Genomic DNA, 63,207 nt, shown 5'->3' on the forward strand with positions numbered 1-63,207 from the left:
TACAGTGACATTTAGTATTATTTTTTATTAGTTTCATGTGTACAGCATAATGTTTAGACAATTATGTACTTTACAAAATGATCCCTCAAACCAGTAAGTTGTTGGGCCAGGATAACAGGCCTGTTGTTGATCCTTAACATGCTGACGGGGGCTTTTCCCCTGTGCCACACTGCCTCCTGCTGGTGCCCAAGGAGAAGGCATGAAACACTCAAGTTCCTCAAAACAGATTCCTTAGGTAAGAGTTGGGTATTTGTCCTAAGTAAGGAAGAAAGTGATGCTGGGACAACCACATGATGATGGTACTTTGAAAAAATGGGGAGAAAACTTTAAAGCTTTATATTTAATATATGTGTGCTTTATGTAAGTTATACCTTAAGTTTAAAAAAATGAAAATTAGGAGAATTTTAATAGAGAAGAAAAGACTTTTCAGGAAGACTCTGATGAATTAATAAAAATAGTAATGGGTGGTGTGTCTCAGTGGATTGAACGCCAGCATGCGAAACCAAGGATCACTGGTTCAATTCCCAGTCAGGGCACAAGCCTGGGTGGCGGGCCAGGTCCCCAGTGGAGGGCATGTGAGAGGTGACCACACATTGATATTTCTTTCCCTCTCTTCCTTCCTCCCTTCCCCCTTTCTAAAAATAAATAAATAAAATCTTAAAAAAAAAACCCAGCTTACACTTACTGAGTCCATACAGCGAGCGAGCCAAGGCCTGTACTAAGGGCACTGGGAATAAGTAGTTCATTCAATTTTCATACATTCCCCATGAGGTACCTCTACAATTTGTGCTTGACAGCTAAGGAAACAGAGACACAGAGATAGTTAAGTAACTTGCTCAAGATTATACAGCTGGCAGGTGGAGAGTCAGGATTTGAAGTAGGTAACTTCGCCCCTTGTTTCGGCAGGCAGACCTGGATCACAAAGCAGCCACCATCACCAAAGGTCTGGCTGAGAGGCCTCTTCCCCTATTCTGGGGTGTCCACCACATGAAGATTTTGTGAGACCAGGATACTATACAGATTAAGGTCCATGTCGAATTAATTCAAGGGTCCAGCATGTGATTTCACATCTTCAATGATGCTGCCACTTGCCCTCCTGAGTTGTCCCTTAGTGGCCCCAATGTGGATCTTTGCTGGTTCTAGTCCAGTGGTGTTACAGAACACAAGGGGCCAAGGGGGACTGAAAGGAACCCCCCCAGGTTCGTTATGTCCGCCGCCTTATAGGAAAGACATCTCTGAATGCCAGAGATTCACGAAAAGGAAATGTTTATTTAATGCTATACAGACTTAAAGTAGTGACCTAATGTCTTCATCAAAATCCCAAAGTCCCTTAAAACACCCACAAATGCACACAGTCCTTCCTTCCCCCTTTTGCCCAATCTGGGGTACTGTATCTCAGGAAAAGAAATAGAAGTCCGTGGCTCAAGCAGCCCCCGGTTCTTCCCAGTAATCCGTGCTCAGCTGGTAGTCCTCCCTGGGTTCCTGGCACCATCAGCTGTGTTGCCAGGATCTCTGCTAAAGCCGGGTGGTGGTTCCCCCTACTAAAGTTGCAGGGGTACCCACTCTGGCAAAGCCGCGTGGTTCTCCCTCCAATGGCTGTCGGGTCTCGGTTTAAATCCCCCAGCCAATCTTCCTCTGCAGCCCCATTTCCAACTCCTCCCACAATTGCCTACACTTGCCAGCACTCTCATATCCTTCCAGCTTTACTGGGCTGCCATCGTGAGTCTGGGCAGGTGTGGCCCCATGTCATGGAGCCAATCTTCTCCAAGCTCCCACATAGGCGCTGTAATTTGGGGGACCTGCCTCCCAGTTACATCTTGGGAGGGAAGTTACTTCCATCCCCCTGGCTCAGAGAATGGCCACAGCTGTTTAACATATCTGTGCAACCAGTTAAAGGTTACAGATATGTTAAATGACCACACCAGAGGTTAGCTGCAAAGTTGTTGCTATGCAAAACAGCTCTCAATGGCCCTGTTCTGTTTGTCCCTTCCCCCAACCCGCACCTAGGGGGTGGTGAGGACATCCTAATATCTCCCGGACACCCTGGGTTCTGGGCCCCATTCCAAATCCCTATTTGGGGCCCCCCTCTTGGCTGTACCCTGTAACAGTGGGGCTGGTAGAACAACAGCTTTTGAAACTAAACCAGTTACTGGGCATCTGAGGGAGGGGTCACTCCCACCCACCAGAACTTGGATTTCTCTATTTGGTCTGGGTACTGTGTGGTGAGTTCCAAGAGCATCAGAGACACCTGTAAGTGATTCACACCCTATGCCCCCACTTCCTAACCACACCCACTCCAGGCCCACCCAGTCCTCTGGAAATGCCCTAACTCACTCCCCTGCCTGTGAAAGATATAGACAATGATGCACCCAAAGAAGGAATGGGGAATGGACTCTCCAAGATCAGTGTGGCCAATGCATCACAGAAATGCAAAGAAGAAAGTAAAGTTCAGGAATGTATCCAGTAAGATGGGGATGAAAGTGCACTTAGCACTAGGGTTGGACAAGAAAAGTACCAAAGGAGAGAGGGACCATGATTTTTTCAAAAGTCATCTCCAAGAGCCTATCTTACAAGAATGGAAATGGAGAAAAGAACTCAAGGAAGTTATACTGTGTAGTCATAAGATTATGTAGCAGCTGTTCTGTATCTAGCAAATCATGACACAAACACATAAGAAATGGGAGGCTGCCCTAAGAATGTCCCCATGTCAGGTTGCTGGTAGGCATGGAATTAAATTTCAGTAAATATATTTCTTTGGTGGTACAGTTTTTCAACTTGTATCAAAAGCCTTACTCATGTGCGTAGTCAATTCAATCCAGCCTCAAGAAATGGGTCAGGTCTTGGGCTAGGTTCTGGGAGGTAGGGTTAACGAGCAAAGAGAGTGCCCGCCCCCAAGGACCTAATTTCAGGAAGGATTAAATATGAGGTGCTAAGGAGGAGGCAGCAAGGGGGAATTAACCTAGCCCAGAAAGTCAAGAAAGAATGAAGTGTCTTTTAAATGAGGCTTGAAGAACAAGAAGTGTTTAATTAGCCTACAATGGACAAGGCTAAGGCTCTAGGCAGATTGAGTATCAGGTGAGGAGGAAATGATAGAAGTTGTGCAGGTATGAGCCCAAAGTGAGGTTGGAGAACAGGCGATCTCTGCAGGCTTCAAGAGTCATGACAAGATATCTGTACCTAGTTGAAAAGCAAAAGGTTGATGAGTAATAAGGTGAATGTTCTGATCTGTGTTCTACTGTGTATTCTCCAACACAGTCATTCCATTTTGAGGAAACTATCCTAAGAAAATAATTATAAATTTGTGCAACAGTACTGTTTAAAGGATTTCTAATATGGACATTGTCTAGAATTACAAAATTTTGAAAAACCTAAGCATCTTATAGCAGAGATTTAGATAAAGAAAACTCTAATCACCCATATATTAGAATGCCATGTACAATAGCTGCTAAAGATACTGCAGAAAAAAATACTTAATGACATGGAAAGATATTCATTACATGTTAGATGAAAATGGAAGGTTATGTAAAATATAAATAGTATCCCATTTTTGCAAACACACACACACACAATAGGTTATACAAGATATTGGAAATCTATAAACCTATGAATCAACATATTTTTTTCCTGTGGGATTATGGATGATTTCAATGTTAACCTTTTTTTATTCTACCACAATATGTGTTATTTTTGTAATTAAAAAATATTATGATTTATATGTTTAGAGATTTCGGGGGATATCGGCCATATTCTATTTCTTGATCTCGACTAGGTTAACATTGGTCTTTGCTTTAAATTGTTAGTGTAAATTTGTTTAATAAAGTTTCCTCCATGTAGGCTACATTTCACAATGTTAAAAGTGCTTAATAATCTGCACGTACTTATTTTTCAATATTTTATACACACACCCGCATTCCTACCATAGTGTCCCATAATTTCGAAGCAAAGTTGACACTTGGCTGCAAACGCCGGTAGGTTTACGGGTCTGGGCATCGTGGACTTCAAGTCCCGATAGGCATTGCACCCGCATACCGGAACTACGGAGTCCGACAGGGGGCTGGGGCCCGACGGTCCATTCCCACCCAGAAGCCCGCGGGCTGCTCGGAACGTTGTGTGTATCATGGCCGCGGGAGCCGGGACGGGTGGTCTCGCTTCCGGCCCGGACGTCGTACGTGATCCGGCGGCGTCACAGTCGAGGAAGCGGCCCGGTCGGGAGAGTGGGGAGAGTGCGCGGCGAACGAACGCGATGGCGGGAGGAGGCGGGAGCAGCGACGGCAGCAGGAGGGCGGCAAGCCGGCGGGCGTCCCGCAGCGGTGGGCGGGCTCGGCGAGGGCGGCACGATCCCGGCTTGGGGGGTGCCGGGGAGCGGGCCGCGGGGGAGGCACGGCTGGAGGAGGCGGTGAACCGCTGGGTGCTCAAGTTCTACTTCTACGAGGCGCTGCGGGCCTTTCGAAGCAGTCGTTACGGGGACTTCAGGCAGATCCGGGACATCATGCAGGGTGAGGGCCGAGCCTGGGAAGGAGGCTGGGGCGTCTGGGAAGGGGATCTTTGGGGTCCCGGTGTTGGGGATGGCGTGGGAGGCGAGGGGATGGCCAAACCAATGATGTCTTCTTTCCCAGCTTTGCTTGTCAGGCCCTTGGGGAAGGAGCATACCGTGTCCCGGCTGCTGCGGGTTATGCAGTGCCTATCGCGCATTGAAGAAGGGGAAAATTTAGGTATGGCTATTTTTGTGTTTTCCGGGCATAGAGTTACTCTTATCAAATTTACATTCAGAAATAAAGGTTCGGGATTAAGGTGCGTTATTGTATTTTGATCACGGTGTGGTCTTTTGCCTTCTACAATGGGTATGCTGTGGCTCTAGTTTTCTCCAGTTGAGATTCTCTTGCCTGCTTTTCTGTTTTGTTTTGTTTTTCAAATTTCCTCCCACCTGTTTCTTGCTTGCCCCAACTTTACTGCTATCTGAAGTGAGTTATGTTAAGATGGCCACATCTTTTCCCCTATAGTAGAGTGTTTTTCAGATAGGAGCACATTTTTTTTCTGAATTGAACTTGACATCTGTTTAGCAAAGGGTCTACAGTTTCTGGCCGCTTGTATCTGAGTTGGACGGTTATATCCTGAAATTTGAGATGCAAATGCATCTATTAAAAATAATTTTTTTATCTGTCTTGAAAATTACTAAGTCATTTCAAATTCATTGATTTGACTTTGGATCCTTAACATATTTGTAAACCTACTATAGTGAGTAAGCAGTTAAATGCAAATCTTCACTATATTTGCATGTGGGTTTTTTCCCCTAAATGTATGTCTTTTTGGACATAACCTTTCTGGTCTGTAGAAAACAGCTTAACATGAAAGCTGTGCTCTTTATTCTAGACTGTTCCTTTGATATGGAGGCTGAGCTCACACCCCTGGAATCAGCAATCAATGTGCTGGAGATGATTAAAACGGAATTTACACTGACAGAGGCAGTGGTGGAATCCAGTAGAAAACTGGTCAAAGAGGCTGTAAGGCTCTTTTTTCTTTTTTCTTTTAACGAAAATCAGAGGTTTTTGAGGATATAATGCTTACCTTTCTGTGTGGGGTAGATGAAAAAGGGTGGAGAGAAAGCAAGTCAGCACAATAAAACACATGAACATACACAGAGATATTATCTCTTCGGGCAACCCCTTTTTAGCCAAGATTTGGAAAGAACATTAATGGTAGATGCTCAGCTTTTGTGATTTTAGGAGTCTTACTTGTGGCCCAGGCAAGAGAGGCCACAGTACACAGGTAATGGGTTTGCATTGAAGACTGCAGGTTATTATACACCATTTAGGAGAATTGTGGAAGGGCTAGAAGAAACTGGTTTGGTCATCCTTATTTATAATAAACTAAGAAGAAGAGCTGGAGCCCTGGGAAATGTGGGACTTTGAGCTATTTCATGCAGTTGTCTGCAGAATGGGAGGTTTAAGTCTATTCTAATTCTTGAATAGACAGAATTTCACAGGGGCTGTGATAATTAACCAGTTAGAAAAACAGTAATGGTAGAAGGCTGGCACAGGTAGTGCCCTTGACAAGAAAAAAGCTAGTGGTGTGTCTAGGAATTTGGGAGTTGACTGTGTCACGGCTCAGGTATCTTCAAGTAGTAGAACTTATTTTTACTTAAAACATAGAAGTGGCCATGAGAACCAGTCAGAAAAAGCTCTTTGTTCTGCAGTATGAAAGCTAGAGTGTGGAAGCAGATTCAGAGGTGGGGACTGAGGAACAACAGCTCAGCATTGCTTTGATGGTGAAAAGTAAGGAGCAAAGATCACTGCCTAAAAGGATAGAATGGGTGTGGGGGCCAGAGGATCAAGCCTTGCTTAGCAAGGAAGACTGCCCCTTGGCTGTGTGTTGAGTACTCAGGTAGCTGTCAACTAACAAGTAGTGTATGTGAGGTGCAGATACTTATTCAGTTAAGGACCTTGGCAGGAACTACTTTTGGTCTTGCAAAGAATACTTAGATAATTCCAGTTCCAAGAACAGAGTTTTAGCACAGGCAAGTCAGGTTTGTATTGGAGGGAAAGTGCCAGAAAGGACATATTAGCAAGGGGGGAGAAATCCATGCCTGTTTTCAGAATAGCTTTTGAATGGGAAGAAACAGCATCAGTACAGAGGAATTCGTGTTACTCCAATTAAGTAACTAGCTGGTGCAGGAATACAGCTCCTTCAAACAGAAGAGCTAGAGATTTGTCTTCATCTTTCAGCTGAATATTATTTCATTATTATTTCAGGTTCATAGATCTTTTGTTTAGGAACTTCATTAGGAAAAATCTATTTGTAAAATTGAAATTCCCTTAAAATAGTTAAACATTTTCTTATGTTGACTCCCTTTTCCTTTTCCATTTTCCACCAGGTGTAACCTCTCTTGTTATACTTACTGTATTACTATTATTGTTGTGTAACAAGTTACCCCCAAACTTTAGCAACTTAAAACATTAATATTTTCCCTCAGTTTCTCTCCAAGAGTCAGGAATGTTAGTGTGTTAGGTGAGTATTTCTGGCTCGAAGTCTCCCATTAGTTACAGTTAGGATGGCTGCTAGGGTTGAAGTCATCTCAAGATTCAGCTAGGCTGCAAGATCCCCTTCCATGCTCACCCACACAGTTGTCAGCAGGACTCACTCCCTCGATGGCTGTGAGCTGTGGACTTCAGCTCTTTACCTCCCATAGGGCTGCTTACAACATGGTAGGTTGCTTCCCCTAGAGCAAGTGACCCAAGAGAACAAGAGCCCAAGACAAACTGCAGCCTTTTATAACTTAATCTCAGAAGTAACGTTTTATCAACTTTAGCCAAATGCTACTGATCTCGCAGACCAGACCAGCTCTGGATTAGTGTATGGCATGGGACAATGCAGGAAGTAGGGATCACTGGCTGCCATCTTAAGAGGCTGGCTACCAAAATTACCTTGATCTCCTAGTTATTAAATGATACTATATCACTTGTCTGTTCAGTCTTTTTCTTTTTTCCATTTCTCATTTAGAACCATAATATCTCTTAGTGGTCATTGGGAAAATACCTTGGGATGCCTAGGTTCAATGAGGCTTTTTTGTACATTTTAAGCTTTTTAAAGTATCACAAAATTTAATTTAAAAGTATATTGGATTTTTTTATGAAGTTTATTACGTGAGTTATTTTTCTAAGTTAGATCTCAACGTATGGTCTGGGGATCCCTTGCAGGTCTTTGGGATCTTTTATCAGGTCAAAACCAATTTTCATAACAATGCCAAACATTAATTGACTTTTTCAGCGTACTGACATCTGCACTGGTGGTGCAAAAGCAATGATGGGTAAAACTGGTGCCTTAGCATAATCAAGATAGTGGTAATAAATTGTATAGTAGTCATTGTATTCTTCATTGCCACATGCTTGCAGGATTTTTTTTTTTAAAGCCAATTTCAAGTAAGAGTGTTTTTGAGGAAGCAGTAAAAATGATTGATTTTTAAATCCAGATCCTTGAGGAAACATCTTTTCACTATTTTGTGTGACAAAATAGGAAGTTTGCCCAAAGCATTTCTGCTGCAAGCATGAAGGTTGTCTTCAGGAAAGCATTTGTTTGATTGGGATGCATGCTGACTAGCTGCTTTAATGGAACACTGTTTTTACTTGAAAGAACTGACAAACCTGCGTTATTCAGTGATGGGTATATGGCAGCCATTCTCTTGAGAAAGAACAAAATGAACTTGTCACTTCAAGGAAAACAATTGACATTATTTGTTGCCCATGATAAAATTCAAGCTTTCAAGTGAAAATTAGTTTTGGAAAACTTGTATTCATGTGCTTGATAACTTCCCAGTTCTTCAATTTAGCTGTTAAGATTGATGGTGGTATTAACAACTGTGATTTTTAAAAATAATGTATCAATATATGGAAGATCTATATAATTTGGTGAACCGGTATTTTCCAAATGATCACTGTATTATATTACAAAAATCATTGGTGGGTAAAAGATCCATTTAAAGTATAAGATAGAGCCTTGGCTGGTGTGACTCAGTGGACTGAATGCCAGCATGTGAACCAAAAGATCACAGACTCAATTCCCAGTCAGGGCACATGCCTGGGTTGTGAGCCAGGTCCCCAGTTTGGGGAGCATGTGAGAAGCAACTGATTAATGCATCTCTCACACATTGATGTTTCTCTCCCTATTTCTCCCTCCCTTCTCATCTCTCTAAAATAAATAAAATGTTAAAAAAAAAAATAAAGTACAAGATAGAGCAACCCATTGTAATGTAGCAGATGATGAAAAGTTTACTTGCCAAAGTTTGGTGTAGAGTCAAAGTATAGCCATAATTTTCTGAAAGCGTTATTAAAATATTCCTCCGTTCTCCAAATTCATATCTTTGAGGCCAGATTTTATATATGTGGGTAGTACATATATCTATATATTTATATTTTAAATGAAACAACAGAATGAATGCAGAAGCAGATATAGAATCCATCTTCTATTAAGTCAGATATTAAGGGGATTAGCAAAAATGTAAAACAATGCCACCCTTCTCATTAAACTTTTGTCTTAGAAAATATAATTTCCATAAAGATATATTTATGTTAACTTGTAATGATCTTGTTATTTTTAATGACTTAATAAATATCTTTAAATTTCCTCAGTTTTATATTTCTAACACTGTGATTATTGACAGATGTAACCCACATAAACAAAAGCTCTTTGGGATCCTCATTAATATTTAAGAGTGTAAAGTAACCTCAAGACCAGAAAGTTTGAGAACTGCTTCTGTTAGCTGTTAATGATATTGAGACTGCATTGGTTGTCTTTTTGTAAAGGAGACATTCCTCGGTTAAGAGTTCTGTCAGAAACAGGAGAAAATAACATGCATGGTGTGTTCTCAGAGAAGCATTGATTTGTTGCTTTTTGCTGTGCAGCACTCTCTCCTGAACCTTGGTAACAGCACATTGATTTTCTGTTGGCGCTTTACCCCACTTGGGGGGGCTAGTGTATCTTCCACAATCTACTAGAACTTTAATTCTTGAAGCAAAAGGCTCTGTCAAAGCTTTGAGCTTTCCTGCTTGCCATAACAGCCTGGTTTCTTTCTGAGTTTACTTCTTTAGCTTTTCTTCACTTCTGTGAGTTTGTTTTTTCTTTCTCTGCTTTTTCTGTCTTGTACTCCCAGACATAGTAAATTGTCTCACCTCTATTGAAAATCTATGCTTGGTATTTCCATTTGTTTAAGTTAGCAAGAGACCATTGCTACTGCCTGCACCCCAAGAATCTTAGCAGACACACAAAGAGAAGAAATTACACTTATTTCTGAACACTCTGAAGTGAAAAAGCAATGGTTCATTTCTTTAAGAGACGTCTTCACAGGAAATTAATACTTAGTTTTAAAAAAAATAAGTCCACAGCAGACTTTGGAGGCAGACTTTAGATTTTGAAAGCATTCACATATCCTTTCTAAATACAGTAGGACCTGTGTTTCAGTTATGGGATAGATAAAGTATACTCTCCTGTGCTTCCTTAATGCTGCAAGTATAAGTCCTACATAGAATGTATAGCACAGCTCTCTGAGGACTCAGAAATATAAATGGTAGTAAGCAGATGGGGAAGAACACCAGAATTTGAAAGTCTACCAAACTGGTGATAAGTAGTTTACCATTTTTTCCCTGTCTGGTATCTTCCAGCCTGGACTTGAAGGCTTCTGAAACCTGGAAGTACATTCCAGGTGCGAACAGAAAGAACTCCAGAGAAGTTCTCTCTGGTCTGAAGAGCAAGAAAGATCTCCTAAGGGTCAGAAAGGGTGGGAGAAATTCCAGTTTTGTTTTGCTTTTTTTTTTCTTCTCTTCTGTGCCAGCACCTAGGCAGTACTACAGTAGTGGCAGCAAAGCAGGAACCTAAAACTGAAGGAAAAGAACCCCTTTTCTCTTTGGCAGTGGAGCTTTGATCCCTAGAACTTGGAGCAGATTCCACTGCTCTTGCCTACTGTGCATCCTGCTGCTTAGCCCTGGACACAGATGCAGTTAGTGTTTAGCACAGTAGGGAAAATAAGCCCAGAAATGCAAAGCTGGTTCAAAATTTGAAAATCAGTCAATGTAATCTTACCCTATTCATCTAAAGAAGAAAAAACCATTTGATCATACCGGTTGATGCCAAAAAAGCATTTGACTAAAGTCAATATTAGCTTATGATTAAAAAAACACTCAGAAACTAGGAATAAAAGGTAACTTCCTCAACCTGACAAAAGGCATCTACAGAAAACCTACAGCTAACATCATACTTAATGGTGGAGAGTGAATGCTTTGTCCTTGAGATGCAAAACAAGGCAAGGAATCCCTTCTCACTACTTCTGTTCTATATCATACTAGAAGACCTAGCTAGTACAATAAGAAAAGGAAATAAAAGGCAACAGACTAGAAAGGAAGGAATAAAATTGTCCCTACTTGCAGATGACATCATAGTGTATACAGGGTAGGGCAAAAGTAGGTTTACAGTTCATATAGAAAATGATACAATTATTAAGAAAGAATACAAGAATAAACTGTTTCACATATACACAACTGTAAACCTACTTTTCCCCTACCCTGTATTTAAAAAATCCCGTGGAATATACAAAAAAAAAAAGCATACTGAGTTTAACAAGATAGTAGGATATAAGATCAACACAAAAATCAATCATTTCCATGTAGTAACAGTAAAGGATTTGAAATGAAATTACCAAAACAGTGCCATTTACAATATAGCTGTCCTCCCCCCTTAACTGTGGGGCATACACTCCAAGATCCCCAGTGGATGCCTGAAACCATGGATGATACCAAACCCTATACATAGTATGTTTTTTCCTATACATACACCAATGGCATTTTTTTTGGCATATCCGGATTTCCACCATCACTACTTTTTGCTTTGGGGTCATTATTAAGTAAAAATAAGGGTTACATGAATGCAAGCACTGTGATACTGCAACCATCAATCTGATAACCAAGATGGCTACTCAGTGACTGACAGGCAGGTGGTATGTGCAGCACGGACACACTGGACAAGAATGATTCACATTCCAGGTGGGATGAAGCAGGACAGCCTAAGATTTCATGATGCTACCCAGAGCAATGCACAATTTAAAACCTATGAATTGTTTACTAATGGAATTTTACATTTAATATTTTTGGACTGCAGTTGACCACAGGGAGGCTACTGTAGCTCCAGAGAAGAAAAATACTCAGGTATAAGTCTAACAAAACGTGTGTAAGATCTGTATGTGGAAACTTACAAAATGCTGATGAAAGAAATCAAGACCTAATAAATGGAAAGACACCATGTCTATGGAGTGGACAACTTTATGGGATATAGTTGTCATTTTTCTCCAGCTGACCTATAGGTTTAACATAATTCCAATTACAATTTCAGTAGGATTTTCTGTAGATACAAGCTGATTCTAAAATGTTAGGGGAGAGGTATGAAAATAAAAGTTTTGTAGAACAAAGTTGGAGGACTTAATACCCAAATTTTTTTTATATTCTTTTTTTTTAAAGATTTTTTATTTATTTTTAGGGAAGGGAGAGAGAAAGAGAGAGAGAGAAACATCAGTGTGTGTATGTGGTATGTGGCCTGACTAGGAATCAAACCTGCGACACTTTGGGTCGCAGCCCGCGCTCAATCCACTGAGCTACACCAGCCAGGCCTTAATACCCAATTTTAAGAATTACTATAAAGCTATAGTACTCATGACCAGAGATGTGTAGATTAGTGTTGAATAGAAGCATCTAGAAACAGACCCACACAAATATGACTAATTGATTTTTGATAAAAAATATGAAAGCAATTCAATGGAAACAGGATAGTCTTCAACAAACAGTATTGAAACAATTGAATGTCCACATGCAAGAAATGAACCTTGATTTAAAACTCATACAAAAATTCATTCAAAATGGAACTATAAAATAGAGCTATAAAACTTTTAAAAGAAAACATGACAGAAAATCTTCATGTCCTAGATTTAGGCAAAAACTTCTTAGATATGACACCATAAGTATGATCCATAATGGGAAGAATTGATAACTGAACTTCAATAAAATTTAAAACTTTTGCTCTGAGAAATCTGCTAAGAAAAAGAAAAGACATACCATAGACTAGGAGAAAATATTTGCAAATTTTATATCTGACAAAGGACTCATCCAAAATATACAAAGAACTCACAAAAGAAAACAACCCTATTTTAATGGTGGGCAAAAGACTCGCAAAGGGAATATACAGATGACAAACAAGCACACGAAAAGATGCTCAACATAAGTCAGTGGGGGAATACAAAGTATTTTCCCCACTGTGAACCTATCACAGGGACAAAACTAAAAAAATAACCAACACTAACCAGCCCTGGCTGGTGGGCTCAGTGGATTGAGTGCCAACCTGCAGACCAAAAGGTTGCTGGTTTGATTCCCCGTCAGGGCACATGCCTGGGTTGCAAGCCAGGTCCCTAGTTGGGGTGCAAGAGGCAACCAGTTGATGTTTCTCTCCCCCTTTTTTTCCCTTCTTTCCCTGTTCTCTAGAAATAAATATTTTGAAAATATATAAAATACTAACACTAAAGTGCTAGTAAGGATATGGAGCAACTGGAACTCTCATACATTGCTGATGGGAATGCAAAATGGTGTATAACCACTCAGGAAAAGTTTGGCCATTTCTTAAAAAGTTAAGCCTATATTTTCCATATGACCCATCAATCTCACTCCGGATATTTACCTTAAAGAAATGAAGTTATATTCATAACAAAACCTGTACATAAATGTTTTAGCATCTCTATTCATAATCACCCAAAATTGCGGACAACCCATATGCCCTTCAATAGGTGAATGGATAAACAAACAGTAGATTTCCATATGATGGGATATACTGCTCAGCAATAAAAAAGAAGGAATTATTAATAATGCAACAACATAGACAGATTTCAAAGATATACTGAGGGAAAGAAGCCAGTCTCAAGGCTCTGTCCTTTAAAAAATAAGTGCTTTGTACTGTATGAATCCCTTTATATAACATTCTTGAAGAGATAAAACAGGGAAAATTAGGGATGGAGGGTGGTGTGACTACAGAGGGGCAGCACAAGGGAGGTTTCTCTGGTTTTTTATTTTTGTGGTGGTTACAAGAGACAATACATGTGTTAAAATTCAACAGTAAACTAAAAAAAGTTAATTTTACTGTATGCAAGGTAAATAAAATTTAAGAATATGACATGTAACTGATTTATAAAAAGTAAAACCTTTGTGTTCAAGAAAGTAAATATAGCTTTAGTGTAGTTTCTCTGCTGAAAATGATGTAAAAGTCTCTATGGTCATCTGATTCAAATGAAGAGACTGGCTTCATACCTCCTCTGGGCAGCAAGGATTTAGGCATGTGCATTCAGGAGCATTCGACACCAGTTTCCTTCGCCCTATAGGGCCATGCTCAGCATGTTAACAGGATCACCAGAGATTAGTACTCACTGATTTCCCTTGCTTTTCCTCCTGCTCTTGGTCTGTTTCTCCCTAAATTCTTCCCTGGGAAGACTGGAAATATCTATGAACCAGTTTTCTTTCCTTTCGTATGTGAGGTATGTCTGACACCTCTTGAGATGTAAGGTAGTTACTTTACCTGTTAAATAATTCCAAGTACTCCCAGTTTTCCCCTAGCCTTTTCTGCTTTTTTAAAAAATGTGTACATATTTTTTAAATATACTTTTTAATTTTCAATTACTGTTAATTTCCCTCTACATAGAGTCTCTTGGATTTCTTTTTACCAAAGGACTTTCCTTTTTCTCTGTGGCTGATAAGACGTCCTGACTGGAACTTTGTCCTCTTTCGTTGCTGCCTATGGATGAGCTGGGTTTGTCTGTCTCAGTAGTTCCCTGCACACTCACTGGAGTTGCCAGCTGGGGTTTACAGTAGTGAGAGGCTGTGTGTGTTCTTCTATAGAACTGACCTCAGGCCTCTCCTAAATGAAACTAGCAGCACTCTGTAGTCAGCAAATCACTTTAATTTTTTTTACAATATATACTCCCCTCTTTCCCCCAATTACGTCAAAGCTTTTGCATTTAAAAAGAACAGAGCCAATTTTTCTGAGGACCTGGGATGACTTGTGTCCATTTTGCCTTTCCTTAGGAGGCCCTATTCAAATTGAGTAAATGGTCTGTAATCTAGGGGATCAGATTTTGCTGTATCAGCCTTCTTTTAAAAAACAAAAAAAATCCAATGTCATGCTGAAAATCTACACTATACATTGACAGAGGGCTTACAGTTTGTGACATTTTAACAATAATTATTAGTTTTTGAGTACAGGAATTTGATAGAATGTGAAAAAGTTTTGGTGTATATACTATTCAGTTTTACTTTTCAGTAAGCTTATTTTGATATTTGATATTCTCATTACACCTGTCATTACAACAGTTAAAAAAAGTTTTTTCCTCCTTTTTGTAGGCTGTCATTATTTGTATCAAAAATAAAGAATTTGAAAAAGCTTCAAAGATTTTGAAAAAACATATGTCAAAGGACCCTACAACTCAGGTAAATTTGTTATTTTGCTCCTAAAACTTAAATCCATTTCATTGTTTTTTGTGGGAAAACAGGGAAAGGGTTCTTTGTTAGGAATGTTCTTTAAATATTCAGTGTCTTTAGTGTGTTGTCTTTATATCCAGGATATCTTTCTGTTAGATTAGCTTTGAAAAATTTATTTTTTTATTAGACAAATTTATGTAAGTCATTTACTTGCCCATTTCTGTCTGGTTTGTGATGGAACTTTATTTCAGTGACCAACACCAAGGCAAATATCAAGCCATCAAGTTTTGTAATAGTTCCAACACTCCTTACATAAACGCTGATCCTGCAGACTTGAGAATCTGCCTTCGTAAGGACTTAACTCCTCTAGTGTCGGAACCTCTGTTGGTACCCTCTTGTTTTTGTTTTTGTTATTTTCTTCTAGTTTTTGAAAAGCTAATATATGTGTATAATAAAAAATTTAAGTACAACAAAAGAGCTTAGTGAAAAATTTGTAATCTCTGACTCAGCCATCTTGTTCCTCTCTTCAGAGACTTTTTTACTTTGATCTTTTCAGAGACATTCTATGTATATACAAGCAAAAAAGTTTGCAAGTGTGTGCATAATTTGAGCATTTTTGTAAATTGCTCCTGTCACCTACTGTATTTTGGAGATCATTCTGTATCGGCACATACAGAGCTTCTTTATCCTTTTTGTGTTTTGGTCGGGGCAGGGGTTGGAAAGTTTTAAAATCCTTATGAGCCTGGGAACCAAAAGATCGCTGGTTCGATTCCCAGTCTAGGCCGCAGGCCTAGGTTGTGGGCCAGGTCCCCAGTAGGGTGTGTTAGAGGCAACTACACATTGATGTTTCTCTCCCTTTCTTTCTCCCTCCCTTCCCCTCTCTAAAAATAAATAAAATAAATCTTTAAAAAATATTTAAAATCTTTATGAGCTTTGTGCATTGGCACTATCATAGCCAATGAGGTTTATCCGAAGCACAATTATTGGTAATAGAAATAAATAAATCTTCATAAATGTATAAAGGCACTTTAGATCCTCTTCTTCATTATTATTTTATAACTGCATAGTAATCCATAGTAGCTGATCCTTAATTTATTGACCCCCTTCTTCATGGTGGGCTCCCCTTCATGTGTGTGCCAGTGATTTTCATTGAGAATGTTGTGAAATCTCTCACAACTATGTGAAATAGCATAGTCTCAATTTATCATTATTGATTTTTTACTGCAGTTCTCCTTTCTCATGTTGTCAATCTCGGTCCTTTGTGTAGAAGCTGAGAAATGATCTCCTGAACATCATCCGTGAAAAGAACTTGGCCCACCCTGTTATCCAGAACTTTTCCTACGAGACCTTCCAGCAAAAGATGCTGCGCTTCCTGGAGAGTCACCTGGATAATGCAGAGCCCTACCTCCTCACGGTGGGCTGTGGCCTTCTCTTCTCATAACCATGACGTGGCCTTGAGGATGTGCAGGCAGTGAGAAAAGGACATCTTTTTAGAAGTAGAAGAGTAACTGTCTGGGAAAGACTCTGAATTATATGCACTATCTTCCTTTATTAAATGTCTTCAGTATACAGAAACAGAGGTCCTGGCAGAAACAAATGGAACAAAAGCTGGTCTCCCTCACCTCCACTTTTTACCTCCTTTATGTATGATTATCTCTTGTGGTTAAAGCAGAACATTTATCTTACAATTGATGGTGGTTCCCAGAGGAGATGAAATGCGAGTTAAATTTTGGAGGAGGAGTGGTTTATTAGATGTGGTGTGATGGAGTTGTTAACAGGAAGAAAGCATAATTGGAGAAAAGGTCACTAGAAGTATGATAAGGTAGAAGATGCCAAATTAAGACATTCTTTAACTGGATCAAAGAGATAAGGATAAGGGAAACAATGAGGCTCAAGACAGTTTGTAGAACAATTAGAACCCAGTCTGTCCTAGGTGGACTGTGATAAGGAAAACTGAGTAAGAAGGGTCTTTTTTCTTTAAAACCAGGATTTGAGAGTATTAAAGATACGGCTCCTAACAGTAGATGTGCAAGGCCTATGTCAGGATAGTGTCATGGAGCTTAGCCATCCTTTGGTAAATCCCAAATGATGTGCAAAGCAGATAGTTCGGAATAATCAGGGAGCAAGTGTCAGGATACTTGAGCTTGGCCTAGGAAACTTTTCCTTTGTGCTCTAGGTAACTGGAAAATAACCTGCCAATGTTTCTGGGTGAGGGTAGAACTCTCAGCTCTTAAGACATCACTCATTACAGTTATATGTATCTGAAATGGAATATGCTGGACTGATCGGAAATGTGTCAAACTTCAGTCAGGGAGACAGATGAGCAGTTTGACTTAGAGCAAGATGGCTTTATGTGGTATAAGTAAAGATTTTCAAAGAGTTGTCAAAAGGCAAAAACATATTTGTGGATATACAGTCATAAAAATTCTATACACAAACTAAAAGACATTAATATAAACATTAGTTATCGTAAGTTTGAAAAAAAAAAGTTTGATTTTTATACATGACCCCTAAGGTGTATTTGGGATTCAGAAACTAGATTAGGGATGATATTGGAGGGAGGGAAGAGGAAATGCAAGGTGAAATCACATAAAGAATTTTTGCAATGTCAAGATGGTTAGCATACTCAAATTGAGTTCTTAGCATTAAACTGTGAGCCATTTTTTTAAAGGAAGAAATAGAGCTCATTCTTGTAAGTTCTCTTACTTTTTATGGCTAGATTGGATTTGTAGGTGAATGTGTTTGCATATTGAGTATGTTCATGGTTACAGAAGCAGAAAATTAATGAAATTCTGTGGCTTCCTCTTCCTGATGATACCCTTCCTTTCCCAGATGGCCAAAAAGGCTTTGAAATCTGAATCTGCCACATCAACTACAGTGAAGGAAGATAAACAGCCAGCACCAGAGCCTGTGGAAAAGGCACCCAGAGAACCTGTGAGGTGAGAGAGGTACCCTTTTGTGATCTTGAGTGAAACACTGGGGTGGTCTTTTCAAAACATAGTCTCCTCCTTAGAGCAAGGTCAGTTAGTTCCTCCTGGTGATTTGATCCCCTAACATGTTACTGTGTTACTCATACAAGGCACAGTGGGAGTTAGAGAGCATACCCTTCGAAAATGGGAGTATTAAAGATTGTATGTCAGATCCCGGACAGAAGTTCCTAACTTACTGTCCCTCAAAGTTTCTTTCCTCCTCTGTTTCTCTTTGACTCACCCTTACCTACTCATTATTTTCTTGTTGATATCTGATCTCCTAATACAGTGTTCAGACTTCTGAATCAGATTCCCAAGACCAGCTGTGAAAGCAAGGATCAAAAATTTAGATGCCTTCGGGGCATGGTAGGAAATGTCAAAAATTTAGATGCCTTCGGGGCATGGTAGGAAATGTAAAGGAACAGAATGTGCCTAAGACAGTTGAGAGCACGGGACTATGAACCAGAGAGGGCATGCTTTCCAGGCTCGTGTGATTGTTGCTGTGTGAGACTGTCCAAGGATGCCAAAGCTGCAGTTCAGATTTTTGTGTGAGATGTCTAATTTTTTATGTTTAGCTTTCCCAATTTTTTAATGTTGGCAGTTATCCAGTTTTTAAAAAACACTTGTGTCTTGCTGGGTGGCTTATTTCAGTTGATTGGAGCATTGGCCTGTATACCCAAAACAAAGGTTGTGGGTTTGATCCCTGGTCAGAGCACATACTAGGTTGTGAGTTTGATCCCCGGTCACAGTGCATACAGGAGGCAACCAATCAATGTTTCTCTCATATCCATCTTTCTCTTTCCCTTCCTCTATAAAATCAATAAACATCCATGGATTAGGATTTAAAACAAAACAAAACAAAACTCTTGCATAGGTTAGGCAAGAAGACATCTTCCAGCTGGGTTTGGCCTACAGGTTGCCAGTTTACCCTCTCCTGACAGTGTTTACTTACAGCATGCCAGCTACTCCAAATAGTAGATGACTTCATTTACAAAAGGCAGGTTCTTATTGTTCCAAGACTGTGTGGTACACTTCTTACTCTGCAAATTCTCAAGATTCCACTGATAAATGTATCATAAGAGAAAATGGGCAGCATGGAGACTGGCCTTTCATTTCTGTCACATGAGAGTTGGACGGGGATAGCTGGAAGAAGAGTTTAGACTTTAGGGTGAAATTGCTGGAGTATCAGTAGGTGTTCGGAAGTACTTGTTTAGTCACTGTGCAGAACCCTTACATGATGGCAAATACTGCGTTAGTCCACACACACTACTGGGTTCGACCGCACGCAGACAAAAGAGGTCTCTGGAGGCTGTATCCTTGGCCCTAGTTCTGCTGAGGTGCTCTGGTTTGGAATTAATTAAAACTCCATAGTTCAACTTAAATGGAAGATTTTATAAATAAAGGTTGTATCAAGCAACCTCTCTTTCTCTTTTAATGAAAACTTCTCACCTTGAGGAATCCTCTGCTAATACGAAGCTTCACACTTTGAAAACATTGTGGCTGTTTAGATGAGCATCAGCAGTGGTGAAACTGATCTTTGTATGTTTGCCTTCTTTGTAGGCAGCTACGGAATACTCCAACCACCTTTGGAATTATGACTCTGAAAGCAGCTTTCAAGACTCTGTCCGGTTCACAAGATTCTGAGGCAGTTTTCTCAAAACTGGACCAGAAAGACCTGGTACTTCCTAATAAAGCATCCCCATCATCGCCAGCCCTCAAAAACAAGAGACCAAGAAAAGATGAAAACGAAAGTTCAGCCCCTGCTGAGGGAGAGGGTGGCTCCGAACTGCAGCCCAAGACCAAGCGTATGACAATAAGCAGATTGGTTTTGGAGGAGGATAGTCAGAGTACTGAGCTGAACTCAGGCCTCGACGCCTCTCAGGAAGTCATTCCACCATCACCATCCAAGCCTGCTGTTCTCAACCAACCGCTCCCCAGGGAGAAGAATCCCAAGTATGAAGACCTTCTTTGTAGGAGTTTGGGGGCTGGTTGGTGGTCCTGGTTGGGCCTGGTATTGCTTCTGTAAATGAAGTAACTTTCAACTAAGTTATTCACCACCAAGGCTTGCTCAGACTGCTAGAATGTGACTCAGGAGTGGGGAGTGACGACATAGCCATCCCTGCCAGTTCCAAAGCCCCACACGTGGGCTTCCAGGCATTGCACTAGGGCATGAGTGAGGATGGAAGGGTTTCGGAGCCTCCTATTTATGGCTGCTTTCATTTTTAGCAGACTTCTGAGTACCTTTACTACTAACTAGAGATCTGTGAATATTTATAGTTTTATACTTTCTATGAGCTTTGGAGACTTGCTAAATTCAGTAAATATTTACTAATCTGTCACATTATGCTAGATTCTGTGGAGTAGTGGTTAGAATGCTTTCATTTTGCTCCCTATCCTGACCCTTGACCTGGCTCTTGAGTTTTGCTTTGTGCCGTCTTGTGGATCCTTCCTCTGGGCAAACCGGTCTGCTTGCTCCCTCTGGAACACGCTATGTTTGTTTCTACTACTGTATCCTTGCTCTCTGTCACTCCCCACAGTTGGATTATCATCTTTCCATCATTGCTTGTCAGAATCCCATCCGTCCTTCAAAGGGAAGAGAAGCACTTTTTGTGGGCCATGTACATTCATGAATCTCTACAATCCTCAGTGATATATTATTAGCCCCATTTTATAGATGAGAAAGGATCAGAAAAGTCATTAACTTGCCATAAGTCACAGAGCTGAAAAGTGGCAAAGCTGGGCTTTGGGGTTTTTAATCCAGGTCAATCTAGACACAAAGGCCCATGGCCTGCCCTGTACACTACTTAGCACAGGCTACCTCTTAAAAATTCCACCTCCTCCCTGAATCTCCCTTGGTCATCCTGCTCTAAGAGATCACCTGTTGGTCTCCCAAAGCCACCATCATCTCTACCACTGCTCTTGTGGTACAGGAACCTGTGTTCTGGCAGGTGCCCTGTGAGGCTGTGGCATCTGACAAGTGACTCGTACTCAGGCACTAACCTGCACTACATGCACCACTACCTGCACCTAGAGGTGAGTGAGTTACAGCTGGGCAAGCAGATGCAGCTCAACACTTACTCTCATTTTATACATGATCTCCTCAACTCCTTATAGCAGTCCTGTGAGGCGTAGGTATTGCCCATAAACAGATGAGAAAACTGGATAGAGTGCATGATTACAGTGGTTTTATTAATGGATTTGTGAAGGTTTCAGACATAACCACCTGTCATGTGTCAAGGGTATGAAGTATGATGAATACTCTAAAGCAGAGGTTGGCACACTACAGCCCAGGTCCAACTGGTCTGCTGCCTGTTTTGTAAATAAAGTTTTATTAGAACACAGCCACATCTATCATTTATGTATTGTTTGGCTGTATTGTCTATAGCTACATTTGATGCTACATTGAGTTGAGTAGTTGCAACAGAGACAGTAAGGCCTGCAAAGCCGAAGATCCCATCTGGCCCTTTGTAGAAAAGGGATCCCATGACGCAGGCTGTAAAGGAAGTGTGTGTGTGTGAGGGGCACTGGAACTCCAGGGAAGAATCGCTGAGCCTGCTCAGGAGAGTTGGAGCAAACCTTGCAGAAGAGCAAATACTGAGTTGGCTTTGAAGGATGAGTAAGAGGTCATCAAGCATATTGGGGGCTGGGGGTTATAAGCACAGGAACCCCTTGCATAAAGGCATGAAAAAACCTGGTGTGCTCTGAAAAAATGTCAATACAATGCAGAGAGGATGAAGGGAGAAAAGTCTGAGTGGGTAAATGGGCCAAAACTTGAGTTCCTATTGTATTCTGTCAGGCAGAGGTTCTCAAACTGGGCTTCATATCACAATTACCTGTAGAATGTTTAAATACACATTCCCAGGCTCCTGACTACTGAATTAGAAGGGTCAGGAATGCTCTGTAATCTGCTTAAAACCCCAAATAATTCTAACCCAACTAAGCTGAAGGTTTGATGAAATATCACTGAGGGCTTCTGAATAGGCACTGAGGCAAAGGAGAGAAGGAGGGTAGCTAGACACTGCTGCCAGGTGACAGCACTTGCAGGAAGCTGGGCCACTGGAAGAGGAGGAGAAGGCAGGGTTAGGGTATATCCCCTGGAGGGCAGGCCTACAACTTACTAGATTTTTATATCCCCCATGGCACTTGGCATGAACCAGTGCTTACTAGATATTAACCAAATAATTACTGATTTTTGCAATTTAAGAGATCACATGCAAAATTTCTATAAAAGGCCAGCAAAAGTTTAATATTTTAGACTTTGTGAACCACTTCTGTATCTGTTGTATCTGAATCATTTCTTGTTTTGTTTCCTCACAACCCTTTGAAAATGTGAAACCCATTCTTGGTTCAAGGACTGTTCAAAAACTAGGAGCCACAGGCTTTAGTCTGCCGACCCCTCTAGACCACTGCTCAAGTTCTAAGTTCACCAGTAAGGAGCACAAGCACCAGAAAGTGACCTGGCTTGCCTGGTTACATAGCCATTAACAGGATGAGGACCCAGATCCCAGCCCCTTCTACAACACGAGAAATTGGGAAGTACCAAAACATTTGTGCACATAATAAATGCCAAGTTCAGAGGGGGAGTAGGAGGTTACCACTCATCTGCAAAGGTTGTCAGCAGGAAGACTGAACAGTTCCTTGGGTGAAAAGGATAGACCTAGTGGTTAAAATCAATTTTATCCCAGTACTAGGATAAGTAGATAGAAAACTTAAGCTGTCTGACCTTAATATCTTGAAAATGAAAAAAAAATCCTTTGTCTCAAGTTATTCTTAGAAATAACATGGTGGGGGGATATGATCCAATTCAAAACAATAAAAAGTAAACAGTATAGCCACTTAGGTAATTGCATAGAAAACTCATAGAACTCGAATTTTTTCAAGCCTATCACTTACTAAGCAAATTGCTTTCATCACTCATTTACAGAAAAAGCCAGACAGCCTTAAAAATGAATATTTGGAGGGGGATGGTGATGTATGCAGTGCTGAGTTTGAGGGGTGGTTCTCCAGCCTGGGGGCTGATGACATGGAGATACCTGACGAGGACTTGGGGAGTTGGGTGTAGGTGAACCTCGAATGGGTCACAGCAACACAAGGAGAAACAAGGACTATACGTGAACCAAGGGTAGAACCCAGGACGGCCCATGATGAGTTTGTTTCACAACTTGTCCTCTCACTGATCTCTCCTCAGATTACCCAAAGGCAAGTGGAACAGTTCTAATGGGGTTGAAGAAAAAGAGACTTGGGTGGAAGAGGACGAACTGTTTGATGTTCAGGGTAAGCCAGGAGACTCTCAGTCTCTCCTTGACACTTGCTGAAGTACGAGATGCATGTAACTATCACATAAATGTTCCAGAAACTGCTTGTCTCCCAACCAGAACAAGTTTAGTAAGTTCCTCATTGTGACTCTTGAGGAGTCAGTTCTCTGTCCTCTCCCATTCAACAGTGCAGACTGTCAAAGCAGCACTTTGTATTGAAAGAAAGTTCCTGGCTTTGTTTTAATAAATCCTGTATTTAATTGTCGTTAATGTTCTTCCTAAAGTCTTTTAATTAGAAAAGGGCATTCCATACATTTTTGTTTAAGTAAAAAATCTCTTACAGTTTCTCCATTTTTTAAAAGATGATAAACTTTGCTTTTTCATAATTATTACTGAACTTCATAGCACTTGCATTAGAATCTCTCCCGCCATGTATTTTTTATTCTAATGGAAATATGTAAATGCTACAGCTTAATTTTGGAGATTCTATATAACACAACAGTTATCTATTGCCAATCCCTAGGTTTTGTCTTTAAAAAAAGTAGCCTCAGTGGCAAAAACATGGTTGGCAAGATTCAGATCACAGGGAAAATGGGAGATTAGTAATATAAAATCAATAAAAATGACATTAAATATTTAAAAACGTCAGGATATAAAAGTTCTAGGTAACACCCAGTTTTAATGCAGTCCAGACTTGTCAGCTTTAGAAATCATCTTCCACTACAGTGTGAAATACTTCATAATTTAAAAATAAATAATCTGCTCCTGAGACACCTTCCTCCATTGTGTAGGAAGCACTGCTGGGACAGTGGCACACACTCTAGCAAGTATATTGTTTATGCAATTTTGCCTTTTCTTGCAGCTTTTTAACTGGTTCTCAATGTCTCGAAATGGCATGTCTTTTATACTTGTATGGCCAGCCTCCTGTAGCCCTCTGGCCCTTTAAAAAATTACCTTGGTCCATATTTCTTGAGGTCTGATCTCTATCCATATGGTAAAAGGGCAGAGCTTGAGCAGATCTCACATGGTTTCTCCATGTGGGAAGCCATAGTTGTTACCCTGTTCTTTTGTTCAAGGAATTGAACCTACTTTTACTTATGTAAAAATGATCAGGGATTTGAAAATTCTGGCATGAAACAGTAAAACTGGGGTGGCTTGCTGGTTGGTGTGACTCAGTGGATTCAGTACTGGCCTGCGAACCAAAGAGTCAGTGGTTCGATTCCCAGTCAGGGCACATGCCTGGGTTGCAGGCAAGGTCCCCAATAGGGGATTCGTGAGAGGCAACCACACATTGATGTTTCTCTCCCTCTGTCTCCTTCCCTTCTCTTCTGTCTAAAAATATATCAATAAAAACTTAAATAAAATAGTGGCTAGCAAAGGGTTATAATATGGCAGAAGTTATGTATGTATAAACAGGTATATGTATGAGGGTTTTAAATACCACAGTCCCTTGGTAACTTTAGAAAATGCTAGTTTTATTAAAGAGCCTGAATTCATCATTAAGCAACATTTATTGAATGCTTTTTGGTAAATATTTGCTTTGTACAGATTTCAAAGGACAAAACAAATTATACTTTAGTGATATCCTTTCTTTTCTCAAAGATTGTCAAATGTGAATCAGGCTTTCCCTTTAGGGACATTCTGTATCTTTTTCTGGTGGTTTGTGCAGAGAAAGGTGAGCTCTGAAATGAGTCTACTTTTAATGTTTTCCAGCAGCACCAGATGAAGAGAATACAACCAGTGTAACAAAAAAGCAGGTAATTTAAAATTCTCTTTTCTAATCTTTTGATTGTGTGGGTAGAATAGAGGTAAAATAAGTACCCACATTTCATAGATAGATGACCCATGCACCAGGCAAAATATTGTTTGCATTTTTCTGATGATCTAAACTAAGTTAAATAGAGTAAGTCCTTGAATAATATCCTTTTGTTCAATGTCTTTTTGTTATAATATTGATTAGATGCTGTAGAAACTTAACTCTTGTTTATATCCATTAGCCTATGGTAAAATTGGTTTTGTTATACGTCACTATGCTTGCAGTTGCAGAACCTATCAATGACGTTATGTGAGGACCTACTATAGTCACCCTCTGGAAGAAAAATCTAGTTGGACAGAAATCTGACACATTTTCCTGACCATGAACAACACACATTTGAAGTTTTAATGTAGAAGTGATTATTAGTTGAAGATGAAATGGCAGGACATTGGAAATTATTAAATGTACAAATCCAGTGTTAATTTATTATCTGTATTAAACCCTTCTTTTGGGTTCAGATTATTCTCTTAGGATTCTTGAGTTTACCTCTTCACTGTTTGAGAATGTGAGTAAGTGGAGGGAGAGGTGATAAATCTTTGGTTTTCTTTTGCAGAAGTGGACTGTAGAAGAAAGCGAGTGGGTCAAGGCTGGAGTGGAGAAATTCGGGGAAGGAAACTGGGCTGCCATTTCTAAAAATTACCCATTTGTTAACCGAACAGCTGTGATGATTAAGGATCGCTGGCGGACCATGAAAAGACTTGGCATGAATTGAAGCAAGCTTTCGTTTCCACAGGATTCACAGGAGTATGGTTCCTAATTAATAGCCCAATAGTCTGCTCGCTCTTTCAGAAGCTGGGCTGGGAAGAAAATTTGAGGCATCCTCATCCAACATGGGGAAGGTCCCAGTTCTGCTTCATCACTGTTGGAGATCATAGAGCTGAAAGACAAAGCCAAGTCTACCCTATGTCCTTGGCAGAGATGACAGGCAGACAGCTTGTACAGTGCCAGAATATTATTAGTATTTCCCTTCTTCAGTGGTTTGCTTGAATTTAAATCCCCAGTAATCAGTAGAACCTTCTCCTAGGAATATGGTGGAGTCTGTTAGGAGCACTTAGGACTCCATGACCTGTTAAAACCAGCAACATGAGCATTATTTGGAGTGAACTTGTTCCAGGTAAAGCTCTGGCCTCCTGATGCAAATGCAAAGGAACTTCGTCTGTCATGAGCCCAGGCTATAATGAAAGACCAGTTGTGGTGGAATCAGGGTCCCTTTAAAAACTGTTTAGCCTGTTGTGACTTCAACACCTAGACCTAGTCTTGGCATTTGCTCTTACTATTTGCTGGACTACATAGGCAGGTTTGACCTCCACTTCTCATGTGGTTGAACCAGTGTGTTTTTTGGTGATTGTAGAAAAGCTTAGCCCCTGCCCCATTCTCTTCCCTATGCTGGACTTTTAAAGCTTAAAAAATCCTGACTGAATATAAATGCCTAATTCCATTCTTTATGAAATGGTTGCTTCCACCTGATTCCCTAATTGTGCTGTGTTGGTGTCTTGCACTGAAATTCAACATTTCCTCCTTTTGTACTGTGTTGTGCTTGCCGTCTCTCTTGAACATCCTTAAAGACCGTCTTTTTAGAGAAAAAAAAATCAGTGAAGTGTTTTATGTAATTATTTTTTAAAATTTGAGAACTAATTGTCCATAACTTGCAGCATCCTTCATTAAAGTCTTGCTTCTCTCAAATTTAAGTAGCTGTTTAATTGCAGCACAGCATGTATGAACACGTTAAACAAATTTTGCTGAACCATGTTGACTGTTAAAACGCCGGCCGATGTCAAACTGTATTGGATATTCTAGTCTTTGGAAGCTGTGTTGAACCCTTTCTCACTTTTGAGTGAAAGATGTAAAGAAATGCTAAAGGTTTAAAATTTATCCTGTAGTTACAAGTTGGAAATTTTGTACAGCTCTATTACCTGTTAACTATGTGTTTTGGAATTTAGTATTACTGTTTTTCTGCCAATTAACCCCAAATGAAACTACAGTGAGAACTTATCTCCTCTCAGTACAGCCACCTCCTCCTGATCTGGCTGCAGCTCATGTGGTCTCCCTCTGAACTGGATTTGGATCCAGAAGCTTTTCTCCCCTCAACTCTCACCTCATTAAGATGGCGTGCTCTGGGTAGAAGAGTGAAACTGTGATGCAGTTAGGGAAGCAACATATCCTAATCAGCATTTCTCAAATTTGAAAAATGCATAGGTCCATTAACATTTTTAAACTTAATGTCAGTGCTATACTGTTACTGAAATGTGTACAAACAAAAAACTAAGCCTATAGCCTCTAGAGAACTATAAAACTTACCGTGTACTGTTGACTGTTTTTGTTGACTCCAAGTCACTGCTCACAAAACTGTGGCAGTGGTGGGACCAGGGTGGGGGTGCCTGTGCCATTGTGTGCTGAGAAATGACCCCCATCTCCCACCTCCACCTTGGCAGGACTGCTGCAGAGCTCCTATGGCTCCTGGGTGCTGTGATAGCATTTGGCCTCTGTTAGAACTGAACACAATTATAAAGTCTATTCTTTACTTATTAGCTTGTGGTAATTCAAATATTACCACTTGGAGTCAATGTGATGAATTCTGAAGCAAGACTTGGTTAGAAGCTATTAGAGCTGTTTTGGTTTTTTAAGATTATGGCTGAAATGAAAACGTTCAGGCATTGCAGGACCCAGAGACTGACAGAAACACTGTCCTCCTGGCTAAGAGTGTGAGGCCCACTGAGGGCCCCCACTGTGCCAGCTGTGTTTGTGGGCTGGCGAACCACGCACTGGGGTCTCTGTCCATTTCTGTCTTGCTTCATCCATTTAAATTTTTTAACAGATTTTATTTATTTATTCTTAGAGGGGAAGGGAGGAAGAGAGGGAGAGAAACATCAATGTGTGGCTGCCTCTCATGCACCTCCTACTGGGAACCCATCCCATAATCCAGGCCTGTGCCCTGACTGGGAATCAAACCGGTGACCCTTTGTTTCGCAGACTGGCACTCAAGCCACTGAGCCACACCAGCCACTGCTCCATTTAAATTTTTGCACACACTTTCATGCTGTGCTCTGTTCTCTAAACTGTAGCATTGGGCAGGAAGTTCACTGAAATGGATGTTGCCCCATGTGTCTTATTAGAGTAATAAGTATCACCTAGCAATTTGATATGAATAAGAGAAAAATCTCCCTGGCCAAATTCTCTCTGTATATTCAGTTGGTTGTAAATAAACTTTACTCGATATTTATCCCCAGGAAGCAAGAACTGAAAAAATGACAGCCAAAAGGAAGGATGGAAATACCTCTTCAGAAGTAGTAGATCCTGTCTAGCACCCATGAAGTGGCTTTTGTAAGCCAGAGTTTTTTAGGTGAAAACAAAGCAAAAAACTCTTCCTGTGAGCCAAACATGGGGGTATCATGCCAGTTCTATTATGGAATATCTATGCATGGTCCTGGGACTGGACCAAGTGTGACTTGTAGAGTTAATGATTACCCCAGCAAACTACTTGGTTCCACTGGGCTGCATGCAGTTCACCTGCAGAGGAGTTTCCAGGAACCAGCATGTTTCCTTTGCTTGTTGGGGCTGGACTGGTGGTTCTGAACCTGGTGGCCTCTGCTAGGAGCCAGAAGACGGAACCCCTTAGTGGCTCCGGGGACCAGCCACTCTTCCGAGGAGCAGATCGGTATGACTTTGCCATTGTGATCCTTCCAGGAGGCGCAGAATGCTTTTGGCAATTTGCCCACCAGACTGGATACTTTTATTTCAGTTATGAGGTGGGTACCTGGGCTCCTCTGGCCATATGGGGGACTTGGTTTTTGTTTGTTTGTTTCCTTTTGTAAAATGGGTCACAGTTTTAGACTAACATGAGGTTCTGGTTGTCTTTATTAAGCTGTGATTCTCTACCTATTAATGAAATAGACCTGCAGGTAGATGGAAACTCCTGATGGGTGATTAATGACTAAAACATATGGCTTGGTTTCTCAAAGTGGGGGCCATGGAAGTGTGCTCAAAGCCACGGGACAAACAGGGTACCTCTTCCTGGAGAAGTAATTGTCACAACCACTCGGTTGTGGAAATGAAAGGGGAGAGAATACATTTTTAAAATATTAAAATAGTATGGAAATAGAAAGTCCCATGAACTTTAGAGAGACCCAGACAAGTAAAAAAAAAAAACCAAACAAAAAAACAGTTTATGGAGTAGGGACAGCAACATTTACTCTTGACTTTACAGGTAATTCTGGCAAACTGGAGAATTACTGACTCAAGATTTCTCTATTGAGCCAGACAGTCCTGTTTGTGTTAGGAAGGTGAATGTTTTCAAGGCACCTGCTCACAGGCCAGGTACTTTCATCCACACCACAGTGCCCAAGGATGGTCTGCTCAACAGTCAAATCAGAGGCTATTCATTTTCTTTGTTATCTCAGAAACCTGTTAACTTTCTAATCTTTTAGAGTAACAGATTGCATATAATGACCTTATTCCACTCCACTGTAACTGAAATTTATTTTAAATTAGAACTGTTTCTTATCTCTAAATTTATGGTACAAGAGTAGCTATAGTCAGTTCACTGTAGCTATCAAGATTCAGCTTGACAGCAAGTGTCCATCAAATGCCTTATTTGCTGTCAAGCATGAAATAAGCCCAAGTATCTGATGACAACACCAGGGAGCTCAAAACCAAGCAAGTTCAGTAAAGAACTCTATACAATTAGCCCTGGCTCAATGGATTGAGCACCAGCCTGTGAACCAAAAGGTCACAGGTTCAATTCCCAGTCAGGGCACATGCCTGGGTTTCAGGCCAAGTCCCCAGTGGGGGGGGCACATAAGAGAAGGGAGTGCTTTCTCCCCCCAACCTCCTTTTTTAAAAATAAACAAAATCTTGTAAAAAACTCTACAACCAGAATCTTACACACCAACTGATACAGGCCTGCTGTATGGTCTGTGACATGTCCTTCACAAGAGTGCTATCAGCATTCAGGGCAATTCTTTGTCCTGCAGTAGTATTTTTCTTTTTTTTTTTTATCATTGTTCAAATACAGTTTTCTCCTTTTTACTCCCAACCTGCAGTACTATTTCTAACATGGCAGGATGTTCAGCTTTGCAGTCCCTCCCCACCCCACCCAACACCATTGATGTCTCAACCCAAATTCCCAGAAGGGGTCGGGTAGTACCATCCATGATTGAGAATCACTGTGCTGATGATTGTGGGGTATCAACCTCACCACTTAATTAGCTTCTTGGTGATGAATCAGGGGCTCTTCTTCCTCTTTAATGTCTTGGCAGGTTCAGCGGACACTGGGAATGTCACATGACCGGCATATTTCTGCCACTGCACATACCCCACAAGGTTTTCTCATAGAAACCTCTCAGAATGTTCGGGGCCAGATTAACTTCCATACCCAAGAGACAGGTCTGTTTTCATTATCACAGCTATTATGATAATCATAGGTTTCTTTGAAAATGGGAAAATAATGATGAGGTACTGAAATTAATTAAGTACCTAAGATGTAAAAACCCTGGCTTTTTCAGATAAGGATGAAAACTGAGCCTAGGACACCAAAAACCAGTTTTCCTGAAGACTGCCAATGGCCAAATGGCAGTCCTCTGGCAGTTTGGGGGCAGTCTCCAGGTGACTAATTGTAACTCCAAAGTCCAGAAGTTCAATTTTATGTCGTCATCTCCAACTGACCAGAATATGAAAAAGTGACCAAAAAACCCATTTAAGATATAGAATTCCAATTAGCAAATTTATTATGGGATAACATCTCTTTCCAGTCATGGGAATACATGAGCCAGTTCCAAAAAGCAGACTCGGAACAAAAGGAAATGTACGGCCATGAAAAATACCTCTATTCCACAACAAAGCATTTCTCTAGTCACCAGAAATTCCTATAGCCTGTCCCCACATAGATCTAACTTGTCCCCGCCCTGGACAGCATCATATGCACTCTCTACTGGCCAGGTGTACAAAAAAAGATGTTTCTCTACAGGAACATAAGACAATCTTTCATGTATAGCACAGGATACTCTACTCAGCATTATAGAATATTTAGTATTTGGTGGCCCCTACATGCCAGTAGTGCCTTCCAATCATTTCAAAAAACACACTGCCACACCTTTCCAATCCTGCTCCTCCCCACTCCCACACACACAAGGGGAGGCAACCCCAGTGGAGAACCAGCACCCAAAACCATCAGTCCTGATACAGACAGCCTTGAAGTCAGTTACTCCAGCAGGATGGTTTCTTTCACAACGCATCACATTTCCCTTAGTTTCAAGGTATCCCCCAGCTCTAATGGTATATAAAAAGCAAACAAACACCATTCTCTTCATTTCAACTTAATTTGAGAAATTTCTTAATGAGAAAATGTTGAAAGAGGAAGGAAACACGGTTTTCTTTTCAGTATAGAACTAGCTAGTAATGTTTGCATTTGCAATAATAAAAACAATTATACATATTTAGTAAATGTTTCCTGTAAGATCAGTATCTTTCTTCCACATCAAATATTGGATCTTTGTAGTTGCTAAGTAAAAAGAAGGTGCTAACGTAGCACACTGACCACTGGAGAACAGACAGCTTCTAAACCTAGAGGAAGAAAGATCAACATAGGGTGGGAGACCAAGACTCCATAATGATATAGGGATTCTTACAGGTTTTTATCAACTTTGTCTAAAAAATCAGCAAAATCACTTTGGTTCTGTGCAAGTGTACCTCAATTTTGGAGTCTTCTATGAGGGGCCTGAGATGGACCACGAACAGAAGAGTGAAAGAAAACAACTGAATGATACTCTGGATGCAATTGAGGTAATTGCTTTGTGGGAGAGAAACATCCATGGAAACTGATTTTAAATGTGGTGGAAATATTAAAAATATGAGAGTAGTTATCACTTACTCCAAGCACTCATTTGTGTAGAAACCAACCAGGCAATGGGATTTGAAGCCTTTCATTTTTATGACTTGGAGCTCTTGAAATTCTTCCTTTATCATCATTTTAAAGTATACAATTCAGTAGTTTTCAGCATATTCTCATGGTCCAGGTACAATCACAAGTATCTAATTCCATAAGTTTCATTGCCCCCAAATGAAACTCCATACCCATTACATTAGTCACTTGTCCATTCCCCACGCCTCCCACTCTGGCCACTCACTCACTAGTCTACTTTCTGTCTACAGAGTTGCCTATTCTGTATATTTAATGAGTGAAATCATACAATGTGACCTTTTGTGTCTGGCTTCTTTCACTTAGGATGTTTTCAAGGCTCATCCACATCATAGTATTTATTAGTATCTCATTCCTTTTTATGCCTGAATAATGTTCTACTGTATGGGTATACCACATTTACACACTTATCAACTGACAGGCGTTTGGGTTATTTCATTTTTTGCTATCATGAATAATGCTATGAACATTTGCATACAAAATTTTGTATAAGCATGTTTTCATTTTTTGTACAGATACAAGTACTATACTCTACTAGGTCATAGAGTAACTCTGTGAGGAACTGCAGTTTTCCACAGGGGCTAAACCGTTTTACATTCCCACTGGCAGTGAATGAGGGCTGCGCTTTCTCCACATCCTCACCAACATGTTGTCTTATTAGCCTCCCTAGTGAGTGTGAAATGTTATCTTCTGATTTTGAGTTGTCTCCCTAATGACACTGAGCATCATTTCATGTGTTTTTCAGCCATTTACATATCTTTGGAGAAATGTCTAAATATTTTGCCCACTTTAAAATCAGGTAGTCTTTTTCTGAGCTGTGTTTTATATATTGGATCTGTGTGTACGTGTGTGTGTATATATATAAAAAATCTGGATATAAGTCCCTAATCGATATATGATTTACAGGTATTTTCTCCCATTTTATGGGATATATGCAGTTTCATGATGGTCTCTTGGATGCACTAAAGTCCACTGCCTAGAGTTTTGTAAATGAAGTTTTATTGGAACACAAACATGCTCAATTGATAATTACATATTGTCTCTGGCTTTTTGGTGCTACAATTGCAGGATTCAGTAGTTGTGAGAGACTATTTGGCCTGCAAAACCTAAACTGTTTACTATACTATCTGGCTCTGTAATAAGTTTGCAGGCCTTGTTTTCTACCATATGCAAGAGCTGACGACACCACCCAGGACAATGATAACAGTGTTGAGTGTGTATCTAAATCTAGAGATCTGGAAAAACTCGCTGGTTTCAACATTGAAGTTTTTCACTAAAAAAGTTTAACATGAAGTCCAGGCCATTTTCCTATACAGCTAGATTATCATTTAGTAACTACAACAGCCACCAACTTATTACATGTCATAAATTCATTTAAATTACTCAATTTCCTGAGAACTTAGTGCTGGTGGTGAGGAAAGATGGTGGGCAGAGGGGCGGTAAGGAGCCCTTTCCTTATTTCATTGTCCGTCCCACAGGAAAGTACCCGAAAGGTACAGAGAAATATCTTTCACATGTGGCGATACTACAACTTTGCCCGCATGAGGAAAATGGCTGACTTTTTCCTTCTTCAATCAAACTATAACTACGTGAACTGGTGGTCGATAGCCCAGAGCCTTGTTATTGTTCTTTCTGGGGTCCTGCAGCTGTACTTCTTGAAGCGTCTCTTCAATGTCCCAATGACTACAGACACAAAGAAGCCAAGATGCTAAGCTAAAACAACTACAGTGGCTCTCTCCTTCTGGGGCAGAAACCTGTCAAAGCTTTGGTTAAATCAGCTTTTTCAAGTTATTGGGAAAAATTCAATTTCTCCTCTTAGGAAGTTTTAGTTTATTGCTCTCATCTACAGAGGCAAAATGGCAATAAATAAATAAAAATGTGTAAGTTTTGATGTTGGCTATTTTTGAAGTTTAATCAAAGTTTAACGTTTACCATCAAAATACTATTCATCATATAGTGGTCCCTTAACCTTCACTAAGTCTACATAGAGGTTAACAGAGAACCCTGGAAGGGAGAATGGTTGAAAAAAAAAAAAAGGGACAAAAACATATAAAACCCAGTTTTTATATGGGTTTTATATGTTGCATACAAAACCAGGAGTTGGTAGAATGGTTAAAAAGTGCTTTATTTTTAGAGATGTGTCCTTTGGAATTTATAATAAGCAGTATATTCTTAGAGAAACTGTTTTACAATACAGGTAGTTTTAAAAATATTTGCAAATGTTTTTCATTTAAAAAATATTTTAATAATTCTAAAAATGATTTCATGAAGCGGAGGGAAGAACAGAGGAGGTAAATTATTTCAGGGTCTCTGGTTAGTGCTTTTTGTCCAATGCAGTAAGGTGAGTAAAGGCTTGTAAGGAAAATGTCTGAGGAAACCAAGTTGATGGAAAAAAAATTCAACCCAAGATCACACAATCCACGAAAAAGAAAGATTGAGAAAACAGCTTGTAAAAAACCAAAATAATGTAATCAAATTATACTCATTAGATCCCACTCTTAGTAGCAGCAACACTCAGTATATGCAACATAAAAATAATTCTCAGCATTGATTTAACACCTATCATTTGCCAGGCACTGTGCTAGGTACTTTACAATCATGATTTCTAATTCTAAAAACCATTCTTAGATAGATGGCCAAAGCTGTTTTTTGAAACAAAAGAAAATGAAACTCATGAAAGTTTAATGACTCAGATAAAGCATCATATAGCTGGTAGGTGTTAGAACTAGGTTTTAAATCCAAGTTTTCTTCCACACCATGCAGAACCTACCATAAAGAAAATCATCAGAATAAATTGCTCTTAGTATTTTATCCAAATTTCATTTGTAAAATCCCACACATTTGGATATGGCAGTATCTATCTTTCATAGTATTAATAAATAAATAAAAAAAACTTACGTTCTTATCGTGAGTTTGGAAAACGGTGTTATCACAGATAACAATAAAAAGCTATCCTTGTCCTCAATTCCAATGATTTAGAACCTTTTACTGAAAACAAGAAGCCCTCTGATTAAAATATAAAACACAATATTCTATTTAGTAACAGACACAAAAATCCGAAACTCCATTTTTGAGCCATTTCTGCTTAGTTAGAATCCAGCCTGCATTTGTCTGTAATAGAATATAAAACTAAGAAGTCCCTGGAGAGGTCTGTGTTGACAAAATTCAACATGATGGTGGAACCTACACAGACACAGGAAACAAAGCTAGGCCCTTCCACACAGCCATAAGTCCTCGCGATGATTTCGTTTTAAGTCAATGTCTCTTCATGTCGCACATACTCCCCAATGTCTGCTTGATGAAATACCACAATCGCCATGGGATCTACTTTCCTGCAGTCTTGTGTAGACTTTGCTGCCACCCCAAAACCCTGGGATTCAAAAGAAGAGACACTAATTCACTCAAGTCATTCAATAAGCACGCACGGAGGGCTGGGAATAACAAAGATGAAACAATACAGTTCTTTGAGAAATTTAAAAGCTGCAGAGAATTTTGTCTCTCAAGCCCACAGTCTGGAAATACATCCTTCGAGAATAAAGATTCTTAATCTCTGTAACAGCTACCATCTGTACTCACCAAAGGGATGTCTGCCATGGAGTACACCACCACTCCCTGGTACTGAGAAGTATTTTCAGTGATTCGACCCAGTCCAGATTTTAATACATGGTTCCCATACAGGAAGGACTGCTCTGCTCCAGGCTTTACCCACACTTTGTACTATAAGAAAGAGAATTAAATCCAAGACACATAATTATATCCCCACAGATAAGCTAGCTGCTATATCTGACTGACTTCTTGAAAGCATTTTAAGAAAAAGACGCATGTTTCTCTCACATTGTTCACCCCCTAAACAGAACTGCCAGCTTCTTCCTCCATTCTACAAGCACCTCCCACGGACAGTTAAACAGCGCTTTTTCTGGACCCACTACGCTCCTCCTCACAGCCGCCTATTTGCTTTTCGAACTTCAGCTGGGTTTGCACAGGCTTTTCTCCTTTGCTGGAGATAATTAAGAGCACTCTCGCCCCACAGCCCTAACCATACCCAAAGAGTTAAAACCGACAGGCATCTCCACGTGCTGACACTGATCCCAAGCACTGTTGGGGACTCCGTGGCAGAGAAGATGCCCGCTTATCTGCGTTCTGAGGTGGCCCTCATCCCTGACTTCCTCCATTCCCAGCGGACGACTGGAAACCACCTCACAAACCTTGGCATAGGGTGCAAGGTAATCCAGAGCTGTGACGTGCAACCGAAATTTGTGAGTCTTCGTGAATTTTCCGAAGCAGGTCCCCAGCGACACCAGCTTGTCACCGGAAATGTTGGCAGCCAACTTCAAGATCTTTTCACTAAGAGGATAAAGAAGTGGTGTCATGTACGGGCGCTGGTGGGACCCAGGCCCCCCACCCGGGGCCATGTTGCCCACCCTGCCCCGCCTCACCTCACGTAATACACCCGGTCGTTGTGCAACCTGAAACAGTAGGTGCCGTCGGGCCTGTCGATCAGCAGTTGGAGATTCTCCCCGATGCTGTAGGTAAAAAAAAAGACTGGAGGCCGCGTGCGAACGGACTGGTCCCGGTCCCGCGCCCCACTCCACCCCCGCCCCTTATCACCACAAGCACTCTCTCTTCTACCCCACGCGCTCTTACTATTTTGCTATCTTCTCAAACATGACACGAGTCTCCTCTTCAGTCAAAGGCCGCATTTTCCCGCTGTTGCCACACCTGCTCCTCGTGCCTCAGTCGCCGGAAGCGGAAGTCAACCGTGAGACTCTCCCTGGCAACCCCAACAGCCCACCTCTCATCGCTTCCCAGAGCCGCCGCAAGAGAAACCACAGAGAACGGAAGTGTACCTCCGCTGCTTCCGGTCCTAGATTTGGAGCCAGCGCCCTCTGTGGCCCCGAGGGGGAAGTGACGCTGCTGCCGGAAAAATGGCGGCGATGGCGACAATTCCATCTTCCACTCCGGCATCTGCCATGGCTTCTGCATCCTCCATTTCAGCCTCCGCCACAGCCACCGCAGCGGCTCTCGGGGAAGTGGAGGATGAAGGGCTGCTGGCATCGCTGTTCCGGGATCGCTTCCCGGAGGCCCAGTGGCGGGAACGGCCTGACGTGGGTCGGTACCTCCGGGAGTTGAGCGGCTCCGGGCTGGAGCGTCTGCGGCGCGAGCCCGAGCGCCTGGCGGAGGAACGGGCCCAGCTGCTACAGCAGACGCGCGACTTGGCCTTCGCCAACTACAAGACCTTCATCCGCGGCGCCGAGTGCACCGAGCGCATCCACCGCCTCTTTGGCGACGTGGAAGCGTCGCTCGGCCGCCTGCTCGACCGCTTGCCCAGCTTCCAGCAGAGCTGCAGGTGCGGCAGGCCCGGTGCTAAAGGGGCTTTTAAAGACTGTATTAAGTGTCATTTACCATGATAGAGATAGCTAACACTTACAAAGCGCTTACCATGTGTCAGGCTCTCCTCTGAGTACTTTATTACTCTATTTAAACTTCACAACAGCTTTGGAGGTAGGTACTGTTTTCCCATTTTATGTATGAGGAAGTTGAGACACGGAGATATTAGTGACTAAGGGCAGAGCTGTAATAAGTTTCAAAGCTGGAACTGGAACCTAGCTGCACGACTCTCCCACAGAGGGCTGGCTGTGTGAGCACTAAATAGAATTCAAAGAGAATGCAAAGCACTAAGAATTTGGCCTGACATACTTAACTATCTACAATTGGCAGCTTAATATATATTCATATATACAGAAATATACATAAACACACAAGTAGATACAACACGTACAACAGCTCAGACTAGAAGTTATCTGCTCCAAAACTTTCATTGATAGGAAGCTGACAAGGAAATCCTCCCACTTGGGGGCAGCGAAAATTGTCCCCCCAAATCCCTCTTTTTGAGTCATTCTGCTTCCCTTGATCCTCAGTCTATTGTCCCTAATTCTGGCTTCCAGCCTTTTATGATAAAAGTTTAAGTTTTCTTTTGAGTCTTTGGATATTTGATAATAGCTTTTATACCCTTCCATCCACCCCAGAATAGATAGAGGACTTCATAAAGCAGATCTCTGCCTTTGTGGAGAAGAAAGGGAAACTGGTGAGAACCAAGGTTAAACAATAGCATAGGAATAGATTAAGAGGCTGAGGGAACTTGAGGGTAAGGTTGTAGCCTCTAGGCTAGTTGATTATTTTGAAAATAATAAGTATATTATTAAAAGAACATTTACTCTGAGTCAGGTTCTCTGTTAAATGCTTTTTACACATCATCTCATAAATCTTACGTGGTGGGTCCTGTTACTTTACCAATGAGGAAACAGTTATGAAACTGCTAGTTAAGTGGCTTATCTGGGTTCAAACCTTTTTATCATTAGTTGTGTGATCTTGAACAGGTTACTTAACCTCTCTGAGATTAAAGTTTCCTAGGTGTACTTACAGGTTTGGCTTGAAGATTAAATCAGCTATACCATCCAGCCCAGTGCCCAGTTCGTAGTAAATGCTTGGTAATTATAGTTAAGGTTTGGGTGCGGAGCGATGAGCAACCAACATTCTCATTGTACTAGGAACTTTGTGAAAGAGGCTGAGGAGATTAGTTCCAACCGCCGGATGAACACCCTGACTCTAAACCGACACACGGAAATCCTGGAAATCCTAGAGATTCCTCAGCTCATGGACACCTGTGTCCGGAACAGCTATTATGAAGAGGCCCTGGAGCTTGCAGCCTACGTACGCCGACTGGAAAGGAAATACTCCTCCATCCCTGTCATCCAGGTAGCCAACTTCCCAAAAGAACTCAAACTGATGTTCTTGGGATCAGTAATTCTATGGTCGTCACTGAACCTTTAGGCAGAAACTGTAGGGAAACTCTGCACATTTCACATCAGTTTCTGCCAGACAGACATGTTTGAACAGTAAACATTCATTCATTCATTCAACTGAGAAATATTAATCTTTTGTGCCAGGCTCTGATCTAGGTCCTGCCTGTACAAAGTGAACAAAGACAAGGGGCTGGCTCTCATCAGTGTAAGATGATACTTGTCAAATAAACAGATAAACAACGTGATCCTTTCAGACAGTGGTTAATCATGGAGAAAACAAACCAGGGAATGGGGTAGGAGGAGACAGGGTGAATTACTCTAGGAAGAGCGGTCAGGAAAGGCTCTTCTGGAGAAAGAACAATTAAGCTGAGACCCAGATGATGGGAAGGACCCAGCCACACGTAGATGTGAGGAAAGAGCAAACCGGAAAGTGGAAAGGACAAGTACAGTCGGCTGAGGGGGGAAGTTGGCATGTTAAGAAATACAGACAGCCAGTGGGACTAGACCAGTGAGCAAGGGGAGAGCATGAGGAAGCTGCCAAGGTTCTGTAACTTCGTTGTAATTCCCGTTTGGTCCTGGGAGGAGGTTAGTGTAGCTTCCACCTGCTCTGTTGCCATCTTGGATCTCTGCATGTGTCAGCTCTAGGAAATCTTCGTATGTCAGGGAAGCAGTGGGAATGTTGATCTGTAATATTCAGAGTTAGTGGAATGGGTCCCAGAGAGTGCTTTTACAAACATATGACTCTATTGTCAGGGCATTGTGAACGAAGTGCGCCAGTCCATGCAGCTGATGCTGAGCCAGCTCATCCAGCAACTGAGGACCAACATCCAGCTCCCTGCCTGCCTCCGTGTCATTGGCTTCCTGAGGCGCATGGACATCTTCACGGAGGCTGAGTTGAGGGTGAAGTTTCTTCAGGCCCGAGATGCTTGGCTCCGTTCCATTCTGACTGCCATCCCCAATGATGATCCCTATTTCCACATCACAAAAACCATCGAGGCCTGCCGTGTCCATCTGTTTGATATCATCACTCAGTACCGTGCCATCTTCTCAGACGAGGACCCATTGCTGTCCCCTGCCAAGGGTGAGCACACCGTGAATGAGAGTGCTATCTTCCATGGCTGGGTACTGCAGAAAGTGTCACAGTTCCTGCAGGTGCTGGAAACCGACCTTCATCGGGGGATAGGTGGCCGCCTGGACTCTCTGCTGGGCCAATGCATGTATTTTGGGCTGTCCTTCAGCCGGGTGGGGGCTGACTTCAGGGGCCAATTGGCTCCTGTTTTCCAACAGGTAGCCATCAGCACTTTCCAGAAAGCAATTCAGGAAGCAATAGAGAAGTTCCAAGATGAAATGAATTCCTACACCCTCATCTTGGCTCCAGCCATCCTGGGCAGCAGTAACCTGCCTGCTGCTGTGCCAGTCACACAGCCAGGGACCCTGCAGCCGCCTATGGTGCTCTTAGACTTCCCACCCCTTGCCTGCTTCCTCAACAATATTCTGGTTGCCTTCAATGATCTGCGCCTTTGCTGCCCCATAGCCCTGGCACAGGATGTGACTAGGGTCCTGGAGGATGCCCTTGCTAAGGTGAGCACATACTGTTGGCTCTCTACTGGAACCTTCTTTTGCTACAGGAGACCAGACTTTGGTAATAAACCAGTCCATATGACAGTGGTGACTGCTGAGTTAGAGAGGTTTAGTGTGGTTTTGAAGGTTTTTAATGGCTGAGCAGCTCTTAACCAGTTAGTTCCCCATCATGGAATCTAAAGTGATCCATGAAGTGGCTCACCTGTAATAATGATCAGTGATGTGTTAGTTTTCTACTGCTGCATGACAGACTCCCACAGACATTTAGCATCCCCCAGTTTCTGTGGACCAGGAGCCCAGGCACAGCATAACTGAGTCCTCTGCTCAGGATCTCACAAGGTTGCAGTCAAGGTGTTGGCCAGGCTGTAGTCTCAGCTGGAGCATGGTATCCCCTTTCAAGCTCGCATTAGCAGATTTCTGTTCCTTGCATTTGTGAGGCTGAGGCCCTCAGCTCCTGGAGGCCACCTCACTCCATGGGCAGTTCAGACTGTGGCGTTGTGATTCTTTAAGGCTAATGGAAGACTATCTGCCCTGCATGAATCTCTTTTAGGGAAGTTCTCTCAGTCCTCTTTTAAAGGGCTCATCGGATTGTCAGGCCTGCTCAGGATAATCTCCTTTCGATTAATTCAGTCACTTCAATAGGATCTTTAATTATAACTGCAAATCCTTTACTTTTGCCATAATCTATGTTTGGGAACAAGCCACAGATTCTGCCTGAAATAAGGGGAGAGGATTATGCAAAGGAGTGGTACCAGGGGGTGGAAATCACAAGAGCATCTTAGAATTCTGCCTAACACAAGTAATGCTATTACCGCTGTTAGTATCTTATCATAGTGCACATTTTTCACACATTTACACCTTTAGATAGTGGGATGCTTCTCTGTGGTTGATAACCTCTCATAATCACTTTGAGCCAGGTGGCAATTGTGACGTGACTGTATAAAATCTATTGATATCCTCATGTAAGAGCAAGAAAGCACAAGCTCTGGAGCTTTTTAGAGTCAATGAAATTCAAGTAATAACAATTAGCTAATATTTACATAGAACTTACTCCATGCCAAGTAGTGTTCATTGTACTTGACACATATTAAGACTTGATCTTCACAACCCCATGAGGTAGGTCCTATTGCTGACCCTACTTTGTAGATGAGGAAACTGAGGCAGAGATGGCATGGAGGGCTTAAGTAATCACTTGGAAGTCACAGAACCATTAAGTGGCATAGCTAGGACTTGAACCAGGAAGTCTAGCACCAGAGTCTGTTATTGACCTTGTTAGCATGACTGGTCTGTCAGGTCAAGTAGACTGTTCTGTTCTTTGTATTTGGAACTTCTTTTCCAGCTGTTTCATTCTTCCTTCAAAAAGTTCTAGTGATCTAGTTTCCTGGAACCTTAAGCCCTTACTCAGTAAAAACCTTTCGTAGTTTTTGTTTCATTTTCCTGAATCGAACACAGTTCTAGATGGTCTTCCAGGGAATCAAGAACTATGTATTCTCTGTATAATTTCAGGATACTCTTCTACTGGAAAAAGCACCAGTAATGAAACACATTGGATCAGAAATACATCAATGAATAAAAACTAATTTCATAATTTAAAAAAATACATCAATGAAATGATAGCATTGTGGAGAGTGATAATTCTGAATTTAAACAAGATAATAATATAATGGACCTTTTGGAACAACTTTCTTCATGAAAAACTTGAGGGCTGCGCATTTGTGCTTAGTTTCATGCAAGGCTGATAGTGATATACTACTGCTGTAATGGACGGTACCTTTGTCTCTTAGGTAACCAAAGTAATCCTGGCCTTCCATCGCGCTGAAGAGGCTGTCTTCACCAGTGGGGAGCAAGAGCTCTTCATCCAGTTCTGCACTGTCTTCCTGGAGGACCTGGTTCCTTATTTAAATCGCTGTCTCCAGGTCCTTTTCCCACCAGCTCAGATAGCACAGACATTAGGTAAGAGAAAGCAGAAAAGACCCTTAAAGCTACTTTATTGATATAATTCACATAATAATTAATTCACCCATTTGTAAAATTCATTATGCTTTAGTAAATGAACAGAGATGTACAACCATTACTACCATCCAATTATAGAACATTTCCATCACGCCAAAAAGATCCCTCACGCCCAGTAATCATTCTCTTGTTCCACTTTTAGCCCCCGGCAACCATTTATCTGCTTTCTGATGCAATAGATTTGCTTTTTCTGGACATTTCATATAAATGGAATAATATAATATGTGTATATCTGGCTAAGTGGAAGAAGCTAATCACAAAAGAACCACATATTGTATGATTTCCCAGCTTGCCTTCACTTTCCTATATTCACTCTCTGCCCCTGGGGCGGGGGGTGTGGAGAATGGGGGAGACGGAACTTCCCAAAAGGCAATGGGCCAGTGCTCACACAAACAAAGAGTGGCCGTCCCCACTTACGCCCCACCCCCCACTTCCCCGGGGGACCCAGCATTTCTCTTGGGCCTGACACAGGAAGCCTGTGCCTACTGAGGTTCTCTTGGCTCTTACTCCCCCTACTCCATCCGCCCTGCAGTGCTGTTCTGCATTACCTTCAGAGTCTTGTTTTACAGTATAGAATCCTGTCCAGTGTCACTTATTATACTGAAATACGGTAATTGTGTCAGTTACTTCCACAAAGTTTCTTTTTTCCTGTGACACATCAGTATATACACTTGTTAAATGTTTTTCCATTTCACTTTGCCTACCATCTGGGTCAGGCATTCCACCCACTCAGCTCTCCAAGTACGGAAACCTTGGACATGTGAACATCAGCGTCGTCCAGGAGCCGCTCGCCTTCATCCTGCCGAAGAGAGAGGTGGTCTTCTGTCTAGATGAAAAGGAGCCAGTGCCGGAGCCCACAGCTCCAGCATCAGAACTCCCGGTGGAAGAGTCAAGCCTTGAGCCTGTCACTATGGCTTTCCCTGAGGAGAGGCAAGAGCAGGTTGAATCAGCGGAGCCACTAGAGGCCGAGGTGCCCAGTGCGAGCACTTAACACTGTTTCCCGCTCCCAGAACCAGGCTTACTGCAGCGTCCAGTGGGAAGGAGGTTGCTCGCCTCAGAAAACACGGGGCAGCCCCAAGGAAGAGGCTGCGAAAGCATGCATGAGAGAAAATTAGAAGAGGGACCTCCTGGTCAGTCCTTTTATAATGCAATTTAAAAATAAAGCTGATTGACACCCGGAGAAGCGGACAGTATTCTGTGGGCGGGAACTACGCTTCCCGGCATCCCTGGCGGCGGGAGCGCTGGGCTAAGGGCCCTGTGGAGGAACACGGCCGGGCTTGCGGCTCTACTCGCTTGCACCATGGGCCAACTGGGGGCCGGGCAGCTGCTGGCGCGGGCGTGTCGCCTCATGGGGCCGGCCCTGCCGTGGGGAGAGAAGGTGGCAGGCGGCGCCACCAGGGCCTGCAGCTCCACGCCCGCCGGGGATGGCCCCGAGGGACCGGCGCGCCCCCGCTCCTACTGGCGCTACCTGAGGCGTCTCGTGCGGGGAGCACCCAAGCCGCCGTACACACGCGTATGCCAGGTCGGGGACCCAATCCTGCGGGCCGTTGCGGCCCCAGTGGAGCCGGCGCAGCTGATGGGGCCCGAGCTTCAGCGGCTGGTGCAGCGGCTAGTGCAGGTGATGCGACGCCGGCGCTGTGTGGGCCTCAGCGCGCCGCAGCTGGGAGTGCCGCTGCAGGTGCTGGCCCTCGAGTTCCCTGAAGCTCTGTTCCGCGCCTGCGCGCCGCGCCTGCGCGAGGCCCGCCAAATGGAGCCCTTCCCCCTGCGTGTGTTCGTGAACCCGAGCCTTCGGGTGCTGGACAGCCGCCTGGTCAGTTTCCCGGAAGGCTGCGAGAGTGTCGCCGGTTTCCTGGCCTGCGTGCCCCGCTTCCAGGCCGTGCAGATCTCAGGTGCGGTATGGCAGGGTCCCTGAAGCGGCTTGGTAAGCGCGTGCATCTCTTCTGCCTCTGATCCCACAAGTTTCCATAAAGCTCCAATTCAAATACAGACTCGTTGATAGCTGATCAGCAGAACCTCCCGGCATGAACATAGGACAGGACCTGGGAATGGACGGGACTTGGGAATAACAGATTGGGTTGGGAATGAAGCCCCTGTGAGAGTACAGCCAGCTCAAGTAGGGGAATGGAGTGGGAGGTATACAGTGGGGTTGTTAAGATGGCTTGGGTCCTGTTTCCCCACATCCAGGCCCTGCCCAATGCCTTTGCTCACTGTCTGTCACACACACACACACCTGCCCCAATGATATCTGTCATGGTGGAGTGGGCAAAGTGGCATCTGCTTTGCCCAGCCCTGGGTGACAAGCCATTCCCTCTCTGCTATACCAGGATGTTTTGTGGAATGTGGTTTCTTCCTGTTTGGGATGATTGTTCCTCCTGAGCAAGCCACTTGGTTCATGAGGGTCAGAAAGTCAGTGGTATTCCTTATTTTATATTGTACCAAACTGAAATACTTCTGTTAAGAATTGAAAGCAAACAGCAATACTTTGGAAACAGGAGGAGTGTTCAGAAGAGAAGCACCTTATTAGGAAGATCATTTCTCATCTCATCTCCATAGTAAGCCCAGCAACCTAATTGTTAAAGTTGGGAACCAGGTTGACTGCTTGGTAATACAGACAGAGCTGCAGCATCTTTTCTAGGGAGGTAAGAAATGCTATCTGAGTTCCCTTCTGATGTTCCCTCCTGTAAACAGGAACATCCAAGGGCAGGGAAAGGGCCAGGCGGTTCAGAATGATGAAGTTGAGCATGTCCTCACCCAGACTGTAACTTCCTTTGCAGGGCTGGACCCCAGAGGAGAACAGATGGTGTGGCAGGCCAGTGGGTGGGCAGCACGCATCATCCAGCATGAGATGGACCACTTGCAGGGCTGCCTGTTCATTGACAAAATGGATAGCAAGACATTTACAAACATCCACTGGATGGTGGTGAATGACTAAAGCTTTCCTGCTGCATCTGAGGATTCTGAAAACCTACACAAACATGTCGGCTTGGAGCCGGGCACGTCTTACTTGGCATCAACTTGGCCCTGACAGAAAACAATAGGCTTCTGAAGCCTGCCAGACCGAGTTGGAGGATGGTGTTAAAAATGATTGCCCCAAAATGATCTATGAAATATTGCTTTCAACTTGAGAAGAAAAATGACTCCCTGAAGGAGTGGATATTTCCTAATAAGCTTGTATGGAGATGAGTGGGGCAGTAACCACTCTCATTAGACATGACTGACATGACTTCCTAAGACCTATACGATCTATTTCCAAAGCCAAGATTTGATAATAAATGCAGTCACAAAAGATCTGAAAGCCGTGTTTAAAAATGCAGGTTGACTTTTTTTTTTCCAAACTCATTTTTTACAAGGGATTTGTGTACTTCTTACCTACAGGGTCCTTCTTTGCCTTGAACACCAGTGTGCTTGTGGAAGTAAACACAGAACAGAATGGCCCCAGATCATGGAAGTGTTTAGTGAGGATATTAGCATAAATGAGTACCCGCACATTTTGATAGGTTCAGATAGAGTTTAGGTTTCCACCTTTTGCCTTCAACCTTTAACAGATGTGGAGGAAGACTTTTATTTTGAGATTTCCTAGGCAGCTGGTGCTTGGCTAGTTCTTGTATGGAGACCCTGGAGCAGGGCTAAGGGAAGGGTAATGGTTGAGAGGAAGTCAGTGAGCTTCCCTGTCACAATTAGAAGAGAAAGCAGAACTGTGCTTCCTGGATACTGCACTCGTTTTGGAAAAATAAATTAGCATCACGATTACTGACCGGTGTTTAACCTTAAGATCCTGTCAGGTGAAGGAATTTGTTTCTTTAGGTACTTGTCTCACCTCATTTTTACATTGACTTTTACGTCATTGGTATTTTACCGAAGTCCTCCAAGTACCCATGTAGTAAGAAGTCCAATAAGTTGTTTGGAGAAAACATGTTTTAAGCAGCAGTTAATTAAACGAAACCAGGAAAGAACCACTCTCCTCTATGCCTTTCTCTAAATAAGGCAAGTCTGGAGGGCCTGTGAGGACAAGGGGAAGTGAACTGGCTCTCTGTGCGTTAAACTTTGGAGAGGAACAGGACCTCGCACTACCCCAGGTAAGGTTAGACCATCGACCATTGGGGAAGTCTGTAGGAAGTTCTCAATAGTGAAAACACGGGTTCTTTGGAAAGTCAGAATTCACTTCTGAACACGATGTTCAGAAGCTCTTGTTGGTTGGTCCTCAGAACATTCTGATGCTTTCTTATAGTGCTCTGAAGTTAATAGTCCGTACTAGCATTTGGTTTCAGCTTCCTGACCTTGAGGCCCAGGAGTTAATGATTGCTCAGAGTGGACCCTAGAGAAAGCCAGAGGTTATCTCTCTTGCTGACAAATAGGAGATTTACTGTTGTGAACAAATCCACACAGAAGAAAGGATTTGGTCTACCAGTTAAGACAATACAACCCAAAGGCAAATGCTTGCATTTCCAATAAAGAAATTCTCTTCCACCTCAGGCAGATGTGTTAGCCATAAAACCCACACATGATCAGCATCTGGAGCTAATGAGTGTTAACAGGTAATGAGAATTGGCTGTAGTGAAAGCCAATGTAGGCAGAAGGTTCAGAACAGAATTCCTGGTAGGGAAGAAGTGGATTTCAGAATAAGCATTTAGGGGAGGAAATTCCTCTGCAGGTATTAGTCATAATTAACAGAGCCTGTGAGGCCGCAGAGTCGGTCTGAGGCTAGTTCAGCCTTAGTGGGTGCCTGAAAGCTGTGACTGGAGCCATGACGATGAACCCTGGCAGCCCTAAAGTGTCTGTTAACCCCTGTGACTTGTCTAGGCCTTCAAGCAGTAGAAATGAGGAAGCAGGTTTAAAAGGAAAAAAAAAAGGCAAGGACCTTCTGACTGAAGTAAAGGTAACTAGAGGTATGTGAGAAAATAAAACTAAACACAAGGTTAAAATGAAACAGTACAGGCAGGGGGCAGTGTCTTATCCTGGTGTCTAGTCCAGCATTTACAAATATAATTGGTGGCTGAGGGCACGTAACTCACTAAGAAGCATGTGGGAACTCCAAGAGCAAGTGACAAAAATTTCAGTCACAGTTGCTGCGTAAGTGTCATCTGAAGGTCAGGCAGGCTGGTGCTCTAGGGAACGAGGCAGGGCTGACCCACCAGCAATGGAGAGCAGCACGGAGCCTGAGCCCAAGCCTTCAAGAAACTAAGCAAAAGTTGGCTCAATTTAGCAGACACTCCTAATCGGATCAAAGAACCACCACAGTGCAAGTATAAAACAATCTAGGAGTTGGCTGTGCACTCAGTTCTGGACCATTTGGTTTTGAAGATACCAGTCCAGGGAGGGGAGTAGGGCTGGTACCGGGGCCAGGCCTTTTCTGCGTTCACAGATGTTTGTGGTCAATCTGAGTCTACTCACATTGAGGTTAGCCTCAATGGTCAGTAGACCATTGAGGTCAGTAGAGGTCAGCCTCTACTGCTTCTGCTCCCTGTCAGACAGCATTTCCAAGGCTGACCCTGGAGCCTTGGGAGTCTCACAATCAAGGGTCACAAGTTCAAATGGCCAGAGGGACTAGGCAAACAGTGCAAATGTGCGAACAGGCCACATGGGGACAGTGAACTGCGGAGCATGTAAGGCCATCCCTGCTCAGCAGCAGCTGATAGGTTGCCTCAAGGGGTCTCGGGCCCAGCATTACCTAACTGAATTTTTATATCTATTCTTGACTTTTGGTAGCAAAGCAAAGCAAACAGCTACAGGCCACATCTGGCTCACAGGCCTCCCAATTTGACACTCTGATCTGGAGGCTGGACAACAGGAAGCAAAACTCAAGTCCCTCAACACCCTCGGCCACACTTTCCAGTCCCTGGGAAAAGAAAGGTCTTGCGAACCCGTCTGGAGTACAGGCCTAGGAACAGCAGCAGTTGGTGACATTCCTCCTTCCTACTCTGCAGAAGAAGAGACAGCAGAGAAAACCAGAAGGAGGAGTTTCTAGTGCAAGCAGGCATGGCCTTTGAAGAGCTCCAGACAAGAGTCAAAGAGGAGATCACTCAGGTGGCTCAAGAAGGGAAAAGGATTTATTAGCCCATTTCCAGGACAGGGACCCGGGGCCAGTGGCTGGGCTGTGTTCTCACATTCAGAGGGAAGAAAAGGCAGCAGTGAAACCCGCCTGACTGCCTCCACTCATTCTGATTCACACAGCTCTGTGCTCACAGAATTGTCTCCTCCTACAAGGAGGACACAGGGCGCAGGATGCCAACCTAGGAGGGTGTGAACGGCCTGGCTTTACTCTTGACCTTTACAGGCAGACCTTGGGCTGGGGATCCAGGGCATCGGTCATTCTTCACAAGGAGAAAATCTGGGTCTGAAAGGAACGAGCCATGGGGGGTCTGCAGGTCTGCTGCACCAACCCCACAGCACGGGCTGCTCCCACTCCTTGATGTTTCCAGGTGATTTTAACTTTATTTATAAACAGATGAAAATCCAAGCAGCATTAATTTAGGAGAACAAAAAAAGGTTTAAAAAAAATACAGAGGGGCAGGACAAGGAGTTGGTGAGCATCCAAGAGGAAGAGGAGGAAGTAGGAAGAACCAGTATCTCACTGGCTGCCGAATGTACTTCTGCGTCTCTGTGCCTGGGAGCCCCTTCCTTCCTGCTCCTTGACTGGCGGCCAGACAGCAGAGGGGACGCTGTAGGGACTTTCGGACAAGCCCTGGAGCCCTGTCTGGCCGCCGACATGGGGAGTGCATGAATTTACCCCAATCAACTTCCCACCTTCACCGTCACCAGCGTGAAGAAGCTTTTAACCCTCCTGTCCAAAGTCCTCTGAGAATTTCTTCACTTTCAGGAGGTCATCTGCATTCACGGTGGGCCGAGTGGTGGCCAAAGACCGGAGCATGTCCGACTGCAAAGACAAGAATGTGTGGCTGAGGAGTAGCCGGGCTCCAGGCCTTCAGCCTCCCAGCGTCGCAGACCCATGCAGTCTAGGGTAGGAAGAGGCCGGCGTTTGAGGTCAGCCCCAGCCCCAGACACAGAACTCCCTGTGGCTTGCCTGGCTTCTGCTCAAATGCTTCCTGTCAGGGATGCTCTTCCCTCCTGAGGCAGCTCATGTCACCTCCAGATGGGTCTACTTCCGGTCTGACGGAATCTAAGATCCCATCATCTCTTACCTCCTGTGAGAGGCTCTTTCTAACTGTACGCCCACCACACCAGCCACAAAGCTGGACAGCTGCCACGGAGAATGGGCAAGACTAGGATAAGGGGAGGTTAAGACTAGCCAGGTGAGAGGCTGCCTGTGCAACTCCACTCAATCACGTGGCCCTGACATTCATTTGCTGGTTCCTTCTGTGTGCAGAACAAGCCAACCCCGTGGAATAAGGCAGTCACATCACCTGGCCTTTACTCTTTTGCTGAAGAAAATAAAATTCTAATATTATGGCCTCCATCCTGGGCTCTCACTGAGTCTAACAGCAGGAGCTCTAGCTACTCAGAACCCCAAAGGTCATTCTCTGTTTAGGAGGAGCCACCACAGCCTAGCACAGGAAAGGGGAGAACATTATTTTTATTTTTGGAGACAAGCCCCCAATTTTCCAGCTGTGCAGTCCTCCCTGCCAGATGGCCACTTACCATGCAAACCACAGGCTCTAAGAGTTTGTCACTAGGGACATCCATCCAAGTCATCTCCATGGCCCCTGGGTCCCCTGGTGAGCATGGCGTCAGGAGGTCATTGATCATAATGCTAGGGTTGGTGCGGGAAGGGCCACAGACCTGAAACCAAACAGGAATTTGATTGGCTGAAGGGGCTGCCCCTTGGTTTTGGAGGAAAGGGCAGGACACCTCAGATTTCTGGGTCTTGAAGAGAAGGTAATGGCAGGATATGAATGAATGCCTGGGTTTCTAGGTCATTGTCTGAGGAGGGATGGGCTCCTTCAAAACTCTCAGACTGAGTAGTCAAAGGAGCTTGAAGTTTGATTTCAGAAGTTCAAGATCAGCATGCTATTCCAGCCACTGTCCTCCAGAATTTCACTTTGTGGCCCCAAATATCCTGGTATCTTCTTCCTAATTAACTCAAGTTTCACCATGAGTGCAGCGACATCAAAAATGTTTTTCCAACTGAAATCTCCATTGGCAACATTCCCCCAAATATTCGAAGGTTCCTTCCCTCACCTTCTTCAATTCTTGACTCGAATGTCACCCAGTGTGGCCTATCCTTTAAGAGTGCAACCTGCCCCTCCCCCTCCAAACCTCAGAAATGCCAGACCGCCCTTCCCTGCTCTCTTGCCCCTCACCGCCCTCTGAGAAATGGGTCTGTTTTGGTTGCTGCTTGACTCCTCCACTAGAAAGGAGGCTGCTGGAAGGCAGAGATTTCTGTCTGCTGTGGTCGGTTACTGATGTCTCCCCAGCATCCAGAATGAGACCAGGCACACAGCAGGGCCCTCGGCAGACACTTAGCAGATCTGCTGCATGGAGTTCCTCCTTACGGTGTGTGGCTTTGTACCCACAACTTTTTAAACACAGAGTCAGGCCCACCACACACACTAGCACAGTGCTGACGGTGAGGGTGGCGGAGGTGTCTGCCATGGTGCCCTGACCTCTAGGTTCACACAATCTGAGATGGTCACTCTCAAGCAAGAACTGCAGGGGAGGGGAGAGCAGATACAACCCTGACCCCTGGAACTAAAGGGTTCACTCCGCACTTGCCCTTGGTTCTCCAAGAGACCCAAGGTGTGTCAGCTGGCAAAAGAAGCTGATATCCCTTTTCTTGTGACACTTTCTAAGCAATTCCTTGCTGGCTCACTCACCTTTTTGAAGTGTGTTGCTGACTGTACTTTTCTAACAGGCTGCATGAGGGAGTCCCGCACGATGATGCTGATGTCTGCACCTGAGTAGCCTTCTGTCTTCCGAGCCAGCTCATGAATATTGGCGTCCGTGAGGTTATGGGGGGTGCTACCCAGGTGCAAGCGGAACATCTGGGCACGGGCAGCCTCCTCTGGCAATGGGATGTAAATCCGCTTTTCAAACCTAGAGAGCCAAGCACACGGCTGGACTTGAGAGCAGATGGAGGAGGAATCAATGCAGGGGCACAGCGGGGCCCTCCAGAGCCGGCTTCATTCGGGGCACTGCTCATCATGCAGACACAGAGAAGCCTCCGGAAAAATGGGGTCAGGCTGCATCCCCAGCTGCCGGTGGCACGTTGACCATGGCCAGAGAAAGAGCTCAGCCCCTGGCTCCTACTGGGGAAGACTCACCTCCTTCTAATGGCCGAATCCAACACCCACGGGATGTTTGTGGCACCAAGAACCAGAGTCCCATCGTTGTTATTCCCCACCCCTACAGACAAAGGGAAACACAGACGCTAACTCAGTACACCTGCAAGGATACCCAGTACACCTGCAAGTCAAAACCTGCATGAAAGAGCCTCGGGGACTCTGTACTCAACTGAAGCCATCCCTGTGTCACATGCTACAGGGGGGCACTATCTAGCTGCCCTGGAGCAAAGAGCCCCGATTCCTGCCTGCCTCAGAAGGGGCACGGCGTGGGGGCGGAGGCGGGGGGAACAATGCTGCAGGGACCTCTCCACAATGAAAGCCTGAGGAGATGAGCTTAGAACTGCTTCTGAAACCAGGAAGGAAACCCAGGAAGAGCACGCACCCTGCATCTGGACCAAGAACTCTGTTTTGATCCTTCGGGCAGCCTCACTCTCATTTTCATTGCGGGATCCGCAGAGGGAATCCACCTCATCGATGAAGATTATGGAAGGCTTGTGCTGCCTGGCCAGCTCAAACAGGTTCTTGACTAGCCTGTGAAGGTGAAAAATGGGGCTGGCACCTGGACAGCCACACACAGGCCCGGCCAGAGTCCCAGTCACCACTTCTGTCACCCTTCCCACTGGGAGGTTGAGACTCTAGTCATGCCTGTGTGTCAGAAAACACAGCAGTAACAAATCCTCTGGCAGCTCTGCACCGAGAGGAAGCGCAAGCCTGACGTCAGCTTCAGTCCTGGCGGCCCCCTTCACTAGCTCTGGATTTAAGACAAGCCACTTCCCTCCCTCTCAGCCTCAGTTTCATCGTCTGCACAACAGGAGTTGGTATGGGGAGTCAGTTAACTCCGAAGTCCCCAGCAGAGGATGCTCACCCGATACCCAGTTACGGGGAGTGCCCTTCTCTTCTCAAAGACTCATCTCTCCCAAGTTCCCTTCCAGTTTCAGCTGTCCTAGTCAGGACAGCACCCCACCCAACAAGCTAGCAAGATAACCCTCTGTTGGTCACGGCTGCCTAACATCCGATGGCAGCTCCTCTCGGAGGTGACCCCACAGGCAGGGATTCTGGGCCACCCGCAACTGCAGGGGTTGGCCGCAGAGCAGGGCCTGGGGGCTGACTTACTTCTCACTCTCCCCCAACCACTTGGACATCAAGTCTGAGGAGGACACAGAGAAGAAGGTGGAGTTGTTGGCCTCTGTTGCCACCGCTTTGGCCAGGTAGGATTTCCCTGTGCCAGGGGGTCCGAAGAGCAGTATCCCTCGCCAGGGGGTACGCTTGCCTGCAGGAAAGAATGAAGTTAGCTTCCTTCTGACTGGGGGAGGGGAACAGAAAAAGCAGAGGGGCCTTAGTTACTGTAAATGCAGTCGGAAATGAGAAGTTCTATAACACACTGATTCTAAAAGCAAAGGAGCAAAGGGAATTAAATTACCCGCCAAGAGCCTGGTCTTAGCCCTGGCTCATGACCCATGTGACTTTGCAAAGTGACAGTGGCTGGCACTTGGTTCCTGACCCTGCCCACCCACTGGGACAGTCAAGTCAAAGTTCTAGTCATAAAGGTGTTTCTGACACCAAGAGAAGCCAAGGATTAGATGACCGCAATGGGCACGTCCTGGGGCCTTTCCCAGTGGGAGCCCCGAGAAGGCCAGGCCTCATCCACTAAGGGCAAAAGGAGCTGAGTCGCCACCTGCTCCTGAACACCTTCCGAGTGGGAGCCTTGAGCTTGCTGCCTCAGAAGCCTGAGGTTTTTACATCTGGGCCTACAGTGGCTCAACCCTTACCTGTGAACAAGTGTGGGAATTTAATTGGCAATATGACAGCTTCTTTGAGGGCCTCCTTGGCCCCCTCCAGCCCGGCCACATCATTCCACCGAATGTTGGGCTTCTCCATCACGACGGCACCTGCAGAGGGAGGTAGAGCCTTCAACCCAGAGCCCCCACCCCCGCCCGCCCCCAGCATAACAGTGGGCCTCGAGCCTCTTACCCATCAGTTGTTCTTGCAATTTCTTTTTCTCTGGATTATCCCCTTCACTGTCACTATCGCTGCTGGGAAAGGAGACAGAAGATGATAGGCTGGAGCAAGAGGAGGCTGGTAAGGAGGCTCTCAGAGCGAGGCCAGGCTCTGGCTGCCAGCATGGTGGTTAAAGGGATGCTTTCCCTGTTCAACAATGGGGACGGACCCACAAACAGTTACCCCGAGGACATTCGGAGCCTACATGAATCCTCTAGGAAACTCTCATAACCCATCCTGGTTGCTTCATTAAGGGTGTAAGAACAGAGACATGTGCCCTTTCTAGAGCCTGGTGAGGGGCATGTGCTTTGGCTGGACTTCAAGAGCAGCCAGGCAAGGCAATTGGAGCTCTCACTGGCCTCTCATATGGACTCAAAACCAGACAGCAAGTGGCTCTGACTTGGAGAAGAGGTAAGTCTTCTTAGGTCTACAGGGGAACACCTGGAAAAGAAACACAGTCGCTGTTGTTCCCCCTCCCCCAGCCTAGACCAATCCCTATCCGGATATAAGTGACTTGCCATCCTCAGAACTCCTGCAGCCCTCCTGGAGATGTTTGGCTTCCTGTCTCTTCTGTGGTGGGTCTCTCACTCCAGGAAATTCTTTGCACCCAGGGACAGAGCCTCTCATCTCTGGTGATGCAGCTGACACAACACCCACCTCTTTCTACTCCTTGGCCATCCTGCCTAGGATCTTCCCCTTACCTCCAGGACACCACTGGCCTTTGTGCTCAGATAACTGGAATCTCCACAGTGAGCAAACCACAGACACGAGGAGAGAAAAGTGCAGAGGGAACACTGGCTCTGGAGTCAGAAACACTGGCCCTGGTATGGGTACAGACTCCACCAAGTTCCAGCTCTGCAACCTTGGCAATCTCTGAACCTCTGAGTCTGTTGCTTCACAGGTCAAAGAGGACACCTGACAGCAACCGCAGCTTGACATTATTTAACCCTGACTGCGCACCAAGCTCTATTCTCAGGGCCTCACCCCATCATCTCATCTGCTCCCTAGAGCAACACTAGGAGTGAAGTCCCATTGTCTTCTTCCTCCTACCGATGAGGAGCCTGGAGGCACAGGGGGCAGGGAGGGGGAGGTCATGGCCCTTGTAAAAAGTAGCAGAGCCACTTTCTGGGTTATACCCAGAGGGTCTGGCTGCAGAGTCCAAGGCTAGTAACTGCCAGGCTGGCTGCCCAGCCCAGATCCAATGAGACAGTGTACACAGAAGTATTCTGCAAGTGCTTGATGCAAGCAGCTATGCGCTGCTCTGAGTAGAATTCCCCAAAAGAGGTGCTGTGGAAGTCCAAGGCAGCATTAGTACCAAAAATGATAGCACCACAGGAATAGGGCACACCCTTGTGGGGGCTCTGGTCCTGGTAGATCCTGCACTCCTCCACACTCACCCCTTGCTCTCACTCTGATTCTCCTTGACTGGCTTCTTGCTGTGTTTCTCCTTGTTCCGCAAATAATCCTTCAGCTTCTCTGCCCGGTCTAGGTACTGCATGCACTTGGCTCGAATGCTCTCCTTGGCCTTGTCACTGTGTGCCTCATCTGCAAAAGGAGAAGCAAGAGAGGCCCTGTGAGTCCGCAGGGGCCCACTCTCCTCTCACAGGGGCTCGGTGGCTGGGGAGGGCCCTCGTGTGACTCACATTTGATAGCGTGTAGGAAATACTCCACAGCATGCTGGTAGAGTCGGAGCGCCTCCTCGTAATTCTTGGCTTTATCCTCTTCTGTGGCTTTGGTCACCAGATCAATGGCTTTCTGAAAAGGCCAAGTGAATAGCTCAGTGCTTCCCAAGGGATCCCAAAAGCCTTTAGGGTACCAGGCAGCAGGAATACACTGATGAGAGATATTGCCAAGCCTGGGAATTAGTCAGTTGCAGACCATTATGTCGGCCTACTTTTCCAACATCAACAGGAAAGGCCTTAAAAGGATGTTTTAAAAGACAGCCATCCCTCTTCACAAGGCACTCAATGCAGTGAAAGCGGCCTCCTCCTCAGCTGTCACTCTGGCTTTCAGCAAGTGGAAGCCTGATGAAACAGCTCAGGTTATGGTTCACAGGGAAAGTTCAGTGTCTATTCCGTACCTCAAGGGAAAGAGAAATGGACCCTGACTCAGAGCCTGGAACAACAGGAACACCAGAACCAACTGATTCCTGTGTTGTTCAGCAGGGAGGCCAGAAAAAGCACTTGACCTCGAGGGCCAGAGAAGAGCCAGCCAGCAATAAAGTCTTTCATTGACCTGAATTTTACAAGATGGACTTAAAGGGATCTGCGGGCCCAACCTGCTTATCTAGGCTGAAGAGAGATGGTTTCATCAAATTGATACCTAGACACATGGGTCAATACACCAGCACCTCCAGTATTAAAAGTGCTGGCTTACCCCACAGGCACATATGTGCTGCAAATTGAGGGGAACAGCCCTCTGGAATCTTCTAAGAACTCTGTGAGAGTGTCTTTGTGCATCTCATAAATCCTCTAGCCTGTGCTCTAGACTGAACTTGAAGCACGCTGGATCTTTCAGGCAGCTGCCCCACACTTACACATCCCGTTTCAAAAACCACAACTTCGCCAACCCAGGAAGCATTCCCAGAATTAGCATCCTCAAGCTGATACGGCACTAGATACCAGGCAGGCCGATCCCGCTGCTATACACACAGTTCCATCCACAGCAAACAATAAACCTCCTGACCAGCTCTTGGCAGGGCCCAGGCATTTGTGCGGCCCTTCCCCATCTGAAAGCAAGAAGTCTCAGAAAGAACACAGATAGCCCTACAAAACTAACATGGGTAGGCCAGGCTAAGTTGATGCTAACTCACCAGGTTGAAGAGATGAGGAAAGGTGAGAGTGCAGGCTCCTATTTTCAAGCTTCAGCTCCCTCCACTACCTACAAATAGAGAATGGCTAGGAGCCCTAAACCTTCCGAATGGATTAGCTTCAACACAGGCTTCACTTGTCTGCTCTCTCCCCCATGACAGCCCTTCAGATAACACATGAAAGGAGTGTCCCTGTTCCCAGTGGTTCTCTTCTCCAGAACAAATACCCCCAGTTCCTTGGACTTCTTCGCTCTACACAGCTTCTTGCTTAGGTTTGTCCTTTTGAAAGATGGGGACAGAACAATACTCCAGGTATGTGGCAGAGCAGGCCCATCTCTTCCTACCTTCTTGATACTACATTAATGAATGCACTTAACATTTTTCTGCCACCCACATACAGTTTTTCAGGTGCAAGAGGCCTCACGTGCAATTTGGAGAGGGACAGCTTTGCATAACAGGAGGGTAAGGTGACAAAACTGCCAGCCCTGCTGCACCTGTAGTAACAGGTATCGCAAAAGATGAGGATGAAAGAAAAGGGATGTGAAAATGTACTAACAAGAGGAGCTGGCAAACTTTCTGTATATGACCAGACAGGATATATTTTAGACTTTGCTGGCCATACAATCTCTGTAGCAACAATTCCTCCCTGCCTTGGTAGCCCCAAAGCAGCCACAGACAATACATAAACAAGTGAGCAGGGATGTGTTCCAATAAAACTTTATTTATAGACATTGAAATCTGAATTTCATGATTTTCACGTATCCTTTCAGCCTTTTAAAAATGTGAAAGCCTACAACATGTTACATGAAAGAAGCCAGTCACAAAGGACTTCATACTGTATAATTTCCATTTATATAAAATGCCCAGAATAGGCAAATCCATGGGCACAGGAAATAGATTAGTGGTTGCCAGGGGCTGGGAGAGAGAGAGGAGTTGTGGGGGGGGCGGGGTGACAGCTACAGGGTACAGGTTTCTTTTGGAGTGAGTGATTGTGGTGATGGCTGCAAAATACTGTGAATATACTAAAAGCATTGAATGGCACACTTTAAGTGGGTAAATTGTATGTTGTATGAGTTATATCTTAATAAAAACGTTTATAAAAAATATGTAAAAAAAATACACTCTTAGCTCACAGGCCATACAAAAACTAGGCAGGTGGGACCTGCAGGTGGAAGTTTCCCCACTGTTCCTGCTTTTTCCTCCACCCGAAGCAGCCATCTCTCCTCCACCTCCAGGAATCTGAATGGTTACCCATCCTTTTATGACCCCTCCGAATGCCACTTCTTCCAGGAAGTCCTGTCTAACTCTCGCAAGCTCTGTATCTGTCATCACTTAACTGAGCACTTACTATGTAGCTGACACCATGTTAAGAATGCTTTACCGGAATCTAGAATCACTGTTACAAAAACCTTACTCCAGACACCAGGATCATGTAACCAGCCCAAGGTCACATACTAGTGTGGGTGGCAGAGTCGACATTCAAACCCTGGTCGGAGGCCTGCCCATGTTTATGTTTTCCGGCCAAGCAGGACTGGCAGCAATTGGGTGGGTCAGTCACGCATCCAGGTGGCGCCACCCCAGCACCACCCTGCACAATCTAGGCAATGAATGAAGGGTCGTTGGCCGAAAAGAGGAAATCGGAGAGCAGGGAAGAAGCAGGGGCTTGCTGGAAGGGAGGCAGGAGGGACAGGGACAGTGAGCAGCCGGGCTACCGGCCCGAACGTCCCAGGCGGCGCCTATGAGGCCCGGGTGAGGCTGAGCCCCACGGCGGCCTCGGGGCTGTCAGCTGCACGTAGCGGCCTCGGGGCTCGGGGCTCGGCCAGGCCAGGAGGGCCGGGCGTTCTGGACCGGAGGTGGCCCTCGGCTCCGAGGGCGTGAACACAGAAACCGGCGCAGGCAGCCACGGGGCGGCGGGGCTCTGAGAAGGCCCCGCGCCCGCCCAGGCTGCCGGCGCGCAGGCCCCGCCGCGCCTCCTGCGGCCTCCGCAAGCCGGACGGGCCGCGCCGAGGTACCTGGAGGGTTGACGTTGTCATTTCATCTCCTGGGTCCGCCTCACACCCCGCGGCGCTGCTTGCGGGCTCGGTCCGGCCTCAGAGAGCCGAGGTACTGCGTCCGGCGCGGGGAAGGGCGGCTGCTGGCAGCCGGAGCGGCGTCCGAGAACGAGAGAGGAACGCGGCCCAGAGCGGTCAGGTCTGAGCAGCGCGGCTGCCCCCAGCGGTCACAGCCAGCACTGCAGGCACCGCTGTCTGCGGCCCAAGCTAGGACACGGCGGGGGCGTGTCGTGGTGGGCGTGGACGTGGGCGTGGCCCTGAGCTCTTGAAGAGTTGGGTGGGCCCTGGGGGCGGAAAGGGACGAGGGGGCGGGGCCAGAGGCAGGGCTGGGTAGAACCTCAAGTCCCAGACCCCACTTTGAATGAAACAGCGCCTATAGGGCAGCTTTCCTGGCACAGTAAACATTAGTTCCCCGAGCTCTGTGTTCCTGATGTTTAATGGGTATACTAATAATCAGTAGCTACCTTTTCTGGCTTTTGAGGGTAATGAATGAGCTAGCTAATGCAAACACAGTGTACTCCACAGGGTTCAGTCTCTGGTAATTTATGAGACCCATGGCTCTGTCTAACGGCATTTTTTGTTGGAGGTAGTTTTTGTTGTTTTTCATATTAACACTTCTACCTTCCTCTTTTTAAAAAATCGGTTTCCTTAAGCCTTTATAGCTAGGGGGTTTATTCCAGTGAACTTCAGTATAGCAGGTTGGTTGTTCACATTCATTCATTTAACAACATTTAGTCAATACAGACGATGTGTGGAGCTCTGTAGTTTCTGGGGATACAGCAATGATAAAAACAGCTCTAGAGGAGTCTGCAGTCTAAGGAGAAAGATGATGTACATCAGGAAAAACTATGTAGTAAGCCTGTGTGTGAAGACCCATGTGCTATGTGGGCTTCTAACAGCCAATTGCCCAAGATAGGGGGTTAGGAAAGGTTCCCATTAATTAAAGGATGAAGGGGCTGGGGAAGAACATTCCAGGTTGATGAAACAGCCTGTGCAAAGGCCCTGAGTCCCTGAGGAGGCCACTGGTGGAATTGAAGAAACTGGAAGAAGAATCAGATAGCCAGAGAGCAGAAACTGGTAAGTCAGAGCCTGATGAAGCGATATCAGGGAGTTTGGAAGGGGCCAGGACATTTGGCTACAGTCAAGGTTTTGGGTTTTATCCTAAGAACAATGAGAAACTTTTTTTTTTTGATAGATGACTCTAGCCCTCATATGCACAACAGATTGCAGGGGTGGGGTGGCTATTTTATATGAAGCTATTGCTGTGGTCCAGAAGAGTAAGGGAAGCTTGGACTGGGGGGAGGGGGACTTGGAGAGACATACACAGAACGGGGAAGTTTTGGAAGACAAATCGTAAGTGCTCAGAAGTAGATTAGATATGGAGTATGGTGAGGGGCACGAGGGGACTCCTGGTTTGCTGGCTTTAGCACCTGGACCAATGGCGGTACCACTGAGATGGAGAGTACTGGACAAAGATCAGGTTTGGGGCAGGGGATGGAGGGGAGAAGAGTTTTAGGTGCCTTCGAAATGTCAAGTGTCAGATATGTGCATCTGGAAGTCAGAGTAAAGATGAGGGCTGCAGATGCACATCTGAGAGACATCTGGGTATAGGTGGGAATGGAAGCTGTGTGAATAACGTCTCCTAGGGAAGAGTAGAGTATTGGGTGAGGTGAGGAGGGAGCCTGGGACAAAGCTTGGAGGTTTGTTTAGCCAGCCAGAGGAGGATGAACCTGCAAAAGATGCTCAGAAAGACAGCTGGAGAGGTAGGATAGCCAGAAGAATGTCTTGGATGTCAAGGGAGGGGCACGGGAGGACTGTGAATAAGGAGAGGGGAACATAGTACCTAATGCAGCTGAGAAGGCAGAAAGTGATATATAAGATACTGGTGACCTCAGCCAGAGATGTTTCAGTAAGTGATGGACGCAGAAGCCATACTGCAGAGGGTTGGGAGTGAGTGGGCCATGAGGACATGTAGTCCATCAGGAGGCACAACTCTCTCAAAAAGATTGGGGAAAAGAAAGGGAGGCCCAGAACAATAGCTGTAGGAATCACAGGGTCCAGAAAGGAGTTTTCAATTGTCATTAATGTGAGAAGAGTTGAGCATGTTTGAAAAACCAGTAGAAAGAATCTAGTAAAACCCTGGCTGATGTGGTTCAGTGGATTGAGCACTGGCCTGCGAACCAAGGGGTCGCTGGTTCGATTCCCAGTCAGAGTGCATGCCTGGGTTGCGGGCCAAGTCCCCAGTGCGGGGCATGTGAGAGGCAACCATACATTGAGGTTTCTCTTCCTCTCTTTCTTCCTTCCTCTCTGTCTAAAAATAAATAAGTTAAAAAAAAAAAAGAAAGGATCTAGTAAAGATCAGTGGGAACAGGAATGGGCAGGAGGACTGGCATTAGACATTGTAGCAGGAGAGAAGTAAATAGATGCTTATAGATGCTTACCTGTGTCAGCCAGAAGGTAACAGGAAGGTAGATGAGTACCTTTGGGTGGCTTCTATTTTCTCCATGAATAGAAGGAAAGAAAATCTGCTAAGAGAAGGTGGGAGGTCTGGGGTTTGAGGAGAGTAAAGATGGGCTGAAATTCCAAGTGAACCAAAAGTGAGCAGTTAGGGGCAAACCTGGTGAAGATTGGCAACCTCTACAAATGTATAGAGGTACCAATTTGCCTTGGCTTTTTCTCCCCAATACTCAGCTCTTTAGGTGCAGGGAGATGGCAGGATTCACCCAGGTGACTGCTAGGAAGACAGAGCAGCAAGGGGATCCAAAGGTTTGGTGAGTGTGGAATCGGAGCCAGATAAGGTTGGAAGCACATAGGAAGAAAGTAAGAGTCGGTGTACTATTGAGGACCCAAAAGGCTGAAGGATGGTCACAGTGGGAGCACGCTGGAGAGGCATGCTTCAGATACTGATTTTGGAAATGGTTGTTTCAGCAATAATGCAGTCCAAGGGGCGACCATCGGAGCAGGAAGATGGTGAGATGACATGATGGGGCCATCATGGCATATGGGGAGGTCAAGACCCAAAAGGCCCAAGTGCTGAGCATCTCTGTGGAATGAGTCAGGAGAAGGACCCGAATGGCAGGACAAGGCAGGACCCTGCAAGTCGTGGCTTCCCAGCTTCTACCCCGAACATTCTGCTCTTTTAGATACTGACAGAGCTGAGTGGGGAAGTTGTTGTTTGCTGTTTTGGCCCCGGCATAGTCACTGTCCTTTTGCCTCACTGGGGAGGCAGGGCCTGGTCTTTTCCAGGGGCCTGGCACACGCACTTAATATCTGCTGGGAGAATTAATAATTAACTTATTCAGAATTAATAAATGAGCAAATGAAAGAGAGGGACTCCACCTGGTGGATGTGAGGTAGAGAACTTTTGAACATATTAACCCCACATATTAGATGGGCTGTGTAAGTTGAAAGATGGAATACAAATTAAAAAACCCCTACAATTAGAAGAGGGCTATATTAGTTTGCTAGGGTTGCTATAACAAAATAGCACAAACAAGGTTGCTTGAAACAATAGAAATGGATTTTCTCCCAGCTCTTTTCCCTGGCTTGCACGTGGCCATGCTTTTGCTGTGTCTTCTCAGGGTCTCTGCTCTATGTGTACGCACCCTGGTCGGTATCTGTACCCAAATTTCCTCTTCTTACAAGGACACCAGTCAGATTGAATTAGGGCCCATCCTGATGGACCCGTTTCAACGGAACCAGCTCTTTAAAGGCCTATCTCCAAATACAGACACATTCTGAGGTACTGTGGGGTAGGGCTCAACATGCGAATTTTGGCAGCTCACAATTCAGACCCTAACAAGTGCTGGGTTTGCAATCCACTGGCCGTGGGCATCTTCTTTGTCCTGCCTCCACAACTTTCTTGGACCTCTCACTTCGCTTCTGTCTTTCACAAGCCTGCCCTCCAGACACTGAGCCTCCTTGTAGGGGAACAGTTGTCCTGAGCTGCTGCTACTGCTGCTGCTGACAGGAGATGGGATTTCCTCCCCTCTCACTTAGTCATTGTAGACATTCTCCTTGGAAATCCTGGAAACGGACTCTGAGAAACCTCTCAGTTCTGCAGTGGCAGTGCCACTAGTGGGGATGGGGGAGTAAGTTGAGGAGGAAAGGGGAAATAAAGGTGCTAAATTTAAGTTATTTGTGGGCTGGCACATGGGGCATGTTTGGGCTTGATGATTCTGAATCAGATCAGTACCTTTAAGTTGTAACTTTCTCAGGAGAGCAGAAACCAGATTCTCAGCTCCCACACTTTAGGTAGAAAGTCATTGACTTGCAAATGCACCGTTCCATTTGCTCTTTCTTGCACAGCACTTTTCTAGACTGGGTTCTGATGCTGAGAAGGTGGCACTTGTTAACCCAAGCTCAGGCCAGTGACTCAACTCTGCTTAGCTAATACAACTTAGTGAAGTCGGACTATACAGACTCCAGCATTCTAGGGCTCGGGCCAAGGAATGGACTCCTAATAATTTCTTGAGGAACACCTAGGATGGGGGGCCAAGAGCAATGTGGAGAACAAAAACCAGGTTTAGGTGAGTAACATTTTGGAGAGGTAGGGCCAGAGCAAATTATGCTAAGAAATCAATCACATCAAGTGAGTAACAGACACTCAAATAAATGGAGAACTGATGATTCCTAATACGATTCCTGTGAAACCATCTCCCTTCTTACTCCTTTGTGTGACTCAAAGTATGATAAAAGCTCAGACTGATCCAGTGAGGAAGCTCCCATCACACAGATGGAACAAGAACCAAAACTAAGTTTTTAGTAAGA

General features: G+C 44.4%; 6 protein-coding genes across 12 annotated transcripts; 4 read left to right on the forward strand and 2 right to left on the reverse strand.

The window, feature by feature from the left end:
• Positions 1-4,056: 4,056 nt before the first annotated feature.
• TERF2 (telomeric repeat binding factor 2) lies at positions 4,057-26,713 on the forward strand. 2 transcript variants are annotated; one of them, XM_045818926.1, is made up of 10 exons: positions 4,057-4,496; positions 4,617-4,712; positions 5,371-5,501; positions 14,913-14,999; positions 16,258-16,404; positions 17,823-17,929; positions 19,520-19,912; positions 23,148-23,233; positions 24,928-24,971; positions 25,584-26,713. In XM_045818926.1, the coding sequence occupies exons 1-10, from the start codon at positions 4,118-4,120 to the stop codon at positions 25,740-25,742; spliced, it is 1,629 nt and encodes a 542-aa protein (XP_045674882.1). In that variant the 5' UTR covers positions 4,057-4,117; the 3' UTR covers positions 25,743-26,713. The 2 variants fall into 2 exon arrangements, with proteins under 2 accessions (XP_045674882.1, XP_045674883.1); XM_045818927.1 differs by having other exon boundaries at positions 24,931-24,971.
• Positions 26,714-27,990: 1,277 nt separating this feature from the next.
• TMED6 (transmembrane p24 trafficking protein 6) lies at positions 27,991-33,832 on the forward strand. Its single transcript, XM_045818553.1, has 4 exons — positions 27,991-28,776; positions 30,286-30,412; positions 31,656-31,807; positions 33,422-33,832. The coding sequence occupies exons 1-4, from the start codon at positions 28,564-28,566 to the stop codon at positions 33,653-33,655; spliced, it is 726 nt and encodes a 241-aa protein (XP_045674509.1). The 5' UTR covers positions 27,991-28,563; the 3' UTR covers positions 33,656-33,832.
• A 218-nt stretch (positions 33,833-34,050) lies between these two features.
• NIP7 (nucleolar pre-rRNA processing protein NIP7) lies at positions 34,051-36,728 on the reverse strand. Its single transcript, XM_045818555.1, has 5 exons — positions 36,588-36,728; positions 36,380-36,466; positions 36,149-36,287; positions 35,520-35,660; positions 34,051-35,313 (listed from the first exon to the last, which is right to left on the reverse strand). Exons 1-5 carry the CDS (start codon positions 36,641-36,643, stop codon positions 35,194-35,196), a joined length of 543 nt encoding a protein of 180 aa, XP_045674511.1. The 5' UTR covers positions 36,644-36,728; the 3' UTR covers positions 34,051-35,193.
• Positions 36,729-36,795: 67 nt separating this feature from the next.
• COG8 (component of oligomeric golgi complex 8) lies at positions 36,796-45,635 on the forward strand. Of its 3 annotated transcripts, XM_045818547.1 has the most exons (6): positions 36,796-37,290; positions 38,492-38,699; positions 39,500-40,327; positions 42,112-42,280; positions 43,057-43,233; positions 45,115-45,635. In XM_045818547.1, the coding sequence occupies exons 1-6, from the start codon at positions 36,869-36,871 to the stop codon at positions 45,270-45,272; spliced, it is 1,962 nt and encodes a 653-aa protein (XP_045674503.1). In that variant the 5' UTR covers positions 36,796-36,868; the 3' UTR covers positions 45,273-45,635. The 3 variants fall into 3 exon arrangements, with proteins under 3 accessions (XP_045674503.1, XP_045674502.1, XP_045674504.1); XM_045818546.1 differs by lacking the exon at positions 45,115-45,635 and having other exon boundaries at positions 43,057-43,520; XM_045818548.1 differs by lacking the exons at positions 42,112-42,280; positions 43,057-43,233.
• Positions 42,299-58,566, reverse strand: VPS4A (vacuolar protein sorting 4 homolog A). Of its 4 annotated transcripts, none has more exons than XM_045818550.1 (12): positions 58,399-58,566; positions 55,221-55,332; positions 54,975-55,122; positions 53,551-53,612; positions 53,349-53,468; positions 52,693-52,849; positions 51,962-52,110; positions 51,559-51,640; positions 51,112-51,331; positions 49,937-50,077; positions 49,085-49,214; positions 42,299-43,260 (listed from the first exon to the last, which is right to left on the reverse strand). In XM_045818550.1, exons 1-11 carry the CDS (start codon positions 58,417-58,419, stop codon positions 49,113-49,115), a joined length of 1,314 nt encoding a protein of 437 aa, XP_045674506.1. In that variant the 5' UTR covers positions 58,420-58,566; the 3' UTR covers positions 42,299-43,260; positions 49,085-49,112. The 4 variants fall into 4 exon arrangements, with proteins under 4 accessions (XP_045674506.1, XP_045674507.1, XP_045674508.1 ...); XM_045818551.1 differs by lacking the exon at positions 42,299-43,260 and adding an exon at positions 48,370-48,674; XM_045818552.1 differs by lacking the exon at positions 42,299-43,260 and having other exon boundaries at positions 48,370-49,214; positions 53,551-53,609.
• PDF (peptide deformylase, mitochondrial) lies at positions 43,628-44,261 on the forward strand. Its single transcript, XM_045818554.1, has one exon. It carries the CDS (start codon positions 43,641-43,643, stop codon positions 44,250-44,252), a length of 612 nt encoding a protein of 203 aa, XP_045674510.1. The 5' UTR covers positions 43,628-43,640; the 3' UTR covers positions 44,253-44,261.
• Positions 58,567-63,207: the final 4,641 nt, after the last annotated feature.

Source organism: Phyllostomus hastatus, unplaced genomic scaffold, assembly GCF_019186645.2.
Source record: "Phyllostomus hastatus isolate PE091 unplaced genomic scaffold, TTU_PhHast_1.1 phas_scaffold_345, whole genome shotgun sequence".
NCBI classification, from domain to species: domain Eukaryota; kingdom Metazoa; phylum Chordata; class Mammalia; order Chiroptera; family Phyllostomidae; genus Phyllostomus; species Phyllostomus hastatus.

What these genes read in the sequence shown, in the direction of transcription:
- TERF2 (XM_045818926.1), top strand. Translation starts at nt 4,118, where the DNA reads ATGGCCGCGGGAGCCGGGACGGGTGGTCTCGCTTCCGGCCCGGACGTC. An exon ending in GATCCGGGACATCATGCAGG is followed by an intron (nt 4,497 to 4,616) that starts GTGAGGGCCGAG and finishes CTTCTTTCCCAG; the next exon opens with CTTTGCTTGTCAGGCCCTTG. An exon ending in TGAAGAAGGGGAAAATTTAG is followed by an intron (nt 4,713 to 5,370) that starts GTATGGCTATTT and finishes TCTTTATTCTAG; the next exon opens with ACTGTTCCTTTGATATGGAG.
- TMED6 (XM_045818553.1), top strand. Translation starts at nt 28,564, where the DNA reads ATGTTTCCTTTGCTTGTTGGGGCTGGACTGGTGGTTCTGAACCTGGTG. An exon ending in CTTCCATACCCAAGAGACAG is followed by an intron (nt 30,413 to 31,655) that starts GTCTGTTTTCAT and finishes GGATTCTTACAG; the next exon opens with GTTTTTATCAACTTTGTCTA. An exon ending in ATACTCTGGATGCAATTGAG is followed by an intron (nt 31,808 to 33,421) that starts GTAATTGCTTTG and finishes TCCGTCCCACAG; the next exon opens with GAAAGTACCCGAAAGGTACA.
- NIP7 (XM_045818555.1), bottom strand. Translation starts at nt 36,643, where the DNA reads ATGCGGCCTTTGACTGAAGAGGAGACTCGTGTCATGTTTGAGAAGATA. An exon ending in GACCGGGTGTATTACGTGAG is followed by an intron (nt 36,288 to 36,379) that starts GTGAGGCGGGGC and finishes TTATCCTCTTAG; the next exon opens with TGAAAAGATCTTGAAGTTGG. An exon ending in CCATGGCAGACATCCCTTTG is followed by an intron (nt 35,314 to 35,519) that starts GTGAGTACAGAT and finishes TTTGAATCCCAG; the next exon opens with GGTTTTGGGGTGGCAGCAAA.
- COG8 (XM_045818547.1), top strand. Translation starts at nt 36,869, where the DNA reads ATGGCGGCGATGGCGACAATTCCATCTTCCACTCCGGCATCTGCCATG. An exon ending in CCTCCATCCCTGTCATCCAG is followed by an intron (nt 38,700 to 39,499) that starts GTAGCCAACTTC and finishes CTCTATTGTCAG; the next exon opens with GGCATTGTGAACGAAGTGCG. An exon ending in ACTCCCGGTGGAAGAGTCAA is followed by an intron (nt 43,234 to 45,114) that starts GCCTTGAGCCTG and finishes CTTCCTTTGCAG; the next exon opens with GGCTGGACCCCAGAGGAGAA.
- PDF (XM_045818554.1), top strand. Translation starts at nt 43,641, where the DNA reads ATGGGCCAACTGGGGGCCGGGCAGCTGCTGGCGCGGGCGTGTCGCCTC.
- VPS4A (XM_045818550.1), bottom strand. Translation starts at nt 58,419, where the DNA reads ATGACAACGTCAACCCTCCAG. An exon ending in ATTGCAAGAACAACTGATGG is followed by an intron (nt 53,469 to 53,550) that starts GTAAGAGGCTCG and finishes CTCCCTCTGCAG; the next exon opens with GTGCCGTCGTGATGGAGAAG. An exon ending in GATTCGGCCATTAGAAGGAG is followed by an intron (nt 51,332 to 51,558) that starts GTGAGTCTTCCC and finishes TTGGCTCTCTAG; the next exon opens with GTTTGAAAAGCGGATTTACA.